The sequence below is a fragment of the Vigna unguiculata genome, chromosome 8 (genome assembly GCF_037176805.1).
Source record: "Vigna unguiculata cultivar grain cowpea cultivar isolate G323 ecotype 2 chromosome 8, ASM3717680v1, whole genome shotgun sequence".
In the NCBI taxonomy this organism is placed as follows: domain Eukaryota; kingdom Viridiplantae; phylum Streptophyta; class Magnoliopsida; order Fabales; family Fabaceae; genus Vigna; species Vigna unguiculata.
The window spans coordinates 2,494,636-2,566,724 of record NC_140799.1 but is presented as its reverse complement, the minus strand read 5'-3'; the positions used below and the strand labels follow the sequence as shown (position 1 = coordinate 2,566,724).

The 72,089-nt window shown below is 32.2% G+C and overlaps 5 protein-coding genes and 1 pseudogene across 8 annotated transcripts; 3 read left to right on the top strand and 3 right to left on the bottom strand.

Annotated features, from left to right (window-relative positions):
* Positions 1-10,264: 10,264 nt before the first annotated feature.
* LOC114194302 (F-box protein At1g47056-like) lies at positions 10,265-12,340 on the top strand. Its single transcript, XM_028084430.2, has one exon. It carries the CDS (start codon positions 10,533-10,535, stop codon positions 12,183-12,185), a length of 1,653 nt encoding a protein of 550 aa, XP_027940231.1. The 5' UTR covers positions 10,265-10,532; the 3' UTR covers positions 12,186-12,340.
* Positions 12,341-17,097: 4,757 nt separating this feature from the next.
* Positions 17,098-25,411, bottom strand: LOC114195219 (mannose-P-dolichol utilization defect 1 protein homolog 2-like; annotated as a pseudogene). The gene is made up of 8 exons (XR_014984230.1): positions 25,091-25,411; positions 24,721-24,874; positions 23,271-23,343; positions 23,106-23,172; positions 19,106-19,165; positions 18,569-18,629; positions 18,447-18,488; positions 17,098-17,484 (listed from the first exon to the last, which is right to left on the bottom strand). The product of XR_014984230.1 is annotated as a mannose-P-dolichol utilization defect 1 protein homolog 2-like (transcript).
* Positions 25,412-30,046: 4,635 nt separating this feature from the next.
* Positions 30,047-33,542, bottom strand: LOC114195405 (cysteine proteinase mucunain-like). Its single transcript, XM_028085865.2, has 5 exons — positions 33,018-33,542; positions 31,471-31,706; positions 31,221-31,361; positions 30,646-31,098; positions 30,047-30,452 (listed from the first exon to the last, which is right to left on the bottom strand). The coding sequence occupies exons 1-5, from the start codon at positions 33,493-33,495 to the stop codon at positions 30,375-30,377; spliced, it is 1,386 nt and encodes a 461-aa protein (XP_027941666.1). The 5' UTR covers positions 33,496-33,542; the 3' UTR covers positions 30,047-30,374.
* A 17,053-nt stretch (positions 33,543-50,595) lies between these two features.
* Positions 50,596-52,218, top strand: LOC114193530 (uncharacterized protein At4g06744-like). The gene has a single exon (XM_028083363.2). It carries the CDS (start codon positions 50,781-50,783, stop codon positions 52,098-52,100), a length of 1,320 nt encoding a protein of 439 aa, XP_027939164.2. The 5' UTR covers positions 50,596-50,780; the 3' UTR covers positions 52,101-52,218.
* A 2,486-nt stretch (positions 52,219-54,704) lies between these two features.
* On the top strand, positions 54,705-57,289 carry LOC114193300 (uncharacterized). The gene is made up of 2 exons (XM_028083032.2): positions 54,705-55,109; positions 56,565-57,289. Exons 1-2 carry the CDS (start codon positions 54,960-54,962, stop codon positions 56,928-56,930), a joined length of 516 nt encoding a protein of 171 aa, XP_027938833.2. The 5' UTR covers positions 54,705-54,959; the 3' UTR covers positions 56,931-57,289.
* A 726-nt stretch (positions 57,290-58,015) lies between these two features.
* On the bottom strand, positions 58,016-68,966 carry LOC114194629 (kinesin-like protein KIN-4A). Of its 3 annotated transcripts, none has more exons than XM_085665448.1 (26): positions 68,611-68,966; positions 67,252-67,398; positions 67,013-67,162; positions 66,622-66,875; positions 65,942-66,123; positions 65,732-65,856; positions 65,105-65,141; positions 64,468-64,559; positions 64,246-64,353; positions 63,901-64,014; positions 63,611-63,698; positions 63,339-63,451; positions 62,994-63,092; positions 62,801-62,914; positions 62,597-62,713; positions 62,438-62,518; positions 62,027-62,098; positions 61,526-61,619; positions 61,269-61,300; positions 61,096-61,193; positions 60,917-61,015; positions 60,543-60,764; positions 59,684-59,846; positions 59,163-59,318; positions 58,761-59,085; positions 58,016-58,525 (listed from the first exon to the last, which is right to left on the bottom strand). In XM_085665448.1, the coding sequence occupies exons 1-25, from the start codon at positions 68,728-68,730 to the stop codon at positions 58,870-58,872; spliced, it is 3,093 nt and encodes a 1,030-aa protein (XP_085521574.1). In that variant the 5' UTR covers positions 68,731-68,966; the 3' UTR covers positions 58,016-58,525; positions 58,761-58,869. The 3 variants fall into 3 exon arrangements, with proteins under 3 accessions (XP_085521574.1, XP_085521573.1, XP_085521575.1); XM_085665447.1 differs by having other exon boundaries at positions 58,016-58,519; XM_085665449.1 differs by having other exon boundaries at positions 58,016-58,519; positions 63,339-63,448.
* Positions 68,967-72,089: the final 3,123 nt, after the last annotated feature.

The window sequence follows — 72,089 nt, the reverse complement described above, 5'->3', positions numbered from 1 at the left end:
CTATTTTAAATATTGGGTAAGAAATTTATATTCCAATATCATAATATTTTTTAACTATTGATATTTTAATTAAAATTTAATTTAGAAATAGAGATAAGATAATACGATCGAAACAAATAAGGAGTTAAAAAATATTAAAACGATGTTACTGAGCATTTTTTTTTTAAATCTTATTTAAGACAACTGTTATAATTAATTAATTAATTAATTATAAATATAGAGAGAGACTGTTGCAAATTCTTTTTACCAAGATTATTCGGATGAGAATTAGACGAAGTGCAATAAATATATTACTGGTGTTATTTACTATAGGAACATTTTAAGTTTCGTAAAGATATTTCTCTAAATAATGTAAGAGTTAAAATTCTAATTTATACTTTTAAGATAAATTAAAATTTTAATTATTTAACGGTTTAGTTTAGAAATGTATTATTATTAATTTTTTAATAAATCTTCTTTAGTTTTCTTTTTAAGATTTTAAAGTTGATTTACAAAATGTTTTTTTTATCAGATAACATCATTAAGAAGGTAATAGAATAATAATATTTTATAACTTATTCTAATTTTTTTTATAGAGTAAGTTTTTTTTGCTTTATGATTTTTTTTTATTTTTTAATTAGTTTAGGTTGAAATTTGGATACTCATAACATGATAATTAAAGTGTTTTTGTTGATAATCAAATATATCATGAGAGAAAAAAGATATGTTAGTACTACAGTACACTTTATTAAATACGTTGTTAAGTCTAGGGAGATTAAGATTTTGAATGTAGTTTTGGAACAAAATCATGTAAATATGTTTATAAAGTTTTTGTTAAGATTGATATTTAAATATTGTTTGGATCAAATTATTTTCTTCATGAAAATAAATAAAATTAATAGACAAATTCTTTCATAATTTGAAGTCAATGTGTAAAATTATTATTTAATCGCTATAAATCATTATCATTTTATGAAGAGCACAATATCTAGTATGTGACATCCCATTTAAATAGAATGATCTACTCAATAAAACATTACATGATTATAATAACGAGGAGCAATCAAATGAACATAGAACATAAGAAACGTAATTGTTACAGTTATCCAAAAATATACTTCGAAAGTAACTTAAGCATACCACCATGCTATAAACAAACACAAAGGAAGTTTAAAAGTTTGCAAAAGGGTCGCTCCTAGAGTAAGGAATTACAAAAAGAAGGGCATTATAGCCATAAAAACTGCTTTGCTACAGATAACTGGTCCCAACTACGCAGCCCTGCTACCACCATCAGATCCACCTCCAGAATTCTTTCCATCTGCTCCCACCATAAGGTGATCATTGCAAAAGGAAAAAAATCAAGGCAAGAACACACACGAAAAGAAAGGGTAAGCTAGTGTAATTTAAAGTTAACATAGTATAGCAAACGAATACTTAAACAGTTCAAGCATGCAACACAGTGAGCACGGAGAATCATGGTATAGCAGACAAGCATGACACTATGACTCAATTATCCGGATACATATACTAAGATCGGATTCACTAGACGCTTGCACTTGTGGTAGCCTCTACTGCTCTGCAGAGCCATTGCCAATGGGTTTCACCCTACCACACACAAGGTTAACCTTCAAGCATCTAAGGCCATTATCCTGCCAAAGACTAAGGCCTCCCGCCACTCTCACCACTTGGGTCAGTTTGCTCTACTTGAGACTCACTGACGCATTCAAGTTTCGGGATGCGATCCTTACTTGAATCCATATCGTAATATATACACTACGCGCCACCATGAGATCTCCCCACGAGACTCATGGAATTACGCTTATCACATACAAATTTCATGATCCTCATACCATAACCACCACTAGTTATCTCAACATTTAATTCTCATGCACGTTCTCAACCAACCAAATAGAATCTCATGTTTTCCTCATGTTAACATACAAATTTTAGTGCATACAACTCATGCAACTCATGCAATTTCACCATAATCATGTACATTCGAGATAAATAGCCACACACACAAAGTAAACTAGAGTATACAACACAAATCCGCACCATTCTCGCCTAGGCTAGAAGTCCTCGCCTAAGCTACAACAACTGTCTCGCTTAGGCTAGGCATTCTCGCCTGGGCGAGGTCTGTAATAGTGGCACTTTGCGAGCCCTCGCTTGGGCGAGATCGTCATTCGCCCAAAAATAAAAACCCCTTGCCTGGACGAGGACACGAGCAGAGCACACTGACTTTGCTCGAGTACTCGCTTGGGCGAGCCATTCTCGCTTGAGCGAGGCAATGCGTCGCTCAAAACAAGCTTTGGTCACCTGAGCGAGATGCTCGAGCAGCACCAGGGAGAGCTTCTGCTATTCTCGCCTAGGCGAGACGAGCTCGTTTAGGCGAGAATACCAGTTCTCCCCCACTATTTCACACATGCAGCACCCCAAACAGACAACACCCACCAAACAGTTCATTCATATACAAGCACAACACTTTTAAATCATCCCAAGCATGAAATAGAGTAGAAATATACCAAGTACTTAAAATTACGAAAAGAAAAGGCCTAGCTTCCCTTACCTTTTTAATGCAAGAAAAGGAACAACAACTTAAAGAGCACGACTTAGGCACAACAACTCTACAGACTAGGATGGTGAACTGAAACAAAACCCCAGGACCCAAACTAGAGTAAGAGAATGAACCTTAAACGCAACAAAACACCCAACTAGAAAAGGAGAAGGAAAAAGGCTACTACAGATCCTAGGAGTAACTTACTAGAGGAGAACAACTGAGCTAACTCGAGGAGGGAAGTTCTCTATGCCCTAGCAAAGCTTCTGCTTTCGTAGAGAGAGATAGGAGGGAACTATTTTTCTGAAAAAAAAAAAAGGTAAAGTGAGATTGTGAGGGGGGCTGATAGAGTATTGGTGTCCTACAGAGGGGCTGGCCTTAGGCCTACGAAAGGCCAGACCCAACCTTTTTGGGACAGAAAAAGGGGCTTAGATAGTACATAATATTTATCGTCTATAATTTATTCGTTTGTATTTGTCTTAATTGTCTTTTTTCATTATTATTTAGAGTTCTACTTGTAAAAAACATTTATACTCTTTTAGTGCCTTAGGTATGACAATAATACATTTTTTGGGTGTAGATCCTTTTACTACATTTTTTTTTCTTTTTAATTATTGCGTGAATACTAAGAATTGATGTGTGGCTTGTAATAAGCTATCATTAACTGTTCATATTTTATTGTTTTATACGTTTGATACAAATATTTGAGATAACATAATTAACAGATTTAAGTTTTTTGGGACCATCAAGTGAGTTATAGTTGGTAATTAAATAAATCAAAATACTTTAGTTTTAACAAAACAGAAAAAAGATAGTATTATATTTGGAAAAAAATTAACTAAAACTTAATATATATATATATATATATATATATATATATATATATATATATATATATATGTGTGTGAGATTAAACATGTTCTTTTAATTTTCAGTGAAAATTAGAATTAGTCTTTTTTTGAAATTTTGATTCAATTTAGTCTCATAACTTCATAAATGCATGAATTTAGTCTTTTGAACAAACTGTTGTTAAATTTATTTAATATTTTAAACGTGTTTTATTATAACATTTGAATTGTTTATACCGTTTTGATATTTTTTACTTCAATATTAATTAAAAAAATTGTCATGACAAACGATAAATAAGTTTACCAAAATTTGATTAAAATTATTAAATTCATACATTTCTTAAGATTTGACAATTCTAAATTTTATAGATAAGAGAAAAAAATATTTAACCATATATACATAAATGACTAAATTACTGTTTCTAATAAAAAATTGAATTGAATTTATGTGTGAACTATTATTTAGTTATATATTATCTATGATAAGAGTATTAAAAATATAATAACTATTCACAAATTGTAATTAATTTTGTTTTAATTGATTGAACTCGCTCAAGTTCGTTAGTGAAAAAGATTTAAATATAGGAATGAAGTCATAAATTTTCACACGTCACTTTGAGAAAAAGGAAAAATATATGAAATGTGTTTATCAGATAACACATCAAGAAGAGGTGAATGGTTGTCTCAGAAAATTCCACGAGTCTATTTGGAATAAAATTTTAATATGAATTTTTAAAAGAGAAAATTAATTTTTTTTCTGTAACTATTTTAATTTTTTTCTTATTATTATTTATTTTAAAAACTCCATAAATAAATTTCTCTTTCCAACACCACCCTTTGATTTTTCTTGGTGGTCCATTATCATTCATCCCTTTGTCATTGTAGTTCGTGAGTTGACCCAAATAATATGACTAAAATCAAATAATGCAACTAAATGCGTAATTTGATTTTTTTTTTAAGTTTTTTCATTATCATTCAACACATTACTATTTGTTCACAAGACACAACACCCAAAAAACACAACTAAGACTTAAATATATTATATATTCCAATAAAATGTCACATAATTATGATAGATGTATTTGGTTGGGAAGACGTTGAATAATTAGAATATAAAACTTGCACTTTATGGTTTGATAACACGTGATGTATTTTGTTTGACTGTTCTTTCGCGCATTAAATTTGGTATTATAAATAGATCGAATGAAACTGATTATGATTATACTTTTAAAGATAATTTAGAAAAAATTTAAATTTGAAAGAAGATTGATCTCACAAAATATTTTAAACTGATAATAGATGATCATTCATAAGTAAACAAGAAGTTAGGTTTAAAATGTAATTTGTGAAACCCCTTTTTTTAGATACTCTTTTCCACTCTCATTGCCTAGTACATTAAGTCACACTCCTTCACTCTCTTCAGCACATTCTCCCTTCCCTCTTGTTTCTTTAACTTCTTTCTAACCTGGAGACTTGAATACAAATTCTGAATTTCCTCCTTTCTTCCTGTGGCAGCAAGTGAAATTGGGACCAAAATAGGACCTCTTCCCTCAGCTACAATTCCTTTTCCTCCATGTAAGTTAATTCCAGCCTTCCCCATCTCTCTTTAATTCGAAATTTTGGAGCTCCAGTCTTGTTGAGCCAAACTGGGAACCTATTCTCACCTTGCGAACCTGCATTTTAGCTCATTAGGTTGTGCAATTGAAGTGCCCTTGGTTGGAAGTGTTCTAGCTAGTTAGTAACTTCTAGAGGTAAGGGAAGCTAACCATTTTTACTCAAATTCACATAGAAATATGCTTGATGAGTCTGAATTACATGTTTAAGTGTTGAAATGATGTTTGAATTGCATGAATTGGTGGGTGATTGATTAGTGTGTAAAGAATCTGGGCTCCTGCATGTGGGAACAGGTTCGTAATCTGGTATTTTCGTCTAAGTGAGTGACTCTCGCCTAAGCGAAAACACCAGAAAACCCACCCTTGTTCAAGCGTGAAGCCTCGCCTAGGCGAGCTGAGGTCGCTTGAGCGAGAGACACTCTCGTCTAAGCGAATCAGCCTATCCTGAACAAGAGTTCGCCCAGGTTTTTATTTTTGCCACTGTTAGAGCATCGCTTAAGCGAGACTGACTCGCCTAAGCGAGATGGCCTCTCGCCTAGGCTAGATTATCTAGCTTGAGCGAGGATCACTGCGGTGGGAGGTTTGTGGTTCGGTTGTAAAGAATGAAGTTATATGTCTAGATGAAACTTTGCACCTGTAGTCTCTTATATGCTTGAAATGATGTTAATATTCTGTGTGGTGAAATGGATGAACATGAATTAAGGGAGGTTGTGGTTGAATGGAATTTCAAGGGAAATTCAGATGAGTATGTTAATGTGTGTAAGAACATGAGGAATCCGTATTGGTTGGTATCCTGAAACTCCAATAATCATTCACGCTCAAATAGAGCTGAATGGATTATGTCGTGAGAAGTAGCAGGAGGTCCTATTCTTTGGACTTGATCAAGTCCTAGACGCGAAGGGGACTTACCTTGGGAACGGTCGGGTGATAACCCCTTGTGTCCAGATTCTGCAGAGTTTGGAAACCGTTACAGGTGCAAGCCACCAAGAGCTCCAATGTCTTTTACATAATCCGGATATTAAGTCTAGAGTCATGTATTTTGTATTGTGTTATGGAAGCTTAACTGTTTATGGCAAATGTGATAAGTTTTGATTGATACTTAATGTTAAACTACATGAATTCTCTTATTCAAGTTAGCTTACCCTTCTTGTTTATATTTGCTTTTCCTTGCGTGTTCTCCTTTGCAATGATCACCTATGATTGGTGTGAGCAGAGCCAAATCCAGAGGAAGATACCTCTCTTCTGAGCAGGAGTTGATGCTTTTACTGGATGTCCCGTGGTAGTTTTTGGGTTAGATACTGTGAAGTTTTGAGATGTGTAGTTTAGCCTTTTTCTTATGCCTATACTTGCCTGGAGAAATTTATATGGCTATTTTGGATAAGTGTACCAGTTATATATATATATATATATATATATATATATATATATATATATATATGTGTGTGTGACAATTATTCCTTATTATCTGATGTGCTTGATCATAATTATAATGTTTTATTTGGTAGTGTGACTATTAAATGGGAATTATCTATATTGCATATTAAAATTCATGAATTTATCAATAAATATTTTTTAAAGAGTTTTTTCATTTTAAAATTATTTTATAGGAATTTACCTTGTCTTTATTATCGTTAAATACCTTTCTTTTATAAAATGACATCACACATCATGAGAAAAGAAGTTACATTTTATATGTGACATTATCATTTAAATATACGAACCTCCGTTTTGGGAATAAAATAAACAACAATCTACTATAATGAAGAAAATAAATAAAAATAAAAGTTAAAATATTATAAGAATAATTTGCATCATTAACATATATCTCTCTTTTCAAAAATTAATACTTATTGATCTTATAACATATTTGAAATATTATGTCATCTATGAAAAAGTAGTATATTTATAAAATAGTTTATAACTTCTTTTGTTATTTGTATTGTCAACTTCTAATATTGAAACTATTAATATTAGTAAAATTCATATAATGCTCTTAATTTCATAAAATAAAAAATTATAGTTTTTAAATTATTATTGATTACAATAATAGGAAATGATGTACAGATTTAAATAACCATCAATTGTAGTTAAAATTTACTTATAACCATCAATTTTTTATTAGTATAAAAAAAATCTACTATCCTAATATTATTCAATATTAGTATTTAAAAAAAATATTATGCTCAAATTTGGAAATCATTTTTAATCATAGTTACTTAGTTAGAAATTTAAATTATTCATTTTTTAAAATTAAGAAAGTTAAATTAATTCAACCATCGCTAATATTTTCAGTCAAGTGAAACTAAATATAAAATTAACAAATGAATTTATATAAATACCATAATAATAAATATTAATCTGCAAAGTTAGTTTTATATCAAATATTGAAGTGACCTCTATAATATATCAACTCGATCTCTGTAATATAAACCTTTTTTATTTGAATGCGGACAATATAAAATTTTATTATTTTGATTCTTCGATGACAAAATCTTATCTTCAAGTGGTGTGTCTATATAGTTATCATTATAACATGGGCATCCATATGTCTTAATAATGTGACACTTTGTTTTCTACGTCACAGCAACAAAGATCAAATTAAACATGTAAAATTTCACATTATAGAAAATATAATAATAAAAAAAAAAACTTTAGTAGAGGTGAAACAAAAATATAATCTACTAGGATTAATTTTTGTTTTAATTTTTAAACTACAATACGATTTTTTACTTTTATCTTTATTTGAAACTTTGTTATTGTTAGATTTTTATACTTTGAAAAAGAAATACAGGATGTAATTATTCTTTATGTTAACTTTTTTATGTGACGAATGATGAGTCAGATTGATATTTTTACTAAATAAACATCATCTTTTAATTATTAAAAATGTATCCTATTATTTTAAAGAGTTCGACCTAATTTTTTCTATAAAATCATACATTTTGTAATATAATAAAATTATATATATATATATATATATATATATATATATATATATATATATGAATTTTGATAGAAAATGAGATTTTTCTTTGTAAAAACTTGTTCTGTGCCATAAGGATTTAATTTTGAGTTAATAAAACATTGGTCATTGAACAAATCAAAAACTTGTTGGACGAAACTTTAAACACTCCTAATGTTTTGGGTCGTTGAGCGAGTCAACATCTCAGTAAACAAATTTTGTTTTATTAAAATTCCAATAACTTATAGAGGATTAGTAATTGGACGAGTCTAGTTTTAATAAGGAGATCATTTTAAAATCGCAATACTTGGTCATTGGGTGAACAAACCTCTCACTGGACGAAATTTGTTTTATTAAAAACTCGAGAGTTTTGATCACATGGCGAGCCATTTGCTCACTAGAAGAGTCAATCCTCAATTGTATCTAATTAGGCGAGTTCCCTATATTAAAACTCTCATAGGTGTCTCATGAGTGAACTTGTATTGCTGATGGGCCAAAAGGGGTATTTTGTGAGTAAAATCAATAGTTTGAAATTTTAAGAAACATGTTTAAATGCTTTTAAGTGTGGTAAGTTATTAGGTGTATGATAGAGATTGAAAATGAATCAAGACAAAACTGGTATGAATGTTAATGTATAAGAAAATTGTTTGAGATGTGATATATAGTACAATTTGAACAAAGTTACTTTCAAGAAGAATATATTATGTCGAAAGGTTTTAAGTTGTATATTAAATTTGACAATCTCAAGAAAATGATCAAACTCTACTAATACTATATTATTCTAAAGAAAATTTTAGTGGTTATAGTTGTTAGATATTCTTATGATATATTATGTAGTGTAAAAAAAGGTTATATTATATAGATCAGAAATGTTTACCTTGACATATAAGTGAATTGAATTCTTATTGTATAATGTTTTCATGATAACAACTAAATCAAGGTATTTCACATGTTCAAATCTCTAAGTTCAATTTCATGTCTTTGAACAATGAATATAGAGATCTATATGTGAAAATAAGTTTTAGTTTCTAATTTTTATTTGTACTTGAATATTGTTGAATTGAAAAAAATAGAGTGAAACAATATATTTTGATTTTATTAAATTTTTTAAAACACTTAACTCTCAAAATTTAATAAATTTAAAATGAAAAATTAACACTGCCTAAAATCTTAAATTATTTTAAAAGTTATTAAAAAAAATGAAACAAGTCCCTAGTCAACCTATTCAATAGACTTGGTCCATGGTCTATTAAATCTATGCAAGGACCAAAATTGTGTTTGTATTTGAAACTTCAAATTGGAATCTTCCATTCCCATCCTTAATTTAACAACCTATTCAAACTTCATTGTGCGTTGACTTTTACTCTACCACTTTCTGTTGAAAAATATATTTACTTTAATTAAAACTGAAACAAACAAATCCAAATCTTTTTAATAAATATTTTAGCATTACTGAGTTATTAAATAAACAAATAAGATCTAATTCGTATCATACCATATGCACTGATTTGGATACCAAGTCATAATTTTTTTCAATAAACATTTTAAACTTACCACCGTATAAATAATACATCAAGTTTAGATGTACTCGTAACTTTGTATCATAAAGAAGAACATATATATATATATATAACTAAAAACATATGTATTACATATATTCTTGAAGGTTTCTATTTTTTATTTGTATTTGAAAACATGTTTTCAACACTATTTTTTAGAAAATGGTAATGGAGAATAGTAGGGGAGTCTTTTCTAAAGAGCAGCCTGAAAATAAAGTATTTTTCTAGTAGCTGGAGGTTATTTTAAAAGAGAATACCAATGACATAAATACAGAATTTATAGCACTATTTAATATTTTATGATTCTTCTACATAATTAATTGAAAGCAATTTATGATAATAAACTACATATTAAGAAAATATATTATAAATTTATTTTATATATAAATTTACTAATATTATAATTTACTAATATAATATTATATATTTAAAAAATTGTACATGATAGTACGTGTGTTTAGATAATGAATTAGTTAATAATGATACTACCTTATTCAGAGAAATATTCAAAATAAAGTAAGGTGAATTTTTCTGAAAATGCGTGCCTTCAGCGGTATGAAGCTGTATAAGTCTCTATCACTCAACTGCAACAAACAAACAACCCCTGAGAACAAACCCAGGGCCTGCAAACACGCTCCCTCATGACATTGATTCACACGTGCCGCAAAAGCGAGTGAGGGACCCCACGGTAACCCGATGAGGTTGTCCATACGGTATTGAATTGTATATGACTGGTCGCGGTAGTACCGTTTAAAAAAAATTGTTCACTTTATTGGGTCACACCAAACAGAGCGCAGAAAAAAAAAAAGGTGAAATGAATATTGATTTCAATTCCGCCACTGAACTCAGAACCCAAGAAACCATTCCAAGGGAGAAGAAGATTAGGGAGGAGAAAGAGTTAGTTAGTGGCGAGTGAGTTCAGTCTTCCTCCGAGGAAGAGGAAGAGTCTAGGATAGTAACGGTGAGAGCCTTCAATCTCAACCGTTTGTTTCTTTATTGTTTCCCTAACCGCCGTGGATGGGCCAATCGGCGTCCTCGGCTGCAGCCGTCGCTTGTCGTCGCGAGAGGGACCAAGGCAACCGCTCTGTCAATATCTCTAAGACCAGATCCACAGCCTCGGTTTCGCCGATGGTTAGTTATTCCTGTGGCAGCGGCGAAGGCGACAGCGAAAACCGCCGCGTTGAGGCGGTAACTGATGGAACCACCGACTACATATCTGATCTCCCTAACGAGTGTCTGGCCTCGGTGTTTCAGTTTCTTAGCTCCGCTGATCGGAACCGCTGTTCGCTCGTTTGCCAGCGGTGGCTCCAGATCGAAGGACAGAGCCGCCACCGTCTCTCTCTGAACGCAGAATCAGAGCTTTTTTCGGCGATTCCATCGCTCTTCTCTCGGTTCGACTCGGTCACGAAGCTTGCGCTGAAGTGTGACCGTAGATCCGTGAGCATACGCGACGACTCGCTGGTGCTGATCTCGCAGCGGTGCCCTAACCTCACGCGTCTAAAGCTACGCGCGTGCCGAGAGCTAACCGACGCCGGTATGGAAGTGTTTGCCAAAAACTGTAAGGGATTGAAGAAGCTTTCGTGCGGATCGTGCACGTTCGGATCCAAAGGAATGAACGCGGTGCTCGACAACTGCGCCTTGCTGGAGGAGCTCTCCGTGAAGCGCCTCCGCGGAATCACTGATGCGGCGGCTGCGGAACCGATTGGACCTGGTGTCGCGGGGTCGTCGCTGAAGACCATTTGCCTGAAGGAGCTCTACAACGGACAGTGTTTCGGAACGCTTATTCTCGGCGCGAAGAATCTAAAGACCTTGAAGCTTTTCCGGTGCTCTGGCGATTGGGACCGGCTTTTTCAATTAATGGCAGATAGAATGACTAAAATGGTTGAGGTTCACCTCGAGAGGCTTCAGATTAGCGACATTGGATTGCAAGCAATCGCGAATTACTCGAATTTGGAGATTCTGCATCTTGTTAAGACTCCTGAATGTTCTGATATTGGACTTGTTGCTATTGCAGATAGGTGCAAGCTTTTGCGGAAGCTTCACATTGATGGATGGAAGGCCAATCGAATTGGCGATGATGGGTTGATAGGTGTTGCTAAAGGTTGCCCTAATTTGCTTGAATTAGTACTAATTGGGGTTAACCCAACTAAGGCGAGTTTGGAAATGTTGGCATCTAATTGCCAGAATCTTGAGCGTTTGGCTTTGTGTGGAAGTGATTCGGTCGGTGATCCTGAAATTTCTTGCATTGCTGCTAAGTGTGTCGCTTTGAAGAAACTGTGTATTAAGAGTTGTCCTGTTTCGGATCAAGGGATGGAGGCATTGGCGAATGGGTGTCCCAATTTGGTGAAAGTGAAGGTTAAGAAGTGTAAGGGGGTTACCCCTGAGGGTGGGGATTGGTTGAGGAGGACTAGGGGGTCAGTTGCTGTTAATTTAGATACTGGTGAGGCAGAACTTCAGGAAGCTAGTGCTAGTGATGGAGGGGCACAGGAAAATGGTTTAGAGTTCCCTCAAATGCCTGCCCAAATCGCTGCGGCAGCATCATCAGCATCGGGCAGCACCGCCCGATCTAGTTCGTTCAAGTCGAGGTTAGGACTTTTATCTGGGAGGAGCTTAGTTGCTAGCACTTTGAGGAGATGGTCGGGTGGTAGCACTAGTGCACGCCATGGTTAGGGGCAGGGCCAAAGCAAACCTTAGTCTTTGACCATTTTCATTATTTTGTGCTGTATCATTTGATTGTTATGTGTCCTGTACTTAAATTTGAAATTTATGCCGTGTGATGTTTATTGGCTTTTGAAATTGAAGCTTCACGGTTGAAGTGACGGTCACATTCTCTCTTTCTCTCACTCTCCAATCATCTATGGTGCTCTACTTTGTTTGGTAAACTCTGTTACGTGTCCTAACTCTCTCCCAAGGCATACCATAAAAATCCATGTCTTTTATACCATACGAGGTAATGATATACCTATTAAAAAACTAGAATTATAAAAATCTTGGTCACTTGTTAACTTGTTTGAATTTTTTATCAGTATTTCTCTTTTGAATTTTGTCTGATTCATATTCATATTCATACTCCCTAGCGTACCACAGTAATGTGTCAACTCAATCAGGATAACTGGATTTCATTTTGGATTGGGAAAAACTGTCGCGTGTTAGCAAGTGCAGTTTCCGGGTGGATAATGAGGACTGACTTTTATGTGATTTTCTGATCATGATTGGTGTTCTATGTACAAACTATTGTATTGTGTCAGATGTTTGACAGTGGATGGGCAGAGGATATGCTTTGTTTTCTGTGCATGGTCTTGGACGATTACACAAATGAAAGCTAGCATGCAGAAAAAGCTCTCTTGTATTTACATGTTTTCATTTTGGTGATGACATTTGCTTGGCATTTTGGGGTTGCAACTTAGGGTATCCAGTCTAATCGATATATCCAAGACTTCTGTATGAGTTTGAGATGATTTGATTTCTTTGGCAGCATGCAGTTTACATTTTACTTGCATCCATTTGTCAGATGGAAAGACAAAGGCAAATAAACTGGTTCTTATGTTTTGATGTACTCCTTCCTCCGAGCTTTTCCTTCTAATTGTTCATACCATTTCATAATATAATCAGTGCTATTTGAGGTTAAAATTCTCCAGGGGCCTGATGTCATACGTTGCAGGCTTGATTTATGTTTCGAGATTTCATTAAACTGTCAAGGTTTGTGGAAAAAAATATGTTGATTTATTTTGCTCATGTTTATCTTGTACATTTTGTTGCCATTTATCTGTCGCAAAAATGGTGCTATTTCCCAAATGCTTGTATCACCATATGTACACAGTTTAATGGTATACTTGCGGTGAACTGCTGGATCATGTCTTCGTGCCTTGATATAGCCAGGGACGATTTGTTTTTGCTGACAACAAAATACAAGTGTGGATTAAAGTTATAGAACATTTTTTGTTATTTTGAATGCAAAGTTGAGTATTCCAATACATGAATTGAGAAGGAAAGATGCTGTTGGACTAAAATTACTTTTAGATGTTTGACTTGAATTCAAAAAAAAATTTCTTTAAACTTCTCAGTTCATAAATTCTTCTAATAGAATGTGATTCATACATGTGAGTGCCAACACGCCCTATTTGTGTTATGATGGATTCATGTACCTAGATTTATCTATTTCGTTAAAGTGAGAGATAGATATAGTCTTGATATTCTTTAAAGTATAAAAGCACATGATTGTATGAAATTTGTTTGGATGTCACTTTTGAACAAGGAATTCTTGGAAGGCCAGAACACGATAGCGACGAAGGGAGAAAAGTAAAACTGCTCCATTTTGCAGAAGCGCGTCGTGAAAGCCATTACCATTTGTGGTTAAGTCTAGTCACAAAACTCAGATTGTGAACCGATTTGGCAATTGGTGTGGTTGAAATAATGGTTCAGAAATATTGATGAACTTTCTCGAATCAAACGAGAAAATTGATCACTCGACGGTTTACAATTCATACAAAACCAGCGGATTCTTTTTAGTTTCAGTGATAAAAAGAAAAGTGATTCCCAATGACAAATCATGTTCAGTCCTGAGTCATAGCTTTTGTCCTTAACTGGATCACGACAGCACCAGAAAAGAAGTTAGAGGTCTTTGTTGACTTACCAAAAGTTGGTTCTGTGCTCCAATAATGTCAATTACCATATTCTATCTTCTATTTTCAAGCATTTAATCACTGACTCGTTAAAACGATATACAAGTTTATTGCTGTAAAATTGAAGTCAACACCGCGAGACACGTTGATTTTTTATTTTTATGGGCATTATTGAGAGGCCAATCGTTTTCTTAATTGGTGAAAATCCTTTCATTCTAAATGGTGGGATGTTATTGGTATTGTTACTGTAAAAGCTGAAATAGTATTAAGCTAGAAACATTTGATGTATAATCTTTGTAGTGCTAAAAATATTCAATGTATATTTTTCAAGTGACGGTGTATATGTTTATTTATACTTAGAAACAGCGAATATTTATCTTTTATTTAGGAGTAGTGAGATGGTATTGTCTTTGAGGAGTTTGATTAACAAAATTAGGGTTTATTCTTTTAAGTGGGCCTCTAGTCTAATTCTGATATCTAAATATATCACTCATCTTAAGATTGAGACTTGTAAGGGACCAGGTATAAATATAACATTTCGTAAATGTAAGGTGTATGCAAAAGAAAATCAATTTGAATCGAATTATTGTGGAACCGGAATAAATTTCACTAGTTTAAAATCAAATCAATTTTGCTGAGTTAACTGGTTTTGTAATATCGATTAGTTGGTTCTCAAGTGATTTATACTAAAGTTCTACGTTGAATAAAATGTGGAAAAGGGAAAAATTAGAAAACTATAGAGTTTATTTGAGTATTATCACCACAATTTAACAATTTAATTTAATAAGAGAGTTGACTTAAGTGTTCACATCACAACTTCATAAATTTTTTAGACGTGTGAGAGACTTAGGTAATTGTGCATCATAAGAAAGTTTGCAATTTTTTTCTAGAAAAATTATAAGAAAAAGTTTGTAACAAAATAATTTAAATTGAACTATACTTTGCAGTTTTAGTCAGAAAATTATATGCTGAAAATAATAATATTTTGTTGAGTAGTTGTGGATACAAATTTTGAGGTCTTGAACTATATTATGTTTCATTTAAATTTCATACTTCCGTTTCATTATTAAAAAGAGATGATTTTCCTATGGCGTAATCGATAAGTGTCTAATATTAATAAAATAATATATTATTCAGACACCTATTTTGTATAAATTTAATGTAAAAATCACAAACAACCTCCCTCTTTTCCATTAAAATATAGAATGAAGAGAGAAGAAATATTAAAAAGTGAAATTTAATATATTTGCGTTGTTTTTGTAGAAAAAAAAAGGAAATTAAGAAGTTGGTGTAAAATCTCAAAGTTGCATATTAGTCGGAAGATATGAAATGAGAAGATTCAAAATATGATTCTGGATTGATTTTGGCACCGCTACCAAGGATTTGTGCTAAAATTAATTAGTAGTTTATAATCACCTTGAGATAGTTGTATATTTGTGTAAAATTTTGCAATAGTTACTTATTTAAAAATGTTTATATTTTTACGTTGCTCCGCTCAATTGATCTTGAGTTGATTGTGCATGCCAAGAAGAGAACAAGAAACAATCTTGTTGTTTGATCCAAAAATAGGAAAAAACTGCTAGAAGGAACAACAACAAAAACATGAAGAAGAGACAACAGACATAGCTCGAGCAGCAACAATAGCAAATTGGAGAAAACTCACTGTTTCCGAGCTCAATTCAGCATAATCAAAAGGAATCAATGGCAGAACGTATGAACAGAGAAGATTACTAGGAGATTATATGCTACAACAAGGGCCAAGACAATTATGAAACATAGTTAAACCTACTAAGGGTGTGGAAATGAAATCTGCTTTGCTGTCATTAATCACTACAAATCAGTTTGCATGAATGAATATTGAAGATCCCTACAATCAGTTAACAACTTTCTATGAATTATATGACACCATAGGGATAGCAAGAGAGGATGAGGAGGCAACATATCTCAAATTGTTTCCTTTTTTATTAATTGGAAAAGAAAAAATTTGGTTGCAGTCTCAACCAAATCAAAGTTTGGTGAAGTGGAAGATGTTAAAAGAAAATTCTTAATCAAACTTTTTCCACCACCAAGATATTTAAATGTCAAGTCAACAATAACAACTTTCTTACAAGGACCAGATGAGTCTTTATATGAAGCACGAGAGAAATACAAATCTCTTCTCAGAATGTGTCCAAACCATAAATTTGATGATGTGATAGAACTTAATATGTTCTACAATGAACTTAGGTCAGAAATCAAAATGTTTTTGGATGCTTTTGCAGGAGGTTTTTACTATGACAAAGAATGTGATCGAAGCAAACAAAGTGAATTATCAGTAAAAATATTTTTTTTATATAAATCTTCCACATAAGTTAATTAAGAAAATTACTAATAGATTGTAACTTGTATAAGCAGGTTTTCTATGAACAACCCTCTTTATATCACTTGTATAGAATCTACGTTAAAATAATACTTATATTTTTAAGCAAGTCTTGTGAACAGAATTCAATCGGATATGCTGTGTTGGTACCGTTTCTCGTTACGTTTCAGTCAAAAATTTAACCCATAATAAAAGGAACAAGCTTAACTGAGGTAAAGTTACTCTGTATCATCATCTTTCAGATAGATTGGCATGAAATAGAGAAAATTCTGCAAAGAAAATTAAAATATTTTGGTGCTAAAGCAGCACTTACGACAACCCAGTAAATGGCAATTCTCAAGGCGATTTGGCCAATGCAGTTTTGAAGGTACTTCAGCCGAAGTTCATATGCCTTCCAAATACGCGAGTAAACTATATGAAATCTCAAGGCAACTTAATGTCTCACATTAAGACCTTGGTGAGAAACCATCGACGCTTTTATTTTACCCAATACATTTTATATCAAAAAGGAACCAAGCCATGTACAATCATGATGAGATTCTTAAGATTTTATGATTATAGAAGAGTAGAAGTAAGGCTAACAAATCATGATAAAAGTTCCTTACAAAGAACCTGGACTATCCTCCTTTAAATTTTAGCTTTGATAAACAACGATAAAATAATTAAACAAGATTGTCTCAGGATCCAAAATAAAAGATAATAATCAGCTGTTACTTTTGGAACTAATGGTTACCTTTATATGGTCCACCTATCAGCACTAGAAACTTGAAATAAGACGTTTGATACTTAAGAGTGCGACAAAATTATAATGGTGGATACGATCCAGTGGCACCTAGCGTTGCCCATGAATCGTGAAGAGATATACACAACTCGATACGGTTCTATTACTTGGTTTTCTTCTCCTTTTCGACCTGGGGTTTTCGGTATAATATTATCTGACTTAGGATGGTAAAATTTGTTGCGACACCAATTGCATAGCCCAAGAGAACTTCAAAAAAATTAAGAAAAAGTCACAATAATATGAAATAGTAAAGAAAGACATTTAAAATAACAATAGTCAATGAAAGATTTTGGTACGTATCAAGTCAAGGAGGGCGAAGACATTATTTTTGAAAGAAAGATATGTTTTATTTTAAATACAAAAAAAATGGAAACAATTCATAGGTGGCTTCAATATTAACAATGGAAACTAAGTCACCATTTTCTTGGTAGTATCAGGACTTCACGTCACAACAAGACAATACTTACACAAGTATATACAAGATTTAAAACATGGAATTTGAATCTACCGCTCCTTAAGGCTTAAGAAAAGCAAGTCTATAGAGTGCTCGAGTTCTCGAGAGCTCTACCCTTCTTATTCACTAGATCATCCAAGGGACCTATGAACTATATATCTTCATATGATGTATTATTACGATGTGCTATCATCCTTGGGAAAATCAACATATTGTCTTGCTTATAAAGAACCATACATCTTATTTGAAAATAACAGTGTCATATTTCTAAGAAAAAAAATTCCAATCCTAGCACTCCATTCAATGTAGTCTTTAGCTACAAACAGTAGTTTAGTTGTTTTTATCTCTTATTTTCAAAAGCAAAATTAACAGTATCAGATATGGAGGGGAAATACACACATGGGAGATGTTTTGGAACTATCTTTGAAAAAACACAATGTTGAAGTACTTGCTTTGATGTAGTAGACCACTTAATTCCAAATACCATCTTTTTCTATTGCGAACATCTAACCATAAAAACTACAACCGCTACCCTCAAAAACTACACCTTATTTTTTCTTCTTATTTTAAGATTTGTATAGAACATGCTCTAAGATTCTCAAAAGTAAAACAAATAAACACTACTTTTAGCACCAAAACACTAAGTTAACATTCATTGACAATGACAACAACAACAAAAGTCAAGATGACGAAAACAAATTAAGCATCAACTTACCACTGTTCGGTGCATTTTCTTGGATAGTTGTGAATACTCTAACTGCAACAAATAAAATAAATATATTAGTCTGTAAACACAAGGAAACTTAACAAAACTTTACCGAAATCATAATGGCTTACCCATTGAACCAGCAAAATTCATAAAAGAAGTTATGAAGCTGAGTTCGCCAGTACTTTTATTCTGCTCAAACATAGTAAGTTATCAATGAAGAATAAGGCTAGTGAAACAAAGAGTCAACATAATTCATCAAACGAAAAATTGTAGACAAAAAAAACACACACACAATAGGGAATGTAGAAGCATTATATGAAAAAATTCAGTATAACTACAACAGGGTTCAAGGCATCCTAGCCTCTCATTACACACAAGTCAAAAAAGCAACCAGTTCTCTTATAAACATAATCAATTACAGCATATACTCAGAAACAAAGTTTCTTTCAAGTATTTTAGTGTAAAGTAAGCCATCATGAAGTAGAGTGAAAGAACCCATTTATTCATTAATAAAGAGGACATAAGTAGATATTCTGACTGGAAAATCAAATATTGTATTGAGTGCAAGTACTTTAAAAAAAAAGTTTGTAAATCTAATGACAACAACTAGGCGTTTTTGTCCAATATAGCAGGAACATTGAATAGGCAATATGTTTTCAACTTACAGAAAAGTTCTGCCATATTTGTGGGATCCTGGCAAAGAGAAAAATTGCATGCTGGGATGCCTGGAAAAGATCATATCCACATCTCAATTCAAGAAAGATTAAGTGATGAGAGCCTAGTAACCAACAGTTATAAAATAAAGGCTAAAATACTCAACAGAAACAATTCTGCAAGAAATAAATAAAAAACCATCTTTCTATATTCAGCTAACAACTAAAGCTTTAAGAATACTTCATTCATGAAACAGTATCAAAGCCTCCACAACCAAGTAGTCTAGAGTTTCAATCCATGTTATCCTCATTATTTTAACAAGAAAGTTCAATTTTAGCACCAGGTAGGTGGCTTGCACATTGTTCATGCTTCCAGCACAAAGGACTCTTGCATGAGGGGTCAAGAATGAAATAATAGAAAAAAGTTCATGCGTTTTCATCTAACAGCTTAAAATTTAGGTTTTGGATTTAGGGTTTTAGGTTAGTTGGTTCATGACATTCAATTAGAGCAAATTTTCGTCAAGCATAAGTAAATGTGTTTGCGTATAAAAACAGTGTGTACAACCTTAAGCTATGTACACCCAAAAGCAACTTTACAACAGCTGTACAACAAATAAACAACTATTTTAACATCTCCTCAAGTTGGAGCACATAAATTGTATGCACCAAGCTTTTAGAACATAGAAACTGAATTCTAGACCCTCTAAAAGGCTTGGTTAGAATGTCTACAAGCTGGTAATTGGAGCTAATATTTTAAGTTCTTAAACAACAACTATTAGTTACCATAACACAATCAATTTCTATGTTTGGTTCCCCCATAAAACACTAGATTGCAGGCAATATGAAAGGCCACTTGATTATCACAGTACAACTTCATCTTCTCAACTTCACAAAACTTCAACTCTTGAAATAGTTTCTTAATCCACACAAGTTCACATGTGGTCAAGACCATAGATTTATAGTCAACTTCTACACTACATCGGGTAACAACAATCTGTTTCTTGCTCTAGCAAAAGATAATATTCCCTCCAATGAATATATAATACATTGTGATGGATATCTTCTGCCAAGACCATAGATTTATATTCAACTTCTACACTAGATCGGATAACAACAATTTGTTTCTTGCTCTAGCAAAAGATAATACTCCCTGTAATGAATATATAATACATTGTGATGGATCTTCTGTCAATGGACCAATCAGCCCAATTTGTATCATAATAACCTAAGATTTAAGTATTTCTATTGTCCTCATAAAACAATCCCTGTCCTAGAGCCTTTTGAAATATCTATGAATGCAAACGTGAGGATTTTACATACACCAAATATTTGCTCTAAAAATGACTCAATAAGTGTTTTCTGAGTTTATAAATGAACAAATTAATCAATTATATTTAACAATAATAGATTATTTCATTCAGTTAGATCAAAATCCATTTAAAAAGAAGCCTCTCCTTCAATTTTAAATACAGATATCATTTTGCAATACTTTCAGACTTTGAAAGCATTTTGTGAGGAAGTTTCCCAGAGTAATTTTGTAAAAATTCTTTTTGATTTTCTCCTGATTCAACAAGGGAGATTGTTCAAACTATAGGTCAATTTTCTGTGTAATCAATCACAATACAGGTGATATGATAGGCAATGGAAGGAATCAAGAAACCTATCATGATATCTTTTACTTTTCTTGTTATTTGAATCAAATTTCGTGCACTAGTGCTTGGTGTGTTGGTATATAGGTAATTGATTGTATTCATTGCCTTGTAAATCTTCTTAAAGAGTGTTTCAAGGAGTGATTGATTTTTGTAATGGTCTAGTTCCATAGGTTTTTCTTGTAATTAGACATTTCCAAGATTTTAGTGGAAAATCTAGCTAATGTTGTTGGGATTAACTAGATGTAGATTTGAAAAGAATCAAACCAGTATAAAAATCTTTGTGATTCTTTAATACTTTCTTTTGTTGTTTTTAAATTTCTGGTGTTCTTAAAATCTATTCATCTCTACATAGTCATCATTATTAAGAGGTTTCAAGATTAAAGTTTTTCTGAATTAAAATTTCATTTTCTCAATCAATACACCCCCCATTGACTGTGATTGAGCCACTCTTTGTTTTACCGGTAGCATCAATTTCACCATGAGTATACGATGAAGGTTGATTTCCCCTTTAATTGGAGCTAGAAAGAGGTAGAATTATCACTAAACTGGAGGACTGAATAAAGATAACATGTTGAATGAAAGCAACAACTTCCATGGAGGGCGTGAAAAATGGCATGTCTTCAGAAAAAGGTAACATCAATAGACATAATACCTTTTGATAGTTAGAAAATAACATTTGTATCCTTTTTTAAGACAAAACTACCCAAAAAATACATTTCATAATCTTTGAAAAAATTGTCTAAACCTAGAGAGACATTATGAACAAAAAAGTATAGAAAAACACCGGAGGAGAGAGACAAAAGGATGTTTGGAAAAATAATGGAGTGGGGAATTTGATTTTGAAGAGAGGAAAAGGGCATTCTCTTTATTAAAAAAAAATAGACAATGAGGACGACATCTCCCCGGTGATACTAGAAAATTTGTATTCAGCATTAGGGAGCATGCAATTTCAATGAAAAATGCATGCTGCTGAAACTCTTGGAACTAAGGAAGATTGACTTGATTGTCGAATTTTTCGTACTTATACATCAAATATTCTTGGTACTCCTCATTAGAAAACATGGAATCTAAATTTTTTGGATGACTTATTCTCTTGCTGTATATAAATTAAGGACATCCACAACAAGCACCACATCCTTGGTCGCAATGACCACCCGTCTTCCACAGAGTGATACCATTGCTGAAGTTTCAAACTTTCACCATAGTAGGCACACAAAATAGTCAAGTGATCAGGTTTTCTAAAAGGAATTTGATCACTAACTACAATTTGATCAAATACATGATCAAAATTTGAATGTGAACTTCACAAAATTAGAACTGCGTATAACTTTTTCAAGAATTTTGTTAATCTACAGCAATGAGTCCGCCACAACAAATCTATTTATTCATTTCTTCTACTGTAACTCGAACTTTTGCTACATGCGACACCATATCATGGTTGGTGTATTTGAGGAGACTACCTTTCTGATGCATCAAAGAGATGATGAATATCATAGAAAAAACATCTTCGGGCTTTTTCAAAAAGAACAGGTCCTGAAGGACCTGAGTATCTCTAGAACATTGGACAACACATAGTTAAAAGTCAAGGTTTTGCCACTGATATCTATTATTTTAAGTGGGAATATCACTGACCACCTTCTCCAAATGGTCATGGTATTCTTGACCATGGAATCACAACTCCATTGAAGGTAGACCAAACCAAGTAATTTTTCCAGTTGAGTTTTGCAATTGAATTGATAGGGATACCAGAAAAGAAAATAACATAACCTCAAGAGGCCATTTCAAAGATAGAGCACATGGTATAAAGGTCATAACGAAGATGCGAGGTAGAAGAGGTCAGGCCAAATGTATTCAACATCATCAAGTTCGTCGAAATGATGAACCAAGGGTAGAAACATGCCTAGAAGATGCTGACAAAGTTGATGGAAGTGGTCTGACAGGATTTCATCGGGCAGCTGAGATGCACAGACACAATAGCTCTTTGGAGAAGAATTGTGCATGGAGGACGTGACTAAGTATTAGGCGTGCAACTTCTTGGTTTGAGTTGCAATGCTGTCCCTAAGATTGTCAGAGTAAAATACATTGGTCGAGGTAGTGGACGATTGGACGCAGTGGATAGCAGCCAAACAAGACAATGCAGGATCTTACCCGCTTTTATACTAACTTGAATATAGAGGATGGCCACAAAAATCAATGTTTTGTCTCAGCTAATGTGTGTGCGTGTGTACGAAAACGGTCAAAGATAAAGCTTCCGCCTACGACTCTTAACCTTAACCTAGGTGCACCGCAAAGCCACTTTCTAAAATTCGTAAAACAACATAATTAACAACTATTTTAGCAAACAAAAAGTTGTCACTCACATACAGAGCTTCAAAGAGGAAAGGATCGATTTGACCAGCAAAGATAGTGGGTGCTACAGCACAATATCTGAAAACCAATGCATCAAGGAAATGATTTGAGAATATCTAATTGTACCACATAACACAAGAATAAAGACCTAGTTCTTCATCAAGCATGTAGGATACAGCAATGCCCGGATGCATGTTATTGTACTCAAAGGTCGAGAGTAATAGTAGATTACAGCAACCAATATTATAGCTGTTACAAAAAATATAGAGGAAGATGCGGTTAGATAACTTGAAGAAAATAGAAAACAACATAGCAATACCCAGCAAAAGATAGATCAGTACAACCCGTATGATATGAAGTCTATGATACCTGTGCAAGTACTAATTTCGGAACACAATATATTAGTGTGTAGAATTAGACAAAATCATGAACAAAATGATGTAGGACGAAAAATTCTAGATAGGATTCTACAAAGCAATAAAGAAAGTTTTAAGAAAGATTCAAATATAATCAATGGACGGGCTCTTCTAGTGTAACAAACTAAGAAAGAAAAAGTTCAAAATGATTTTGTATTTAATATTTAAGGAAAATATATTCAGACAAAGGCAAGTTTAGATCAAAGACTTTCACATTATGTGATCATTCAGTTTACATCCAATAGGAATTTCAAATTACAATAATTAAAATATAACTTCCTAAGGACAACTAGCAAAAAGCCAATTCCCAAAATGTGATCCTTGGCACTAAAATAAAATATCTAGGGATACAGCCACAACCCAGCTACTAATTATTTTCTTTCCTACCGGCCCTGCATCACAAAATAAGGGAAGATAGCATATTTTTGAAACTAACAAGATGGTTTTGTTTATCCCAGGACCTGTTAGACCCAAATAGAGAAACATGTGAAAGTGCTTATGTATGAGTATGATATGATGCAAGCAGGGAGTAGGGACTAAAAGAAATCTGTTTGACAAAAGCAAACTCAATGGTGTAGTATGCTATGGACATCAGTTATTTAACTTTAACCTGCCAACATTATAAGATAATAATTAATAAACAATATCACAATTCAGTCTATACGTTGGCAATTGAACTTAAGAAATAAAGTGACTGAAATCTGAATATATTACCAATATAATCTAGTTTATAAGACAGAACTGAGTACAAACACCAACAAATCCAGCCCTAATCTCATGACCACTCAAAAGAGCATGATATAATATAATCATTGAATGGAAGTACGATGAAGAAAGCAAACGCTAAATAACAAACACACAATCTGATTAGTTATTGATTATATTAAAAGAAAAGCTATAAAAATACTATTTTGATTACTTCTGACTGAAATATATTGAAAATCACAAATTTTAATGGGTTTCCTCTTATAAAATTTATCTCTGATTTTGTAATTTTCAATAAATTTCAACCAGTGGTGAAGTGTTCGTTGGAAAGTGCGTGCTGCTAGCTAGCATCTTGTATGTTTTAATGACAAACTCTAAACAACATTGCATAAACCTAAACACACCATAATCTCGCCGAATTCACACAAGGCAACTTCACTCTATGTATCAGTTCTGCACAAAGAATGAACAGATACCAAAAATTAAGCTAAAACTGCTGGCACACCTTGGATCAAAAGAAACAGCAACTCTCCGTAAGCCGAGAACGAAAGGCCTTTGTGGAGACAGTAAGCCAACGCGATGGTGTATCCGATAACTTCGAGCTCAAAGGAGATCATGCTAAGGCCTCTCACACTCTTATGCTTCAGAATTTTCATAATCTGAACATTAACACCATAATAGCATCACGAACACAGTGCTTCCGAATTGAAAATCCTCGTTAAATTACTATAAGCTAAAAAGGTTAAACATGCTTAGAACAACATCTATCGAGCAAAACCCTAACCCTGACACAACCGGAGTAGTAGTATTTAGTATCAAAAAACGGAACAGATGAAACGAACAAACAGAATAACGAAACGGTTAACGATTAGTGCCTGGGGGAGCTTGACGGTTGTGGAGGCGGCGACGATGGCGTAACCGAGGAGTTTGGAAATGAGAGGGAGCAAACAATCCTTCTCCGGGAAGTGGCCATGGCGGAGCGATCCCACGGCGCAGCTAAGATCAATCCCCAGATATTCCATAGCTCTCCACCTGTGAGATCTGGAGAAAAAGCTTCTTTCACCTAACAAATTTCTTTGACTGAATTAATTGTAAACTCAAACTATACTATCTGAATTTTCAGTGTCAACGAAGAAGAAATGTATTCCTTCTTTTTGTTTCTCAGTATTCTTTTGCCATTTTTATTTTCTTTTACCTTTGTTTTGAACTATCTTAAAATCAGGTCTTATCAGGTGTTCTTTTATTATTATTTTAGTTTCAGGATTTTAAAAATTCTGTATATTTCATTAATATTTTGTAATTTAACTTTAGCTACTTAAATTATTTTACACTATATATAATTTAAGAATTTTTTAAAGGGGAGAAGGACGAAAGTGAAAATTCCATCAGACTTCAAATTGAATATTTCAATTTCAATTTACAGCAGTGCAGTTTGTTATGCAGAGAAAAGAAAATGCACAAAAAAAAACACTTTTTAAATAAATTTTAATTAAAAAACTTTGTGAAGCTTAATTTGATGGAAATCAATACTTTGTACATCTAAAAAAAACTGTTTTCGATAAAATCAGTTGAATTTAATTTTATATTATATATCTGTATTTTTTACATTACTCTTAATAATATTTGACAATTTTATTTATGACATTAAGCAAGTAATAAATCGCAGTTGACAAAAATAAGTTAGATGGATTTTGATTTTGACATGTTAACATTAGGTTGAGTTATCTAGCACAGGTTTAGCATAATTTAAAATTCCCTATTCATCCTACTAAATTGTAATGTTAATATATATATATATATATATAAGTTAGTTTGTTACGTGAATTCCTTCTTATAGTCATGAATTTTGCACCAATTTCTTCCTTTATGCATGTTATTATGTTACTTACAATGGTTGAGAGTACTGCATAAAACTTAACAAAGATAAGATTTTCAGTGTATATAATTTTCATAACTCCAATGAAAACCTTTTGTCATTATGTCTCCATCATAATAAAATAATTATTTATATGATTCCCATCGCATAAAATTACAGGATTATTAACTATTTATTTAAACAACGTAGTACAAAAATAGTTATTTTATTTTAATTATGGTAAACCACTTTTAATATTTTATACATATAATATAAACCATGTAATATGGTGATCTAAGGTATCAGTTGTAAAAGTTATAAAAGATTTAGAGAAAATGCAGAGAATTTTGTTAAAATTATTATAAAATAAATACTAAATAATTAATATTGTAATTTACATACAATATAATTTAGAATTTCAATATGTATTATAGTTTAAAATAATCTTTATCAAACATAAACGCAGATTCATTAGGTGAAGTAAGATAGGATACATTCAATATATTATCTACTCCTATCTAAGATGTAAAAATGGGTTTTAACCCGTGAGCCAACCCGGCTCACCACGGGTTCGAGTCGGGTTGGGTTGAAAAAAATTCACTTTTTTAAAAAGTGGGTCAAACTCAACCCGGCTCATTTAATCCACGGGTTAAACGGGTTCAAGTCGGGTTGAATGTGAATTGGCCCACTTAACCCACCAATATTTTTTTACAATTTTTTTTTATTTTTTTAATAATTATTTAGTACTCCTATTATATTTGTTCACAATTTCATATTTTTAAATGCTAGAATGTTGCTTAATTATATTTGAATAATTTGAATGTTTAATTAATTTGATTGCCAAGTTGTATATGTTGATACTTTAATCTTTAACTATAATCTTTATAGTAAATTACTCAAGTAACCGTCTTATAAACAATTTTCTCTAAATTAGCATGAAAAAAAAAATATAATTTATTTATTTATATTTTGTTGAATAGCATGACAGAAAAATTGTAATATTAGTCATGCTTTCTTAGACTATATGGATACTTTCTTGAAAATAATTCTTCATATATTGGTGGTGAGCATGATTCAAACATTGATTTTTGATTTTACTATTATTGTCATCTCATGGGTTACTTAAAAATTTATTTAAATATTTGAATACTAAAAAATAAATAAATAATTTTTTTTAGGTGGGTTGGTGAGCCAACCCACTTAATCCACCAACCCGTGGTGGGTTGAGCCGGGTTACAAAATTTCTGACTCACCATAAAGTGAGCCAGGTTAGGTTCACTCCTATCTATTTTGTCACCAGGATTTTGACCATAAATATTTTAGAGGTAAAAATAATATACTCCAAATTATATGTTTCAAAAAGTTAATATGAAAGTTATTTCCTACATTGTGATTTTTTAATCTTAAGAAATAGTTTCTCTAATTCAGATATTGGATCATTAACATGATACTTTTTTTAGTCTTTTATATTTTTAGAAAAATGAATATATTCTTTTATTCATTAGTATACATATATTTTAATTTAAAAAAAATTAAGAATAAAAAATGATTTATCAAAATCTAATAAAAAAAATTGAAAAACGTAGATACTAAAACAAATCTACAATAATCAAATCACAATTAAAAAACGGTCATGACAAAATATATTATACATAATTTTTCCTTATATATACAAAAAAAAATCATGAAATGGTGAAAAAATACTAATCTTTAACTAATGTTTTATTATAAATGAAACAAAATAGAGTTATGTCTTTTATCTTCATAGAAGAGAACATATGAGAAATATACGAAAACTGATAATAAAAAGAATAAATTTGGTTTGTATATAGCATTTTATTTTTCTTCAAAAATAAAATAAAATATGTAAGAGTGAAAAATAAATATAGTATGTGAAAGACAATGAAAGAGAACATAAAAAATATTTTAATAAATTTATTTATACTTTATTTTATTTTATTATTTATTAATATTATATACTATATTTTATGAAAGAAATAAAAGTCTACCAAATTTAATTTTCATTAATATTAATATAATATGTACTACATAAATTTTTTAAAAATAATAATAATAATAAAAGAGGTTGGGAGGTCATGGTCCCTAAGACAATACTAAGATTCAGCAAAATACTAAGATTCAACTCTTTTTGTCACTACTAAATATTGGTGATATAATATTAGCATGCAATATCTTTCAATATTTAAAAAGAAATGAATTTGAAATAAAAATAAGAAATTCAAATTTTGAAGAAATTATATTAGATAAACATATATGTTTTACATAACTAAAAGCAAAATTTACTCATTTATAAACTTTAGAAACATAATTAAAAACGTATTTAAGTTTTAAAATCTTGTAAATCAATTTCTATTTTAAATATCTAATTATTTGATAATATTAGGTAAACGAAAAAAAAAAGGTATTTCAATGAATTAATTGTAACCCTTATAAATTTGAGAGATGAAATTTGAAAAAGAAAAATATCAAAATTGCAGATTATTTTTAATAAATAAAATATGTAAACATTAAATTGGAATTAGGCATGACAACTACATGGGTCAAAAATATGTATTGATTCACCCTTTTGTTCAAAATCTAATTCACCATCATTAGTAATTCATAATGGATACTTTTGGGGAGAATTCCTGCGAACTACAAGATAGAGTCTAATACCAATTTTAGGATAAAGATAACAAATATTTGAGTCTTCTTTCTTATGTTTTTCAACTTTGATGTGAGATTTTAACTTATGCTTGAATTTCTAGTTCCAAGGTTGGTTTTTCTTCTTCTTTAGATTGCTTAAGATCTCAATTTACTGATCAATATTCAAAGGAAGTTAAGGTTCTCTTCTGCACAATAAGGCTAAATATAAATTCAGTGCAGATACAACATGCTGCTACTTCATTCCATATTTTCTTGTGCACGTTACATCTCACCTTTCTTTATGAAAAGACATTGTTGATGTTGTCTTAACACCTCGCGACCAAGTTGTTGGTTGGATGGTAGGTTTACCTTAGCAGTTGCAAAATGGTAACAGCCAAGCTATAGTTGAAAAAATGACAAAAGAAAATGTTCTCCTACAGACATTAACAAGTCTCATGAAGAGTTTCCCATTTCTGTCGTACTAATATAATAGATTATGATTAATGTCCTGTAAAGATATGGTCGGAAATTCATTCTTCAAAAAGAACAATTTTGTTTAATACATATTTATTTTTAGAGAGATTAATCTTTAGTTTTCAGGGGAAAGATAACTTGACTTACTAAAGAAAGTCAAATTTAAATTATTAGGTAACTTATGATTCAGAAGGTATCACAGTTTTAAGGAAAATTCGTCTCAGAATGAATGGAGAGGTGACCAAAGAATTTCATGGAGTGTAAGAAATTGATGCAAGGAAAAATTTCAACTTACCCGGATTGGATTGCATTTTGGTAGGTGAAGCTGGACCTTGTGTAAGAACTGTCCCTATAAGGTGTAGAAAACGAAATAAAAGAGAGTGATAGATTGAAGTCCGCATCAAGCAGCTGTATAAAGAGACAATCAGTATTTGCCCTTGGTCCCCAACACTACATTTTTCTCCTCAAATTTATTGCTATAATGTACAGTTTTGTTAAAAGTGTATTTGAGTTGCTTCATCACCAAGCACCTTAAAACATTTATTGATCAGATAAGTATGCTACCCTTACGTTTCAGTATATAAAGGTTTGGTAAATTTTGTGTCAATTGCCTGATTGTTGAAGTTCCATGACCAACATGCAGTGTAAATCCAATGGTTGTTATCCTAATCAAACTTCATATTACTGTTTTCTCAAACTGTATATACCATCAAATCAACGATTTACTTCCATCAACTATAATATCCTCTCACAGCAAAAAGCAGCTAAACTAAGCAGAATGCAACAAAGCAGGCACATGAATCCGGTGTATTCCAACATATAAGGAAATAAGATAAGATAGCATAACATGTGAATATGGGAGAAATGCAAATATAACTTCAATGTAGCATAATTTACAGAACTTGGAAACTAACAGCAATGAAATATGTTCGCCATTTGGAGTTTAAATACAAATACAAGAGCATCATAAATAATATGGCCCTATGTACACAGCCAATGTTCGACTGAAATTTGATGAGGATAATAAGTCTGTTTGTGTATCATAATAAAATGATACAAATTTGCATGTTACGTGCAATATTAAGTGAAAGTAAAGTAGAAGTGTATCAGTTAGTGTTTCCATCCTCTTCTTCCTTTTACTTCATCACTGGCTCCTTCTGCACGTATGCATTCCCCTTCACAGCTTAAGCATTGTTGAAGGACCCATGGGGTTTGGCTGGAGTACGCCTCAATGCCTTCACTCCAAATGGGTTGTTCTCGCTCTGTCATTCACAGAAAATTCAGATAAGTATACACATGATACAATAATGAAGTATCAAACACCAAAATCCAAGATAGAATTAAATGCAAATGCTTAGTTCAACCTCAAAATTTAGTTCAAAATGCAAGCATGAAAAACATTAGAAGGTCATGTCATGGTCATGGTCATGGTCATGGTCATGGTCATGGTCATACCCTGAGACAAGTTCCAGCTCTGGTGTTGCAGATGGGATAGTCATGGGGGCAGCAACTGTAGTGGTCATCACAGCAGGTAGCACCTTCAAGAGGACAGCAACCCCACTCAAAACAAGCGTTTCCAAACTCGAAAATGCAGCAACAAGTTGCGCTATCTGAACAGCTGTAGTAATTATCACAAACATTTGGTGGCTTCACGGGTGAAGGGGGTGAGGGTCCAGGATTGGGTGGGTTTGCACCATTCTTAACGGGATAAGATGGCTCGATCGCAATTCCACACTTTCCTGATCTGCTGTTACCCAGATTTCTTTCCATTCTGATGTACCCTTCCTCTCCCCAATCAGCACCCCATGAATTCCTCACAATCCAATAATCATGACCGTTGTCTGTACCATACCCAACAGCCACAACACCATGATCCAGTGCTGTTCCACATCTTCCAGAGAACACACCCTGACAAATATGAAATATACTGAGTAAAAACCTATTTTGTTTAAAATCCAATTCCACTTCTTCTATGCAATAGGCACACTTTCTTTTCCCAGATCATGGATAAAATCAAATTAGAAACTTACAGATGAATAAAGTTGAAATTCCCTTCCTCCTCCTTCAATAGCAACGCTCACAGGCTGATTTGCAACGGCCTTTTTCAATGCTGACTCATCATAGGCTTTAACATCTTCATAAGAATCAATAGAAACAACTTTGGCATTTTTCTGCATATTAGCAAAATAACCAAACAAAACAAAAGAACATAAGAATTTGATTGATAACTATATTTTAGAAGCAATTGTTTTCTTAAAAAAACAGGACCAAGTTACTAACCCTGTACTGGTCACATGTACCATCTACAGCACGGTAAGGGTAATCCTCCTCGGAATCAATGCCTCCATTGTTGATGATGAACTCAAATGCATAGTCCATAAGTCCTCCATTGCATCCCATGTTATATCCTGTATCACAATCCACCAATTCTTGTTCTGATAATGAAATCAGTTCGCCGGTGACTATCTTATTGATTCCTTCAACAGCACCAATTGCTGAGAATGACCAACAGCTCCCTACATTAAACAAAAAAAAAACAGTCATTCAACAAATCTCAAACTAACATTAAAAAATCACAGGTTGTTAAGACAAAGATCACCGCAAGAAACTCATTTGTCACACTGAAGCACTCTCCTGCTCCTTGCTCTGTTATAATTCATGCTTCACTTCATCCTAGGCTAAAGTAACTTTCTTTAAATTATTATTTTTACCTGTTTAGTTTAGTCAGGTAATATTCATTTTTCTTGGACCACAAAAGGTAAAAAAAAATGGTATGATGCACAAAGACAAAGAACTGTAATAGTGATTGGTAGGTTGTAAGTATTCATGGGTCCTGAGGAATCTCTGTAAGGTTCATTGGCACCGAACTTTTTATCACATCAAGGTATTATCAGAAATCACGGGCCATCGTGCTACTTTTGTAATCCTGATCCAATTACGTAATAATGGGGACAAAAGGGTTGGGTAGGTGGGTCTCAATTAAAACCTTGAATTGAGGTTTCAAACGTAAGAAATATTGAATGAATTTATCCGTTAGATGTTTTCATTCCCTATATTAATCAATAAATCAGGTGGATGTTCAAGCAACTGCAAAGCAGTCAATCAAATATGACCACACAAAAATATCAACAATTAGTTAAAGAGAAAGCGAAAAAATCGTAACTTTTATCATTTTTCAACATAAAGAAATAGGAGCTATTCTTTTTGGTCACCCTAGATATTTTCTACAAACAGGTAGAGGATCAAACAATAAATCGTATGCACACATTCAAAATTACAAACAATCATTGATACAAAAAAAAAAACAGAAAAAATATTGTTCTGGAATCGGATGGTTTGGTTTGTTCTCAATATCAGGATTCTAACTCAAGGTCAACGGATAAACATAGAACAGCCCCACGCTACTTGATTCAAAGTGATTTTTTTTCATAAAAAAAATTATTAAATCACATTCGAAGAAGGATTCAATCCAACATGCAAAATTCGTCACAACACTGCGAGCAAACCACGACAATCATAGTACTACGATCAGTCAATCAACAGTCGAAGTACTGCGGTCGGGATAAGTAACTGATCCAGGATCGAGTGGGTTAAGGAAAAAGCGTGACGGAAGAAAAAACCTCAAACCATTGACTAAAATACAATTTGGTACCAATTAACCTACGCAACAAAACAATTAAAAAAAATAATTGCAAAAACAGAGATTAATTAAACACGGATCGACGATGATAAATTAAAAATCAACTTATTTTTCTCGAATTGAGAAAAAAAAAGGATAAAGAAAAGCGTAAGAAATAAGTCACAATAGAGAGTGGCACAGTGCTTACCGCAGCTTCCTTGGTCTTTGACTGGGACAACAGCACCTTCCTTCCTCCAATCAACGGAATCTGGCAGTGCATCCCCGACACGTGGCGTGTAACGATTGCTCGGGGTCCTTCCCAACCTCCGCTTCGGGTCGATCCTGGTTCCCAAGTACCTGGCCCTGTACTCCTCGTTGGTCAGATCCGCGAACCGGTTCAGTCCCAACCTGTAGGTTCGGTTATCGGCGTTTGTCTCGTCGATGAATCGCAGGTTGTCTTTGAAGATCTGAAACCTCTTATCCTTCTCCCCGAGCGCGTTGTACAATTTGCCGTGCTTCACGAGCCACTCCTCGTACAGGGACTTGACCTCCTCCTCGGTGCGCCACGTGGCCTTGTCCCGGTGAGCGTTGTCGTAGGAGATTATGGACATGTCCAAGGCTGAAGAAAGCGCGAAGAGCGCGAACAACAGCATAATCGCCATGTTCACGGAAGTGGAAGAAGCCATGTTTGATGAAGAAGAGAAAGAAAGTGTGAGAGTGGTGAAAAGGTGCACTGAACTTGACCTTATAAAGAGAAAAGAAGGAGAGAGAAAGAGAGGGGTTGGATAATAATTGGATTAAAATTTGTTTATTTATTTATCTAAAATAAAATAATAATTGATGAAGATTAGGTAGCCAATAATATCGCGAAGGACGTCGAGCAGAATTAGTAATTAATTATTGATAAGTAATTACCCTAAATGACCAATATAACCTTTAGATAACTAAATTCCTGAATTATAATATTAACAATATAGATTTAGATTTTAATAAATTCACATGCAGAAAAGGTTTGGTTATGGGAATATCAAAAATATAAGAGGTGGATCGAGAGAGGGAAAGGGCACTTTGGGGATAATAAATTTGGTCACTTATCTCACGCGCGCAACACCAAGGTCTACACACTCATTTTCTAATTCCATTCACATTTTGCAAATTTAGACTTTTATCTAATGAACAAAATATTTTTTTAGTTTTATACATGTATACCTACTTTTTTTTACTCATGTTTAAATTGTGCTGTTTCGAATCCTCTAATTACATCAATACTTATTTTTAACCAGTTAATTGTGAAAGATTAGTGGCTCAAATTATTGTTAAGATTTATTTAAAAGAACTCTAATAAACTACTTTGTTCATCTAAAAAATTAGTCATAATTAAGATGACAAATAAATTTATGTTCTTAACTGTTGCTGAACTTGTTATAATATTGATTGAAATATTTTAATTAATTTAGCATGGAGTTTATATATGAATAATGTTTAAATTTTTAGATCAAGTGTAAGATATTAAGACTTGTATGTACATCATCCTATCTTCATATTTATTTTTACTAAAAATTATTAAAACCCTTTTTTATTTATTAAGTATGTCTTGAAATTTATTTTATTAATTATACTTAATGTTAGAAGAAAGAAAATATATTTTTTTCTCATAATATAATGTATTTAATAATCATTTAAATAAGTACACTGAGTATATTGTTATTAGACAGAAACAGATATAACACAATTTTTATAACTATTTGAAACATAAATAAATATAAATTTTCTCTTAAAAAGACATGTGCACTTCTCCAAATGCCATTTCTAATAAATATACATTGATTTGGTATTGCGATAGAGTTGACCAAAAGTAAAAAATTTCTTTACCATTTTTTTTAGTAGGGTTTCATCATCCTCTCTTAAGTGGGATCACAGTATGCAAGATTAACAGAAAAATATTACTTGATCAAATATTTTGAAACCATAGTTCCGTAAAAAATATATTTTATTTGTAATGTTTATACACATTTTTATGCATTGTAATTTGTTTTTATTTATTTTTAAGAAAATAACATTTTAATCAATTATGCATCTATTCTCCCCCAGTTTTTAATTTTATTTAGAAATTGAGTTACCATGAGTCACCAACTCCACTTTACTTATTAGAATGTAAAGCTAAAAGTATAATATTTTATCGAGAGTAAAAGATATTTTATATATTAACATAAATAATATTATTTAAAAATTTCGTAAATTAGTTTATAAGAATATTAGTAAAAGGAATATACAGGAAATAGACGATCTTATTGATTCGATCAAAATTTATCGCAAGTCGAGATGATTTCTTTGGATTTGGATTGACCTACGATAGGTAGTAGGCCGATCTTGAGAAAGGATATGGACTGACCTTGAACAAATATACAAACTGACTTTGAACCAACCACGATAAAAGATATGGATGAATCTTGAACCGACCTCGCGAAAAGATATGGACCGACCTTGAGAAAGGATATGAGCGATATTATCTCGATAATTTGTTCTAGACATCTTTAAACAAAATCGTTATTTTTCTACCTAGTTAGTCAGTTACAATAGAAATACATTCACCCAAAATTTTAAGAAGAGATGAGAATTTGGGACGTGAAGAACCATGTTTCTACTTATAAATACAAAGGTTTTTTTCAAAGAAAATTATGGACTTTTTCTTGACTAATATCTCACTTTTATAAAAGTTACAATTTATCTTTTATTTCTCAATTTACGAGCTGGTTTAGTTTTCGGAACATATTCTTATCATGAAAAAATTGTATTACGAAAAAAATTATAGTATTTAACATTTGTTTTAACATAATTTAATAAAAACATAATTAATTTATTAAGGGTAAAGGTTTATGACCCATGCAATGCATAAATACACGGTGAATATTTAAAAAATAAGAAATAGAAAGTACATGTAAAATTGCTCCTCAAAGTCTGAGTTCACACTGGAACAATAAAAAATCTATAATATTGCATCTCGGGATTCACGCGCGCGTGCTTGGCGCGTATATTTAAATATGTCTGTGTCTCTTCATTGACATTAAAATATCTACCCTCATTACCACAAGTTGTACACATTAAAATGTTATCTTTTGTCATCTCAATTTAATTAATTCATAATTATATTAAAATTTAAACATCACAGTTATACACTTCACAATTTAGTTATCATAATTTTACATTTTGAATGATAAAAAATCACCATCTATTCTATAATTATAAATTGTAGCTTAATTATATTTTATATCTTGATAAATTTTAAATTCTTTTTATAAATTTTTTTTATATATTAAGTATTAAATAAATTTAATTTTTTCAAATAAATTTCAGCTATTATTTCTTTTTAATGTAGATGTTAAATGATTAACGTGATTATTATTTTATCATGTCTTTTTATTTATTTATCACTACAAGTCAATATGTTTACATTTTATCAACATATTAAATGTTTATAAAAAATGCATATTTTAAAAATAAATCTTATTATCTATGTAAATTAAAATGTATAAAAAGTTTAAATTATAGTATTAAAGCATGCAGTGAATTTTTGAGTGATAATTGAATGCGAATACATAACTAAAACTATTTAAATTATACAGTGGATTATACTGTAAAAAACAATTAAATTAATTTCATAAAAGATCTTCGACCACTTTCTATGACTTAAAGAAAACAGTAAACCTTGAAAACACTTGCTTATATTGTAAAAAAAACATAATAATAAATCGTCTGATAAATATGGGTTATCATCATATGTAATCGAGAGTTCCAATTTTATTCGGTTGTTTTGAAATTGCAAAGAATGTTAGTCCGAAATTAAAAATAAATAAACTTTATCCGTTATCTAAATTTTTTCTCTTCTATTTTTGGCACTTATCTTACACTTTTATATTTTTAAACACATTTCGTTTTCAAATTCTGCATCCGTTAAGATTCCTTGCGTGAGCATGCTGTTTTTGTTAAATCTTTTTTTCAGTCAAAACCTTTCCATAAATAATTTATGTGTTTTTAGAATGTTAAAATAGAACATAATAACTAGAATAATCACAAACTTGACAAAGCTAAAGTTGAAAATGTTAAATAAAATTTATTGTTTTTTTCTAATCTTATCATCACAAAAAATCGTTTATATAGTTTAAAAAATTTCACCAGCTACCATAAATATAGAAACGAAGAAAGTCGTATGCGAATAAAAGCATGCCACGTCTTCTGCCTCCATTGGCTTACTTCCGTCGTTGAGTGGGAGACTGTGACAGTCAGACATTTTAATTAACTTTTTTTCCTCTCTTTATCCTTTTCTTTGAATAAATAAAGTTATTTTAAATGTTTATCGCATTTTCTGTTTTTGGGAATAAATAGCATCGCAAGCAATACATTGTAAATACGATACTCTTATACGACCCATCGTCACCTTGAGTCCATTTTCTTTCTAACTTTGTGTGGTATAAAGAACAGGACCCACATGAAGATTGTTTTATTCTTTTCGTTTTAAAAATCTGTTATTGCATTGCAAAATTATTTCTAGGGCACACAAACTAAGTATCTATTCCATCTTAAGAGAGTTTATAGTTTTATAAATCTGAAAATGTTATTTTTGTTAGGTCTGAGGAGGTTTATTTAGAATCCTTGTCCTGATATCATTTGTTAGGTTTAAGAAGGTAGTTTCATTTGGGAAAACAAATATCAATCAGATATGAGTTTAACTACATAAGATATTGACACAATTTTCAACCTAAAACCTTAAGATAATAAGTTTATGGATATTTATCCTTATATTGTAACGTCCCATTTAATTATTAAACAAAATTAAAGGAAACGTCACACAAAGGATAGTGCAGTAGGGTAGCCTTGGGGTCCTTAACCCAACCCCTACAACCTGGGCACACCACGATGCCAACGGAAACCAGATACAAGTCTAACAAAAGTGTATAGTAGAAATGCATAAAACGATACATGGGCCATAGCCCTCAAGAAAACATGAAGAAAATAACTCCAGCCCAGATGGCTAAGCAGCGAAATCACCATTGCCTTGTTGGTCACGAGAACCTCGCTCATCTGCTCCCATCAATCAAATTGATGATCATCGCAAGAAAAAACAACCACCACATACAATACAACCATACAACAAAACGGGTAAGCTAGAGCCAATAACATATTCATCATACAGTCAATTATATTTTCACCATCCCATATCCATACAATAACCAAGCATGTCATGACTCTTCATTCAATACACTACGACTCGACTCGACTCATCCGGATACGTATAACCTGATCGAATTCAACGTACGCTTGCACTTGTGGTGGATACCTTTGCTCACCCCCGAGCTGCTCACCCCCGAGCTATGTGTTACAAGTGTTACGATGAATCAAATTTCCCTCACCACAAGGTTAACCCTTAATAAATTTTAGGCCTCCTGCTACTCTCACCACAGGAGTCAGTCCGCTCCAAGTGAGACTAACTGGCCCCTTAGAGTGTCAGAATGCAGTCCTTACCTTGAATCCTTACCTAGTTATACAAATGGGGCACCACCATGGGCACCCACTAATAGGGCCATGAAATTACGTCCCGACCACTGAAGCGCAACCCCGGAGGTCCCACCTAGAGACCCCAAGGAATTACACGCTGACACGGACCAACATTCATAAAGCAGCAGTAAGAGAACATCAAAATCATATTTACAATTCCATACCAATCCCTGAGATTAATTCCTCATACGCATCACATTTTGAATCCATACATCTGATCATCACCACCCCATGAGTCTAGGGCCTCATCTCATATAAATACCATGTTCCTTTAGTTCCAAAACACTCATTCATCTCACATGCCAAGTTCCCACAACACCCATCATTCATCATTTATGAATCATGTCACGCATACATAGTAATCCATTAGGCATATATCCATACATATGTACATGTATCTCATCATGGCAATCATACCCATACAATTCCAATCATATGAGTGTAAACACACAACCAAACACAAAAATAGTCTCGCCCAATCCCTCACTCAGGCTGAAGGGTCTCGCTCAGGCGAGTCCCCTTCGCCTAGGCAAGAGCTCGAAAAGGGCATTAGGAAGCAACGCGGGATCTTGCTTAGGCGAGAACCCTCTCGCCTGGGCGAAATGCTCGCTCGCTCAAAATAAGGAGCGGGTCGCCTGGACGACCACTCGCGTAAACTGGTCTAGGCGAGCCCCTGTTTGTCTCGCCTCGCCTGAGCGAGATTAACAGGTCTCACCACTGTTTCACCTGCAGCAGCCATGTTTTCCAACCAAACAACTCATGCAAGATATTCTCACGCATCAAAACGAAAGATCAAACCATAAAATCAACAACCAACTCATACACAGTTCAAAAATGACTCGAAACTAGAAACCCTAACTTCCCGTACCTGGAAAAGGGCTAACAGAGCTTTGACACGGGACCTCGGGGCGCAACAACTCAAGGATGGCTTGCAGAACTGGCGGGACAGCGGAACAGAACTAGGGAAACCGAGTTAATGGAGGCTTTTAATCGAAAATACAAAACAAGATAGCAAAAGGGAACTAGCACGGCTGGGAGAGACACTTACATGGAGTAGAAGTTCCTTTAGCTTACGTGACAGTGGAACAAAACCCTAGCGGAGGAGGTGACGACTGCAACTCAAGTTCCCTGAAAATGGAGTGAAAATGTGACTTAGGGCAACTAGAAAGGATTTTATCTACTAGGCCAACCCCTTAAGCCCACTTACAAGGGCGACCCTTTAGTTTAGGGCAGAAATAATAAAGCAAATTTTTATGGGCCTTACATATATAATGATCTATTTTTTCATCTATAATCAATGTGGCACGTAGATTTACACTTGGATTCCTAACTATTTTTATTCTATTTTATCTTTAACTTAATTGGATTCAAATCTTATGGACTATTTCGCTTGTTTATCTTGTATGATCATGGATTAGGAAGCCGGTTAACTAGTTTATATTTTTTAAAAAATGAATATATATCAAACAAGATACAAGAATTTTTAGGAGAGAATGTAACTTATATAATATGTTGGTTATAAAACATGTTAATAAAAAACAAAAAGTCCAATGAAACTATTAAGAATCTAGACAAAAATCATAAAAATATCTACATATAATACTTTAATTCGGTTAAAAAAAATACAAACTCTAAAGATTAAATAAATATTAGCTAAGATTCGAAAATAACGTAACAACTAACTACAACTTATAAAATACATATCTTACTATGAACAAATTCAATCAATTATAAATATTTCAGTTTAAAACCCTAATAGTTATGTAGGTAACTTTTTTTTTTACTTAAAGAAGAACATAAATTAATTTTTCTCTCACGTAAATTCTCGTCAAATTTTAAAATAAAGTAATTAATTATCAAATAACACAACATAACTTAATATGTAAGATGTTCCACACTTTTTTCACGAAATAGTAAACCGATCCACATTATTATATCTAACTTTGCTTATAAAAATAATAACAATAAATAGAATTTCAACTCCAAACACACTATATACTATCCTAAAAATAGGCTGTTGTTTATCAATATTCATATTTTTTAAATATTTGTACTATATTATAAATTAATAATATACGTAAATTAATTAAGTTTATATATATATATATATAATAATAATAATAATAATAATAATAATAATAAAAGTAGTGAGAAGTACATAAATATCAGAAGTAAAAGTTATAAACAAAAATAGAAAAAAAGAAAAAAAAATCAATTCCAAATTTATACAAAAAATATATTCAAAATAACGATTATTTCTAACAAATCAACAATTATATTGAAAAAATTAATTAATAATGATATTATAATTTGTTTTGTAATATAAAGTTTCTATTATAAAAAAATCCCTTGCTACGATATGTATATAATTCATATTATAAAAATGTTCTCAAAGTTTTCGATTTTGAAGAACAAATATCAGCAGAGTTATACAAAAGCATCCTTTCCTTTAACTTGTTCAATTTTACAGAAACGTATATAAATTTTTTTATCAATATTACATTATTTACTCTTTTGCTTTTTTTGTTAATATTTTCCATGAAGTGTTTGAAAGGAAAATATTTACCCATCCTGTTTCATGTTGAAGAACATATTAAAGAGGCACAAAAGATATATCTTCGATATATCTAAATTGGAAAACAACATTTATTTATTTAAAAATAATAGCGTTAAAAAGTAGCACGCACATTTTGAAGACGGGTGACACAATGTCTTATTTAATACGATATTTATAATTTCTTGTTAGGCAATATCAAATTCATAATTTAACTACACAATCGATGTGATGTTTAGATTTGAATTGCGAAACATTTGTACCTTTCACATTGTTCCAAGTGTGAAGTCTTCGCGTTAAAGACAGCAACGTTATTAGTGATGGAAATGATTTTATAAATAATAAATTTGGACAAATTTTTTAAATAATTTTAAATTTTATTTTTTAAGTAATTTTTTTTTATTTTTTATTATCAATATTTTAAAATTATTTAAAAAATAAAATTTTATATTATAAAAAAAAGTTATCAAAATTTACACGAAAATATTATGGTCTAATCCATTATAAACTATAATTAACTAAGACAATTGAATTTGTGTCATGCAATGTGATTTGTATTTGAGATATTATTTGTTTCTGACTTATGCATCTTCATTATTTCCCTTGTGTTAGGTTCATCAGTTGGGAAAAGATGTTAACACAATCACGTGTTCCTGTTAGTCAAGACTACCACATTCCTTATGAATTAAGAGTGCTCTCATTTTCCTTTTAGTTGATTTTGTTTTTTTAAATAAGTCTTTCGATAACAAACTAAAATTTGTTATTGTTTCAAAATTTTGATATACTATGATTGTTAAATTATTAAATAGTTATAACTTTTTAAATTTAACATTAACTTTTTTTACATGTTAAATATTGTTTAGAAATAATATTTAAGTTATTTATACAGTTTATCACTTTTTAATTTAAATGTTAACGTGAATATCATATAATACCTACAAAAATAATATAGTAAAATTAAAATGATTATGTTCATTCAAGTTTAAAATTTGAAAATCAAAATAAATTAAAATTTGAACAATAACGAATTTAAGTTTACATTTAAATTTAAAAACTAAAAAAATATTTAATTTTTTATTTTTTAAAAGATTATCTATGTTTTCTTCCCAAATTATAAAACAATTTTAATTTTTAATCATATTTCAAACTTTAATCGCATTAAATATTCGTATTTAAAAATATATAAATATAGTCTCCTTTTACATGATAAATAGAGAATCACACTATTATTTTAACAAAAAATTCACTTGTCACATTGAAAGACTATTAAGACTGAAAATAACTACATTTATATATTTCTTAATTTTTTAAGTTCGTCATAAAAATGAAAACTAAAATTACATTGGGGAAAAATGTAATTAACTCTTGTTCAGAGGGTAAATACTGAAATTAAGATAACTGATTAAAAAAATAAAAACTAAATCCACGTTTAATTTATTTAAAAAATAAATATCGTACAAAAAATGAAGACAGTCTCATTTATAAATAATGAATAAAGTGATAGGTGTTTGATGTTGTTGTAACAAACCTTATCTTGAGCATAGATTCAATATTAGTAAAACACAAGCCACGTCACTCTTTTATCCTTCAACCATATAAAATATCTCAACATAATTGATTGGACCACACAACTTCCTTGTTTGAAGTTTATGAGTGTACTTTTAGATATTTTTTGAACTTTTGAAATTCGAAAGGGAAAACCGATTTAAAAAATCGGCTTAAAAATTTTGTTTAATCATTGGTCTTTTCGAATCCATTCTTTTGCTTTAAATTTTACAATCAAGAGATTCCATTTCTTCTCTGTTCCCATTGATGTTATTTGTAGTTATTTTTAGACATAAATAAAAAAAAAAAAAATCAGAGGGTTTAGGTGAGTAACTTAAGTTTAACCAATTAGACGAATCAGATCACAACAAGTTTGCAGATTATCTAATGTTAGAAGTTATTATGATATTACGTTAGAAATGGATTTTAAATCTCAATTTCACAAAACTGATTATTTATAAAATAAGATTTACACCTCACTTATATATTATAAAATTAATTTATTTCTAATCAATACGAAATTTTTAACATAATATATCATCTTTCTGATAAGTTAAGAGATTGACCTGACGAATTTGATCCGCTTTAATATCGCTACGAATAATAATGACACGGGAAAAAGTAAAATAAAACAAATAGTGTTAAAAGATGAGAGATTTCTACAAATTGAACAACATTTAGACTTTCTGAACAATAAAAGAAGAATACTTCATAAGAATTCTTGATGTTTTTATTAATAAAAGCATAGACCAAATTACAATAAGACAAGTTTACGATAGGCACGTATGGTGGCGTACGAAGGTTCTCTGTGGTTTCCCATACGAAAAAGATTCTACAGTGAAAGTTCATACACTCGGACATCATCTTTATTAATATTAAAATTTATTATTTTATATAATATTATAAAATAAGGAATAGGTGAAAATAATATTTCATAGGTGTATATCAAATAAAGTTGTATATCAAACAATATAATATCAACTTATTGGAACAAAAGTAAATATAAAAACGAAAACACATTGTATAAAAAATCAAATTACTAATTATAACCTTAATTTTGTTTTAAATATCTTGTGTTGATGTGTTATTTTTATTTTTAATAAAGATATTATAAGACACAGTGTAAGTTAAGATTAGACATATAAAACATGATAACTATATGAGAATCGAAAGTAAAATGAATATAATTACAATAAGTTAAAAGATTAAAAGAGTTTTAAATCAATTAAAAATATCTTAAAATAAATTTTATAAAAATATCTTGTAAGCGCATTTGATTTTATGTTCATGTGTTATTTTAATTGATAATTTTACAGAATTTTGAATTTAATCCTTGACTAACTTTTAATTCATATAAGCTTTAAACAATGCACTACGAGGCATTTCAGCATTTCAAAAGTCTTGTAATGTACTTACACTTTAATCCATATAAACTCCAAACACTACGTGATAAGTTTAATATATATTTCTCTTCTCATGTGAATGCATTGCAAAAATTAATAAAATAACTACTTTCGTAAAAATGGGTATTACCACATAAATAAATAAATCTCGATACTATTTTTTATTTCGGATTAATTATTTTTATAATAGTAAACGCAGCTTTGTTTGACTAAATTTTATGGCCATAATTTACTTGTAGACTTTATAGCCCCACATGCTCAATATCTTACCATATCTTCTAATTAGTTTAATACTATTTACGAGAATCATAATATTAAAAAGGTATTTCTCCACAATGATTCCTTTTAAATATAAAAACATTCAATTCAAATGAAGAAGGTAACTTATAAAAAATTTAGATATTTTTATTTTTATAATATTATGTAATAATTTATATTATTATTCCAAAAAAATGTAGTTTATACGCATCCAAATTTGCAAATGGCCATGTTAGATGCAAATTGATGAAATTATTATGAAACTTTCCAATCGTTACGTTTCCAACTGTGCCTATATCTGACATTAGACAGAGACATCAAAGGAAAAAAGACAACAAAAAAGGTTTAGCACGACAGAAACCGGAATCGGAAAATTTTAATAAATTGATCATGTTTTTTTATTGATTTAAAATGAATTAATATACTCCTTACGTCAAAATTATGATCATAGTAAGATATGATTATTGTTGTTTAATGTCATACATCATTAATTTTAATTTTATATATCCTGAGCTTAAATTAAGCTAATAAAAAAGGTGGAGAGATTCTGAAACGTGATTTTTTCTTCTTATTTTGTCTGTGTTGGTTTTTTTTTACTTCTTGGTCTCTATTACTTAAGAAGTGTAACGTGGTGAGAAGAGGATAAGAAGTTGAGAATTAGACGCAATTAAGATATTTGTGGTTGAGTTGGGCGAACATAAAATGTTAAGATTCATCGTTTTGTTTTGGTCGTAACTGCTTTATCTGTGTTTCAAAGATTCGATTTTGTTGTCTTCTGCACCCCACAACCATTGGAGTGAACCTTCCTTTTTGTGTTGCAACTTGTTTCATTTTCTGTTTCTAAAAAGTCTATTTCTTTGTATTATAGGTTAAATTAGTAAAATATGACTTACAAGATTGAATATATAATATTTTTTATTCAAGTTTCACATTGATCATAATGATCATTGATATTTGAATATATAATTATTCATTGATAATAATGATCATTTATATAATATGTGATAACAAAGATTGGAATCAGCGATATTTTCAACTTTTACTGCGCTACCAAAAAAGTTATTATTTGATGTATAATCTTAACTCATTGAGTTTTATAATTATTCTAAGAATACGGGTTGAAGAATATTTCGTATACTTTTTTTAAACTTTTTAATTACTTATATAAGTGTTTATAAATTTTATATTTTTAATGTAATAATTAAAAATACACATCACTATCGTTTTCAATTTCTATAATATTTTTAGTCCAGCTAATAAGAATGGACATTTTTTTAAAGTATTTCGTATGTATTTAGCAGATACCTGTCTGTTTTTTAGTCATTTAAAAAAAATAGAAACTATAATTTATGATAAATTAGGTTAATCAATTTTGACATCATTCCAGACATACTATTTCAATCACATCCTTTTACTCCAATTAAATCGTAACGTTGAATACTGATCAAATGTTTATTATTTAATATTTGAAATATATATATTTTTTGGTAGATGTTTTTCTTCATCAAGTTATGATGAGACTCTAAATAACGAGAAGAACAAATAATAAGGTCCTATTTTAGACTGATGCTATTTTGAGGAAGTAAATTAATAAAAGCAAATCAATACTTAACGCACAAATTAAGAGATTAATAACAAAATGATTAAATTTGTAAAAAAGACAAAAATCAAATTATATTTATTAAAAAAGTGAGATTAAATAAAATAATAAATGAACATATATTAGCCAAAAGTAATCCACCCAATTTAATCATGATACATTAACGGTGTAAAAGTTGTCATATAATATATATTACAAGTGTTAATTTTTTAAATATTACTTTAATAATTATACTCGTGGTGGTCGAAGAATTTGAGTACATTACACAGATTTATGTTCAAACCTCGATATGTCAGCTTCTTCCTGCACCTCCATAAATTATCTTGTGTACCCTTGCATAAAGAAAATTCACTTGTTTTTTTATTGTCTAATTTAGAAGTCAAAAATCATTTTTGAATTACATAATTTGAAATTATTTTTAACTTTCGGATTATGCACTTAAAAAATAAAAAAATAAATTTTTGATTATACAATCTAATATTTAAAAATGACTTTGTACAATTTGAAAGTAAAAAATTGACTTCCAAAAATTTGAAAAGATTAAGAAAAAAATATTTTCATATTATATAATTCAAAAGTTGTAAGCCCCTTTTTTTCCAGTGTTATAGAGTTCTGGGCCTGGCCTTTTCGGAGGCCCAAGGCCAGCCCTACAGTAGGACCCCATACCCCACTTGGTTGTCTCATTTGACTCTTGTCACCTTTTCAGAAACAACCCTCCTCTCCATCCCACAACTCAAGCAAGGAGCTCTGCTAGGGCACAGAGAAAACTCCATCTTCAAGCTAAGCTCTTCTTCTCTGCTCACCATTGTGGTCCGTAGAGCTGTTGTGCCAGGTTGCATTCCTTGGGTTGTTGTTCTTTTTCTCGAGTCTAGAAAAGGTAAGGGGAGTTAGTCTTTTCTATTTTGTAAAATTTTAGTGCTTTTCCATATATTTGTGCCTTATTTCGTGAATGAGATGGTTTAAAAGTGTTGTGCTTGTATGGTAATGAACTGTGTGGTGTGGATATGTCTGTTTGTGGTATTGCATGTGTGAAACAGTGGGGGAGACTGGTATTCTCGCCTAAACGAGCTTGTATCGCTCAGGCGAGAATAGCAGAGAGCTCGCCCTGGTGCTGCTCGAGCATCTCGCTCAGGCGTCCAAAGCTCGTTTTGAGCGATGCGTTGTCTCGCTCAGGCGAGAATGGCTCGCCCAAGCGAGTACTCGAGGAAAGCTAGTGTACTCTGCTTGCCTCCTCGTTTAGGCGAGGGGTTTTATATTTTTGGGCGAATGACAATCTCGCCCAGGCGAGCTGGACTCGCCCAAGCGAGGACTCGCAGAGTGCCACTGTTCCAGGTCTCGCCTAGGCGAGAAGGCCTAGCTTAAGCGAGACAGTCGCTGCAGCTTAGGCGAGGTCTTCTAGCCCAAGCGAGAATAGTGTGGTTTTATGTTTTTGGATTCCTATTTACCTTGGGTGTGGCTACTTCTTTTGAACATGCAGGGTTATGGTGTGATTTCATGAGTTGTATGAGTTGTATGCACTGAAATCTGTGTGTTAGCATGAGTAATATATGAAATTTTGTTTGGTTGGTTGAGAATATGCATGAGAAATGAATGTTGGGATAACAAGTGGTGGTTACGAGATACGAACCATGAGATTGGTGTGAAATAGGCGTAATTCCATGAGTCTCGTGGGGAGACTTTATGGTGGCGTGTAGTGTGTATATTGAGATATGGATTCAAGTAAGGACCGCATCCCGAAACTCTAAAGGGTCAGTGAGTCTCATGTAGAGCAAACTGACCCAAGTGGTGAGAGTAGCGGGAGGCCCTAGTCTATGGCAGGATAATGGCCTTAGACGTTTAAAGGCTAACCTTGTGCGTGGTAGGGTGAAACCCATTGGCAATGGCTCTGTAGAGCAGTAGAGGCCACCACAAGTGCAAGCGTCCAGTGAATTCGATCTTAGTATAATTATCCGGATAATTGAGTCATAGTGTCCTGCTTGTTTGCTATAACATGATGTTCTGTGCCTGTTGTGTTGCATGCTAAAGTATATTTAAGTATTTGTTTGTTGTATCATGATAAAAATTAAATTACACTAGCTTACCCTTGCATTTCTGTTTTGTGTTTGTGGTGTTTTCTCTTTTGCGATGATCACCCTTGGTGGGAGCAGATGGAGGAAATTCTGGGAGTAGGCCTGGTGGTGGCAGTGGTGCAGCTTAGGGGATCTGTCTATGTGATTCTCAGGGTTGGTCTATGGCCCTAAGTGCCTTTTGTAACCTCATGCTCTAAAGGAGCATCGCCTTTTGCAAAACTGTTAACTTTCTATTAGGTTGCCTATGACATGGTGGTATGCCTAAATTTGTTTTCACAGTATGCTTCTGGAATGACTGTAACAATTAACTTTTCTATCGTTTTTGTTTATCTGAGTGCTTCTCGTTATTATAACTGTGTGATACTTTATTTAGTAGTGTAATCTATTAAAATGGGATGTCACAAAAGTTATTTGAGTTTCGAATTACATAATCTTGGAATCATATTTTACTTCAAAATTATGCAATTCGAAACTATTTTTTAAGAAAAAAAATATTTATAAAAGGGTGTAAAGGGAAATTTATGGAGGTTCAGGAAGGAACTGCTCCACAATGCTTGTTTTTATTTTTTTATAAATTATAACAATGAATATTGGGTTTTAGGCAAAAACAGCCATTTTTGTCTCACAATGCATGTTTTTTTGGATAAATTATAACAGTAAATTATTACTGGTTTTTTGACAAAGAGAGCACAAACTATTTGGGCTTACGAAAATTCTTGCAACAGTAACAAACCCACAGAAATTTCTTCCTGCACCCCCATAGGTTCATTTTGCACTCCATGTTTTTTAAAACTCCACCTGTACATATGTTGTAATTATAGATTTGGACTGTGTAATTTATAAATATTCTAAATTATAAAATACATAATACAAAATTATATTCTAGTTTGTATAATTATAATGCAAATTTATATTTCAGATTATATAATTTATAATGCACACAGATCGTGAAATTTGAAATTTATATTCCACGTCTTTCATCACTAATTTTTATTTTCTTCCTTATATTTTATATTATTATGATCTTTGCATCCGTTTTAATGGATACTTGTGAATATTTTATAAGATGGAGGTGAAAAAAAATAATGAGGTGAAGGTGGAGAAGAAAATAGAATGGAAGTGAAGATTGAGACAGAAATAAAGATGGAGGTAGACGATAATTTTGTTGTAACATTATATTTTAGATAAAGTTACAAAATTGTTTTTAAATAGACTAATATGTTTAAATTTATACAAAAGTTAATAGGTTTATAAATTTAAATAGATTTATGCTGGTAAATATATTATTATTATGACTACTACTTACTTAATTAGATTGTATTAAATAACACAATGTACGGTCTTTCAATCAAATACTAATTTTAAAAGTTTTGGCCTAACTTGTATAATAAATAATCTTGACCTAACTTATGGGTAATATGAGCTACGTTTATACCTGTATTTAAAAGAAAATTTTCATCACTAAACTCAATTTTAGTTCTACTATTTGGTAGAAGTACTAATTTTAATTTCTAATATATATATATATATTATCCTTTTTTTTTTCTTTTCCTTTCACTACTTTTTTATTTTTTCTTCTATTTCTACCATATTTTCTCTGTGCTACCGCAAGATACTTTATTTATGGCTTATTTTTTTATTTACTTTTTCATCCCCTCTTTCTTCTCACTCATAATTTGTCAAATTTGAAAAAAAAATCATCAATTTTACTAATATATACTTTTTTAAAAAAATTCGATATATGTTCTGACCAATTATGAAAATTCAATTATCAATATATTTTAAAAAAATATTATTACTGACATATTAAAAAATATTAAAAAATTTATCGATGGATATTAAAAATAAATTCAATTATAAATAAAGTTTCTTGACAAATTTGATCACGAGATGATGAAAATTCAAATATAGAAACTTTGATGCCATTTTAATCTACATTAGACAATTAATGAAGTAATTATTTATTTTTTTGTTAGTAGGATCATGTGCTTAATAGTACAAATTACAAATGGGATAACATCTTCTTCAAATAATTTCATATAATACAATATAATTTCATTCATTCAATATAAATTCATATACATTTATTTTTCCAGAGAATAGATATTTATTTTTTAAGAAACAATTATGAGAGTAAATGTAAACACATACATGTGAACATTGATCTCAAACTAGTATCACCAATGAAAAATAAAAAGAAAATAGTAATGTATATAGCTATTTATATTTGATGAGTAAATTTCTTTCCTAGTTATATATATATATATATATATATATATATATATATATATATATATATATATATATATATATATATATATAAATCTCACATTCTTCAAGAAAGACAATCCACCAATGTTTGAGATAGTGTACAAACTAAATGTAAAATTCAACATGAAATTATGGATATACAACCCATCATTAGAATGGCCATCATTGGAATGGCTCAATAACGTAGTGGAAGGGATAACTGCACCTCCATAATTTTATTTCTTTTTAACATATTTTTATGTGATAATAAATAATAATTGTGATTTGGAGTATTTATATAATTATACGTAAGAGTCATGAAATAAAAATAAAAATTATTTTCGAATGATAATTTTGAAATGGCTTAACAAACATTTGGCAACAAATATTTTAAAAAAATGTAAATAAGCATAATTTACATAGTTTTAGATAGGACAGCATAATCTGAGTGAGTGCTACAGAAATTTGAAGTCTTCTGAATATTTAATCAAACGTTTTACTTTAAATATAAATCACCAATACAATAAATTGATTTCATAGATATGGTGTGTGAGAAGAGAATGAAACATGACGAGCATGTGACGAAACACAATTGTTTGGATTATTATCAGTCCAATCATTTTGCTTATTGAGCATTAAGTGTTTGATGAAAGTTGTCCTAATATAAGCTGCACCTCTTTCTGCCTACTTTGCTTCAAAACCAAACAAAGTGTGTAGAGTTGAGGAGAAACCAGACAACATGAGTAGCATGCCTGCAAAATTGTTGGTCACAATTTTGTACATCTTCTTGGTGTCTCTTCCTGTGCAGATGTCACCACATGAATATGATGTTAACACAAAAAGTCTCAGAAGAAGTAGTAGCAGTGGCCACAGGAGCAAAGGTAATGGTAGTGGTGGTGGTGGTGGTGGTGGTGGTGGCTCAGCCAAAGGTTGCAACCACAGCAACAAAAACACCACCCCATGTCAAAAATCTACTACCATTGAAGCAGTTCCAACTTCACCCCCTCTTGTTTTTGCAGACCAAAGACTTGAAGTAGTGTACCCAGTAATCCAAAAGTTCAAATCTTCCATCACTTCAGATCCTCTGGGAGTGACAAACACTTGGGTTGGATCAGATATATGCAGCTACAGAGGCTTCTTCTGTGACACTCCCCCTGATAACAGTTCTGCCACTGCTTTGGCCTCTGTTGATTTCAATGGCTTTCAACTTGCTGCTTCCACCCTTGATGGTTTCATTGATAACCTCCCTGATATTGCTCTCTTCCATGCCAATTCCAACAATTTTGGTGGCACAATCTCACCCCAAATAGCCAAACTCCCTTACCTATATGAGCTTGATGTTAGCAACAATCAGTTATCTGGTCCATTTCCCTCTGCTGTTCTAGGCATGAGTGGTTTAACATTCTTGGACTTGAGGTTCAACTTTTTCTCTGGGGCAGTGCCACCACAGATATTCATACAGAACCTGCAAGTCCTTTTCATAAACAACAACATCTTCACACAAGGGTTGCCAGATAACTTAGCCACCACTCAGATTCTCTTACTCACCTTAGCAAACAACAAGTTCATGGGTCCAATCCCAAGGAGTCTTCCCAAGGCTTTGGCCACTCTAAGTGAAGTGTTGCTACTTAACAACCAGTTAACAGGTTGTTTGCCTTATGAGATTGGTTTTCTTGAAGAGGCCACAGTGTTTGATGCTGGGAACAACCAATTGACAGGTCCTTTGCCTCTATCTTTGAGCTGTCTGCAGAAGGTGGAGGTGCTCAATTTGGGTGGTAATCTTTTGTATGGCATGGTGCCAGAAGTGGTGTGTGCAGGGTTGGTGAATTTGGTCAACTTTTCATTATCAGATAACTATTTCACACATGTGGGGCCACTCTGCAGGATGCTGATTCAGAGAGGGGTTCTTGATGTTAGCAACAATTGTATTCCTGATCTTCCCTTTCAGAGATCAGTGATTGAGTGTGCTCAGTTCTTTGCAACACCAAGGATGTGTCCCTTCATCTGGTTTTATAGTCTCATCCCTTGTAAGCTTCCTTTTCAAAATCCCATTCCTTAGATGCCTAAGGGTTGCAATTCTTATTTTGTTTCTCCTTTCTTTACATTCCTCTGTAATGTCTAATTGTAACTCAACTTTGTGATGCTCCATCCATCTTCAAATAATTTCGGCATGTCAAGTCAATGTCTGCAACAAACTCATTTTGATTACAGGTCAAAGTTATACGTCAACTAGAATCAATTTAAAATATATAAATAGATATAAATCTCATTTTATAAGTAAATTTTGTAAGAATGAATCAAAATTAAAGTGCACTTCTTAACCATTCTATTAGACATCAGTAAATTTAGTTCTGTATATCAGTGAATACAACTCAAATTGACTTCTAATTTCAATGCTACCAATCAATCTAGTATCTAATATCAGGATCAACTTGATTTCTGATTTTATTTTATAGCATTAGGGATGAAATTTGACAGTAGAGACAATTTCAAAAACTAAGAAAAGGTACTCCATCAACAGTAAAAGCAGAGAATCTAAATTTCCAAAGCACATATGGTCCTAAAATTTGTGTTAATGCAGGGATAAGCAATTGTTTGTCAGACAAAGTCACATTTGTTTTTCTTAGCTACCACACTATCTTGCTTTTTTCTTCTTTCCATATGATGATAACATAAGTAATGGCCTGGTCCCTCATGCATAAAAAGTAGCTCACATGGCAAGTGAAGTAAAGACAAATAAGTGAAATTACAACATTTCATGTATGGTTTCTGAATAAATCTTTAATTTATTGATACACTGCAGAACTTTTGCAATCTTGTTTACCACTGATTGATCAGACAGACATTGAGACAGTTTTCTGTTCATTTTGACAAAAAAAAAGGAAGAGAAAAACTATGGGAAATTAACTCAACTGCTCCCATAATCATGAATTGATAGGTAATGAATGTAGTTCAGCCATGCATGGCCATGCGTTCCAGCTCAAAAAGAGACCAACAATGCATAATTTTATTATTAACTCTCTGATATTCATCTAAACAGCCTTGTCACTAGGCACTGTTCTTGGATTTCTAAGGTTTTAAATGTCAACGGAAACATGCAAATAACCCAAGTGGGAGGCCTTTACCTTGTTTTTTTCTTGGGAAACCAAATTTTATATATATATATATATATATATATATATATATATATATATATATATATATATATATATATATATATATATATATATATATATATATATATATGAAATGTGACAAAGATGAGAGTGGATTATGTTTGTGTACTACTTGACATCGGCATCAATAAACCTCATTCAGTTTTGGCCATTTTTTAAATGGTAGTGTTGGAATCATAAGACCAATCACATTATTGAACTAAACTATATAAATGAAGATAATTTTTACATTGCAAATTAATGTTATAGTATAGAGTTAGAGAAAAATCAAATCTTTTAAGAAAAAGTTTGAAGGGTTATCTCTAAGCAATTGAAAATGGGGATTTCTGATGCAATATGCAGAAGTCGGCTATGGTTTGTTTGTATGTTTGTGGGGTGCAAGTGATTTTGCTGCAGCACAGTGGCAGTGGAAGTGTTAGGTGAGAGGCATGGTTTTTTAAAAAGACATAAAAATATTAAAGGAACCGTCCCAAAAGACCATAACTTAACACTTTTCTTTTCTGTGATGCTTATTTTTATTGATTGGGAAAAGTTTTGGGATTTGCCTTTTCCACTTGGCACTCAACTTATGTCATTATAATTGAGCTCAATGGAAGTGGAGATGTGCTATAATACATCACTTTTCTATCAAATGTTTGTTTTTTTTTTTGTCAATTTTTTAGTTAATTTGGTTTCGTTGTTTCCTACATTTCTTTTTACTTACAATTTATCCATTAAAATACCAAAATATGTAAAATTCCAAAAGTTATAATTGTGATGTAGAATTTTTGTATGCATTCATGTTACACTAATTAAAGAAAAAAAAATGTTAAAAAAGAGTGTCACCAGAAAAGAAAGCAAAAACAGTAGGTAGAAAATACAGGGCTTTTACTTCCTGCACCTTCACAATTTTTTCGTGCACTCCTTCACATCTTCAAAATGAATATTTTTCCTTCTGTAAAACTGATTTCCAGATTTTGAAATAAGATTTTCAAAATAAGGATTTTGAAACAATTTTTTTGGAATAAATTTTTCAAGATAAAATTTTTAGAATGCATGAAATGCATTACAGAACAAACCTGTTAATATATTTTAGAATGAGTTCTTGGAAATATTTTTACATAAAATGTGTTTTGAAAATAGCTTTTCAAAATACACGAAATATAGAAAGAACTTTCTAGAATGAGTTTTATGCTGCATCTTTTCCTTTCTTCTTCTCCTCGGTAACAATGTGATCATGGAAGTGGTGGCAATAGTAACAGTTTTTTGAGTCCTGTTATTTTGTAGATACAGTTAGTAATTGTGGGCTGTATAAAGTAATAACCAAATAAAGAAGAAAGATGTGTAAGATGGGTTTTGAAGGGTACGAGAAGAAAGGGCCCAAACATTAGAAGTGAGCAAACGTTTGGGCCTAAGCCAGGATCTGGACCGAGCCCAAACAAATCCCGAGTGAAAGATGACATCATAAATATGCTTCTTGTCGTCGTGAGAAATAGACAGAGCAGCAGAAAGTGCTAGAAGTAACTAGCACCGTATTTTCAAGTTCTTCAGTTGCTTCTCTTATTCACAATTCTTTATCATCACACAATCAATTCCATTCGGACCCAATTGTGATGAAAAGTTTCTAAACCCAACCATTTCATTAGAAATGAAATAGTAATAGTTCTTTCTGTAAGAATTTAGAATCAAAGTGACAGAGACAAAGAATAATAGTAATAGTAATATTATTGAAAATAAAGAGTAAAGAAAGAAAAGATCATAAGATGGATTCGGAAATGATGGAAGCGGAAGCATCATTATCATCATCGCAGCCGCACGTATTCAGTTCCGGCCAAAACGACGTCGTTCGAGATTTGCTCACATTGGCTCGCCAACTCATCACTCAAGGCAAACCTTCCGAGGCCCTCCAAACTGTAATCTTTTCTTCTCCTTCTTCTGTTTCAATTTTTCTTTCATTCTTTATCTTCTTTTTACATTCTTCAGTTTTAAAGATTTTATCTTTGATTCTTTTTTCGTTAATTCGTGTTCTGTGCAGTAAATGTTCATCCTATTTAAACTGAGTCTGAAAAACAGGCTCTAGGGTTGGAAAGAAAACTTCCCATGGAATGAATTACTGTTTTATAAGCTGCTAAATGAATGAAATTGAGAAAAAAATTAGGGAATTTTTTCTGGGGTGAAAAAAATTAGGGATATTTTATATGCAGGTATTTTCCACTAAGATAGTCTCGGTTTGAATTTCACATTTTTACAATTTGCTGTGAAGTGGTAGTTTGGTGCTAAGTTTAGCACCCGAGGCCTGCAAATTACTGGGTATTGTATTTATATTTGTTGCATCATGCATTTGGGGGAGTTTTGAAATTTGATACAGGGATAACTCACTTCTCTTGTGTGCCAAAACTGTTGAATGTTTTGCTTTAGGGTGTGTTGGATTTTAAACATCTAAACAATGGCCAGTAAACTTAATCTGTGTCCATTTCCCTTCTCCCTTCAGTTTGATTAGATTCTTCCTTCTTCCTTCCTCTCTCAATTCCTAATTTACCATAAAATACTAAGTTAGCATTAACCAAATAACCATTTGCATGATTTATGTGAGGCACTTTGCACAGAAACATAAGTTCATATCTTTTAAAAATTTCTTTTCTTACATCACCAAAGTGGAGTTCTTGTTACAGTTTAGAGTGCTTAATGAAGTCATGGATTTTCTTAACGAGAAAATCTCTTCTCCATTTCCTACTCTCTCCAGTTTTTACATTCTTAAAATGTGTAGGTCATATTTTCATGAATGCATTGTCAAACAAACATTGTTCAATTTTCCAATATTATGATGTCTTGGTGACCGACATATGAAAGTTTTATCTTTGATTCCAATGTCTCTAAAACCTAGATAATAAAAAGTGGTGTGAAATCTACCATTCAAGCATTCCACATGCATCGAGAATGTGCCTGTTGTGATGTGTGAACATGAATCATGCTCGTAGAAAGTGCTATATACTTTCCAAACGTGAAATAAAAAGCCAAAATCTAAAAGGGTGTTTGGTTGTTATCCGACTTCAATAGTTGAGGGTGTTTTGTTTGTCATCTGATTCATTTATAGTTTATCTGTTTCACTGTAATTACAAAATGTTCCTTCGGTTTCATTTTGTTTACTACTTTCATAGTTGCATAAAGGAAAAGGTGAAAATGACAAACTTGTTTTCCCACTTTCCCTGTAACATTTAGAGAACATGAAACAAAATGATAACAATCTAATATCATTGTAATAAACAGTGAACATATGAAAACTGTAAGTGAAAAACAGAAAACGAATCAAACACTCCCTAAATCTAATCATGATTCCTGCGGTTGATATTGACTTATAACTGGAACAGGTTGTTGCAGCAATGAGGACTAGAGGTGGTGATGAAGCTGTTTTTCAGTCCCTGCATCGCGCTCGAGAGGTGTACAGAAGTAAACTGCAAGAGAATGCTACAGTTGATAAACTGGCTTCTTTGTTTGCTGAGTGTGCTATTGCTGAAGCTCAACCTTCAGTGACTGAAGCACCTGCTAATAACAGGACCAGCCCATCAATTACTCCAAACCCAGATGCTAATGGGACTTCCATACTGGCAGAAAGTGGGAGGATGCAAGTAGTGTTGGATGCAGTTTCTGATGGAAGCAGCTTCATCTGTTTGAAATGTGGAGGCCTTGTTAGTAACCATCGCAAAGATGAGCATTATGCATACTGGTGTTGTTGATCTCTTGATCCTGTGGCAGTTTAAGGTTGGTTACCCATGTTGATGCAACTTTTTTTGTGCATCTTTAAGATGGAACCGGTGGAATGAGCGAACTTCTGAGTTCTGAATGCCTGAAACTTTATCTTTGGAAAAGTCATGCTGCTGTCATAGTGGAGTGAATTGCCGAACTTTTGTCCTTTGAAGACTTCAGTGCTGTAAACCATACCATACAGAGTTGGTCTTGAGTAAACTTGGGATGTCTATGTTGACTCCAATGTGTTTACTATTACCTTATGTAATCTTTACTAAATATTTTTTCCGTTCACTTTGAGTTGTATGTTCGAGTAATAATAGCAAAAATAATACTACTTTATGTTCAATTTGTTTTACATGCACAACAAATGCACAACAATTCACAAAAATATGGACAGGGTAATTTGTTTTCACCATTTCCTTGGCATTGTCTTGGACATAAATAAATCAAAAGCCTCCTGTTGTTGCGGATTTTGTATCTAATAGAGCACTGATGCATACAGTTAGATGGCCATTGCATGTTAAGAGTAAATGATATTGATTATTGATATGTCTATTCTTTATGCCAAGTATTCTCTTGAATTAACATAGTTTATAGGCAAATCTCCAAGAGTAGCTTACAGGCCTGATAAATCTATTGAGACAAATCTCTTAGCTGTTGTATAAATGAACATCAATTTAAATATTTATTTAATGTACAGATTTTTCATGCGCATATTGCTCGCACACAGAATGCCACCAAAAATAGAAGTTTTCCTTCTAAAAATTTACCCCAGTCCAAAATTTCTCCATTACAAAGTAAATTGAGAAGATTTTTTTTTTTAACAGGAAAAGTGCAATGTATGTAGCAAATTCCTTTTTACGCACAGGATGTACCCATGGTCAGGTTGCTACACTGTTTTGGTTTGACTGCTCTTTCAAAAGATTCAATGTCACTTCTGCATGGATTTTGATGGCAGTAAAATTTAGAAGCTAAAATATGTTACATGATGGATTCAAATAAACAGTAAATAAGTTATTCTAAACAAGTCTTCAACGTGCAGTACAAATAAATATATTGCCTGGAAAACTGATTAAAAAGGGGGGAAAACTGATTAAAAATTTCCTTGCTACAAACTCTGGTATGGTAAATTACAATCTCTTTCAATATAGTTAATATTTTTTACACACAAGACCTACAGGTAAAACAGAAGAATTTCCTTCTGTTGCTTTGTGACAGAGGAAGACTACAGTATATCTATCAACAAAAAATCAATGCCTGACAAAACACGGTAAGACCATGGTAACTTACAACTTACAAGTAAGAAACAGAAGACCCTCAATGCACATTTCCAAGACTCCACAAAAGAATATTTCTTTTTCTCCCCTTTCAGTGTTGGTATACACACAATATTCATAGATAATTTGTATGGCAAGATCTTCACAAATGCCACCAACTCCTATTCATGGGAAGCCTTCGGCAACATTTTTACACACTTTACTTTACAAGACTCTTCATAAGCAGCAAACAACGGAAACATTTCCAACATTCGGGTAGTATGTATAATGTTATCGTCAGCAACCCATTAATTATTACCCTGCAACTAGAAACAAGTAATGTCAGATCAATGCATCTTCATTTACTTTTAAAAGAAACAAAGAAATTTTTTGTTTAGTTACAACTAAGTCTTACAGAATAATTCATAAAATTAACCGACAGATAAATTATATAAAGGGGTGGATAATATCAAACGACGGAAAAGGAAGAATATAATTTTAAAAGGTTGGACAGCACAGGGTTTGGTTTGATGATGATGTGAAAATATAGAGGGTAATTACCTGCACCTAGATTTTGGTTTTTTCCAATGCTTTATGTCTAGGATTATTCTTGTAGGTTAAAAAATGAACTGAGCCAACAGCAAATGGATGATCACCATAGCATTCAGATTCACATGACATACGGCAAAGCCTGTGAACGTGGCCTTGTTCTCATGATTGTCTCATCGCTGTGTCGAATCCATTCAGAAAGTCTCCATGGCTTCTGCCACTTCCATTTGAATTGCATTAGCCACTGATGGTGGCTTCTTTTCCACCTCCATAGCTTGCCAGAACTTTGTCCTACAATTGCTAGTTTTTTCATTGACAGTTGCCCGATGGGTACCATCTGCATTGACAGAAAGTCTCACATCGTTAGCCCAATGAAAATGAGTATAAATTTAATATAAATGGAGAATAAATTACCCTTCTACTCTGATCTATAAAGGCTGCTGATTCCCTCACTTGACCATTAGTGATGCCCGGCATATATTTGCGCTGTTTCTGTACTGGCAGAGATTCCGGGGATAAAGGTTCCTTTGTGTCTTCTGCACAGTGTTTCAACGAATTTGGAGAGTTTCCCTGTTGGCAGAGAGCAATGATAATTAACAACTGAAAATGAAGGTTGTGTATTGTTGACAATTACAATGATTCACAAAAGTAAAAGATATCCATCAAAAGTAAGTCACAAAAAAGATAACATGAAGACAATAATAGACGAAATCCTCATTAAAGGAGATAATCACTACAAAGCTATATAAAACCGTAGAATCATAAGCTTTTTATGATTTAAGTGAGATGACAGCCAATTTCTTCTGTTTACAAGCCTAACTTTTGTCTAAAAGAAGCCACTAATCTGACCTTTTCGGCAGCAGCACTACAGCTATTTTTATTTTTTAAAATTCTTAGTTGTTTTTAGCATGAATCTTAGGTAGATAAGATCTTACAGAAATTGGCGTAGCCAACGTGGTTACAATAGCTTGCTCTCTCACTCTTAGTTCCTTCTCAGCTTCCTTTCTCTTGATTTCACTTTGCCGTAATAGACCTACAAGTTCTTTGATTTGATCTTTCATTTCCCTGATCTCGGTGTCCTTCTCCCACAGTTGGCACCTGTAGTTAGCATCTAAAACTTCAATTTTCCACAGTATAGAAAAGATTGTCATATGAAACCCAGTAAAACAAGTGATTGTATATTATAATTTAACTTGACCAATATTCATGTACATTCCACTCATTTTGTAGTTTTCTGAGCAGGAAAGGAAGACCAAAGACCATTCAAAACAACTATTTTCCTGCTAGTTTATTGCTTATCAAGCTCTTGTAAAAATCATGTTAATCAAGATCAAAGTATCAAACCAGCAATAAGATTCCAGGTGCTAAGGGAATCATGTAACTAAAGGCATCATTTCCATTCTATCTAGTAAATATTTAGTTTAAGAGAATCATCAAATTAGCAAGATAACAGAGCCAGATATACATGTGAAAAAGAAAAAAACTCACATAAATGGTATACCGTTAAAAGTTTTTTGTATGTGCATCTTGGAGTTTACCTCGTCTATCTCTGCTTTATTCCATTAATAAAAAAAGAGGACATAATATGCCAAATTTTCTAGTGTTTTACATGAATTACTGATCCTTGAAGGAAAAGGCTTTTTGTTTGTTTGTTTTTACATGAATTACTGATCGTAGTGTTTGATGGATTAAATCAGATGTGAACATAAAACACGCAAAATATGGCCATGACTAATGTACAATTCTTATCCTTAACAGATAAAATATTGAAAGTGTTTTGGTTAAGCAAAGCACCTAGCATCTCCAACAGAATTGAACAAATATTGAAGCAAATTCTTGGCTTCTCCCATTGAGCGCAACTGGTTCCATCGTCCACGGTTAGTGAAGGCCCGTTCACGTTCTTCTGCCTCAGAAAGTTGAGAAGCCATCGCCACAAGTGAATTAGATGATATGCTCAACATGCTCTCAAGTGAAGCTATTCTGGCCATTCTTGCATTTGGTGACATGGAGGATGCTCTGTGAGAAGAATGATAGATGTTAACAACATCCATGAAGAGAGAAATAGTCCTTTTATATTGGATGTGTTACCATTTGGAAGAGCCATAAAACTACAAAACTAACGACAAAAAGCATTAATAAATTTAATAACATTTATTTAAGAATCAGACCTAGCAAATCCATTCTTTCCTCTTGGAGGACTGAGACCCTTGGCAGCAAACCCGTTTACTTGCTTTAGCATGGCCAACTCCTCCGCAAGGGCAGCTCGCCTGTAGCAATATCACGATATTAAATGTTACATTACAGATCAATCAGAAAGAAAAATAATTTAGGGATATAGGTTGCATACACTTGACTTTGCTTCTCATACTCAAATCGAACTTCATGCTCTTTTACCATGACTTCCAGCTCTTGATCAAGCCACCGTTGTAAGGGCTTCTCATTGCTCTAAAGAATAAACTAAACTTACTTTATAACTGGAGTAGATAATCAAGAAAATTAAAGGAGATGAAAGTTTATTACCTGTCCATTCGTTCCACTTCCATTCATTGCAACTAGAAAATGAAATGTAATTAGAATTTGATAATAGTAAAAGGGAAGAGTTATTGCACTAAAATCCCCATGTTCTTAACTAAAAGAGAAGCTTCCTATGCTTAAGGCATTTTAAAAGAATATATCTATTAGAAATGACCTGATAAACTTTTCCATGTCTCATGCAAGACATGCCAAATTGCAAATCATTAAAAATGAGCATATTCTGTGCTAAAGGCAAATCATACCCAAAGTGTCTCGGCTGGAAGATTTACGAGCTTCAAGCAACTCCTTTAACCTTTTGGTGGCCATTGCAGCTTCTTCAGTCTTCCTCTGGAGGACCTAAAGGAAATATTCAGTTGTTCAATATAACAATTTATTATGAAAAGTATCATTCTTGATAACTAAGTCAAACATCATTGATGGTTATGCATGTTGTGTAGCAAGAACATAAAATAAAACAAATGCAATAATGAGATTTCATTTTTATTTGGCTTTTTAACCTCATCATAGAACACTGTTTTAGTTCCACGCATGGGCATGAGTGAATATTAATCACTAAAAGAGTATCTAAATAATGAAGGTATCATTCCTTCTATATTCATTAATATTCCACATAGTTATGCGCTAGTGATTAAACTTCTTAACCCAACAAGAATAACCTTTACGACTAATCTTGATAAGCAAGCAAGCAAGACAATATTAATAAGTAAAACAAGGCTGCCATCCAACAACTTGTCAATACTCACCATTTTCTGGCGCTGATTCAAAGCTTGCAGCTTATGCCGTTCAAACTCATTTCTCCTTCCTTCCTTCTTTAACTGTATTTGCAAACATATATTTAATACAAAATCATAGAATTTAAATGCAGTACAGGTGAGTAAATCATATTTAAGAGATTAATTAGTCATTATCAACCATCACACTACTTACCTCTTGAATTTGAAGTCATTCAAAAGCTTGGATTGGATCACCACACACCATACTCAAACTATAAATTAAATATTTCATGTTTACGTTTTCACAAAGAAAGATTCAACTGATATTTAAGTAATATTTCATTTAGGAAAAATATTAATTGGCAAACTTTCTCTACCATAAAATAAAGGTGAGGCAAAGGACATATTAAATAAAAAATAAAAAAGAGAAGGTCGACATACTTGCAGGAGCTCTTTTTCTCTAGAAGCCTTCCATTGTCGAAACTGTTCAGCCTCTTGTTTTATCCTATGTTGCAGTTGAACCTGCAATCATTGTTCAGTGTATAATAGAGAGTATATTTATCGATTCAAACTAAGGTATGAAAAAGTAGAAAAGTCAACCTTCTGGGCCTTTATGGATTGTATTTCATCTTGCAATCGCTTCGCTGCTTCATCACTTTTTTGCTTTTGCTTCAGAAGCTGGACCTGACTCTCCTGTTTCTTCTTCAGATCAAGAATCTAGCATAAAAAATTTTGAAATTATATTAGCAATCTAGAATTGTTCGAATTCAAATCTTTTAAATAAAAATAGAACAGACTCTTCACCTGGGCTTCAAGTGTTTTCAGTTTTTGGGCATGGATATCCTCTGATTTCTGCATTTGTCCATCAGAATTGGCAGCAAGATTTTCAACTTCGGCCAAAAGACGATCCCTCTCTCGCTGCATACATAAATCAGGACCATAGATAAATATGAATTTTGTGTGGGAGCAAAATAACTTTGCAGAACTCCTATTGAACCTGAACAACTCTTTTCTCATCCTCCAGTTCTACTATCTTCTTTCCAAAGTGCTGCTTGAGTGCTTCAGCATCAGATATTCCAAAAAGCTTCATCTCAGACTGTGAACATCAATCCCAATACGTACATTAATATACAAAAAGAGAGAAGAAAACCATTCAATGCTTCTATCATGATTACTATTTGAATTTGGATCAATCATCAGAGTTAAAAACTTATTGCAGATAGTCTAGTCAAATTACATGACAGAAGTTACCCCTTATTTCAGTTTATTTAAATGTTATCATTTATTGATGCATAACATGTCACATTGTGTATAGTTAATTATACATAAGCAGTGTTACAACCTCTTTTTGCTCCAAGCGTTTATTCAATTCATGTAACTCTCTATCCATACTATTTTGCAGAAGAGTATGCTCCCACTCTTTTGCTACTTCTTCGATTTCCCTTGAATCGCCTGCTAAATTTGCAATTGCAAGCCGAATCATAGAAGTTTAATAATCATACTTGGTTAAATTTAAGAATTAGGAGACAGCGTTAAGGAACAGGATGAAGCAAGTTGCAGCTTCAAAATTTGCAATATTATTGTTATTAAGTCCTGGCCAAAGAAGATACTGACCTGTTGTTTCATTCATTGGATAATCAGAGTTTGTTATAGGTAAGCCCCTCTTAAGACCATCAATCTTTGCATTACATGTGCTATTATCCTGAAAATGAAATTTTTAAAATTAATGTACCGCCTTAAGAGGTATTATCCTGAATTTGCTTTCGCTCATGGCTATGATAACCGAAATAATTTGAAGTAGTGGAACGCAAATACCAAGATGAAAGCACACATTTAGACACTGAAAATTAGGGGGGAAATTATTGAGTCAAAGAAGATTATCAACGGAAGAATCAGTGGCATACATAAGCATCCTTTTCACATTGTTCTACAACAGAGCATCTACTGCGGTATTCATGAAGTTCACAACGAAGATCTTCATTAGCTGCTTCAAGCCAAGAAATCCTTTCCTTGAGGACCTAATCAATTATAAAATGATTACATATTAGAACTGCATGTACAACGAAGCCCAGCACCCAGGTCCAGTTAAGAATAGTATTTTTTCTTTTCAAAACCAATATGATGAGCATTGATTGGTCTCCAACTGTGCATCATAAATTATGTCCAGTCAATGTTACCACTACCCCATCATAGGAACTAAATTAAAATTAATGCAAGACATTGTCAAAGATTTAACACAAACAAACTACCTGAACTTCCTCGGAAGAGCCACCAGAGCGAGCACAAAGTTCTGCTTGCAAATACTCAAGTTGTTGTCGCATTTTTAGCATTTCATTGGACATGGGATCTCTATTGACCTACGGAACAATAAACCAAAGATGAGCATCAGTGTCTATTGCAAAGGCAACCAATAATTATCTCAGTTTTGTGAGATAGGTGAAAAGGGACATAAAGGTGATGCAGAGACTTACAACAGGCTTGTTCTGGATGTTGCGTGCACGATTTGCATACTTCAAAGTGTTAAGGGTTTCCTCAGCATTAATATCAGCAGGACTTATGCAGGCTGGGAAAAAAATATTTTTCAAGTAAGAAGATAAATTATAAAGTTAATATCAGGGACCAAAATACTTCTTTAGTAAGAAGAGAAGTTATAAATTTAACAACAGTTTTTCTAAAGTGCACCCTGCAAAGATGGGGGAGGGAACTAGAACACAATGTACAGCTTTTTAATACTTGTCATCAATCATTTAGGTTAAACTGAGAAGATACCAGAGGTTCAAATTTTCTTAAAATCACTCCTAGAGATTGGAAGAAGTATTTGAGAACACAAAATCCACACCACTGAACTTCTACGCATTAACTAAGGCATGTTTTAATTGGTTTCTAATATTTCTTCCCCGGTGCTTACATTCATTCATAACAAAGACGCAACTGAGTTTATGAACTTGAATATCGAATACAGGAAGAAATTAGAAAAAAACATACAAAATATTAAGCATGCGCTCCATGACTATTAGAAATGTTTATATGGAGCTTATCATTTGAAGGCCAATGATGGGAGAGGGAAAAATAAAATTGATTGGAATAGACTCAAGGAAAACAGCCAACCTATCATTACAGTTCTGCTGTTACCGCCAAGTGAATCCTGCAAAACAATTTAACTTCATTCATAAAAAAGAAATAAAAAATAATTAAATTAAAAAATCAAAGAAAGGAAACATGAATATAAAATCATATAAGCATGTTTCCTATTTTATCTGTTTTTCTTGGTTAATTACAACGAGGGTCCCTAAACTGTTCGGTAATTTTCAAACAGGTCTCCGAACTATTTTTTTAATCTGGTCCTTGATCATGTGAATTTTTTTGAATTGACTCCCTAAGTTTATAAAACTTCTATAAATTGTATTTTCTGTTGGTTTCAAGCCATCATAAACTAAACCTAGAGACCTGACACCTAATCTTTTACTTCAGGGGCCCAAATAAAAAAAATGTTTAGGGATCATTTTGAAAATTCACAAATAACTCGGGCCCACTTAGTAATTTAACCTTTTCTTCTTAGACAATAATATTTATTTATTTTTTCTTCTAGGAAACAGTAACTATCAAAATAAATCATAAATTGAAGTTCAATAGATTTTGACATAAAGCCTGTGTGGAAAGATAAATGAAATGCATAACTGGATACTGTATATTTTGTTAGATTTTTTAGTCAGCATTCAAATATAGATCTCAAACCTGCAAAAGCCTAGTAAGTTTACTGTCCCGATAAGGAACATGAACTCCTTCTTTTCTCTTCTTTTCATCACCAAGTGCACTAATAACATTACCGAGTGCTAGAAGACCTTTGTTAATGTGAACTCCTGTTTGAAAGAAACATATTATTAGAGAATTCATAATGATCAGAAGCAAGTTTAGAAGATAATAGTGAAAATGTCACTGCCTAACCTTCCTTAAAACGGAGACCATCAGACCCTGTTCTTTTAGCTCGTTCTGATCCAGCAAGATCTACCAAGTGCAACTTGGCACAGAGATATTCTTCATTCATTGTATCATTTAAACTGATCTCACCAGGACTATTGAATTTCCGCATTTGTTCTAAAGTGATGGTGAAGATAGCATGTGAACGACTGGTTGGACACATACAGAAGAAGCATAAGTAACAGAAGAGCACTCCAGAAAAATAAATATAACAGCATTTTGACGCGCAGCGTCAAACCGTGGGGGCTGAATTGATGCCAATAGGTAAAATTCAGGATTATTCATTTGCAAAATCATTAGAACTGCAGCTGACAGCAAGAACCCTTTCAAATTGCAATGCAAAGAGTTTCGTTTATTAGTCATTCCCTTAACTACCAAGAAATACAACATATTTGATATGGAACTGCTTAAAAGAAAACAATTGAAAGCTCAGATTGATTTAAGCCATGGGAAGAGTTTAAAACCAACAAGCAATTACACACCATATCTTCTGTTAGCTTTTGCTTTATAATCTAAATGTCACTGTACAGCTGATGCTCCGATGATATTTTTCGAGCATATTTATCCAAAATTTGTTGAGAAATCCAAAAAGGAGACAAAACAAATATTTCATCAGAAATGAATTTACGCCGTTAAAAGAAAACAACCTGGATTGGTTGTTCATATTTGTGCTCCCAGTTGCTCTACTCAATGATCCTTGTTCCAGGCACGCAGCCATTTCTTTTAGAGTTGTAACACTGAATTCAGTAGATCCTGCTAGAGTAATGACTCCATTTGATGACTCACGAATTTGTATCGGTGGTTTCCCAGGAATAGTCACTTTCCCTGCGTGTCCATTTGCAGTTTCTGGTTTGTTCATAGATGATGGATCCAACAAGTCTCTTACTTCTTCTTTAAGGATCTTTGAACAATTAAAATTCTTTGTTAGATGTTTAATCTAAACAATTTCACAAATATGAAAATTTTAATTTCAGACATTATAGCAGAATTTAACTTTGAAAACCTAGGCTGTAGACCTTATCAAAACTATCAACTGACCTCGATAAAGGAAACATGCAACTGAAATTCCATCTGATGCTTTAAGGTCTCGATTTTGTCAAACAAGGAACTCATGACTAGAGGTATTATTCCCTCTTGGCAACCATCTTTAAAGCCAGTTCCCATGGTGTAGGTTTTCCCGGAACCTGTCTGCAATGGAGTGAAAACGTCACATACCAAAGAGGAACAAGTGTAATATTATGGTATGTAACTTGTATTTCCTTCAGCTGTAACTATACCTGACCATATGCGAGAACAGTAGCATTATATCCTTGGAACAAACCGTCGACAAGGGAAGCAACACATTCATCGAACATGGCAGATGAGGGAGAACCAGTGCTCCCATAAACATGATCAAATGTAAAGGAATGGGCACCAATTTGTACCTGTATCATAGTAACAGTAAAATAAAATTCGACCGAAAGTTACTAAAGAATACTACAACACTACGCTATCTGAGAGGGAGCATCTAACTAAATCATGTTTATCCATGCATTAAGTCTACACAGGAAAAATATACGGTGTGATAAATTTCCTTAAGGTGAGAGAATCAGTAATACTTTTGAACCTTGGAGATAGAAAACATGTACAGAAATGAAATCTGTTCGTCACTTTGACCTACTACTACTAAAAAAAGATAAAGTCAGCTGTTAGATCCTTACCAAATACTGAAGTAGAAAATTGACGTAATTCGAAAGTGGTTTCCCACTGATGTAAAAGGTGAGCCATATTCTAAATGACACCAAGAAACCAAAGAACTCCTTTAATTCACTAACACCATAACATCATTTACAACGCGCTCACATCTCTAGAAAAAACCATTCAGCCAACGAGCTTGTGGCTCAATTGACTCCAGCTTGCAGTCTAAAAAACCGGAGGTTCAAGCCTCCACTAGCTCATCGTTCCCCGTTTTCATCAAGATGTTCACACACACTTCACATCACCAATGTAAAATGTAACCAGAAAAACAAAACACACACACAAAAACAGTTACCACTCTTCTATAAGGATACGGGTTTAAGGATTCCATTAATAACTAAGTTCACAAATAATGGTTCGCAACCAACAGGAGGGGTCTAGCAGAGGGAACAACTTTCCCATAACGTGACAAACCAAGGCTCGAATGCTACTGAAAAAGGTGTCACAATTGGTGCCTTAGAGTATGTTTCGCAACCAACAGGAGGGGTCTAGCAGAGGGAACAACTTTCCCATAACGTGACAAACCAAGGCTCGAATGCTACTGAAAAAGGTGTCACAATTGGTGCCTTAGAGTGTTTAAACAAGATTGACTCAGATTTTCCACACCGAGCGGATTCGCAAAATGTGCTTGGGAAGCCCAAAATAGAAAGAAGCAAAACAAACATCCCAATCAAGCAAGAGTATAATCAGATCATAAATGAATTCTGCTAAGCAATCTCTGTAAATGGCGAACTCTCTGTAAATGAATTCTGCTAAGCAATCTCGGATCCAGATCTCCGGTTGCTAGATTCACCAATTCTTAAAAAGGCAAATGAAAACAAACAATGCAAGCAAACAAGTTGAAGCTGTTGCTTATGATTACACAGTGATCAGTGACACATTGCGTTGAGTAAATGCACCTGAGGCTTCCCTGGAACGACGGTGACGCAATCCTTGCATCCCTGAACCTTCTCCTCGCCGATGAGCGGTCGCACGTGGACCGCCACCTTCACGCAACAATCCTCACCTGCTTCCACCATCACAACAAACAAACGAAACACCAAACACACCTCCACTGAGAGTAGTGCTTGGTGTCGTTGTGCTGAATGCGAAAGAGATCAATTCAATCTTTCAATTCAATTCAAATCAATTCAATTGGCTCTTCCACGCATTGTGTTCATTCGCGCATTGTCTGCGGAGAACAGAGAAAGAGAAAGAAAAAGAAAGCCTGTTGTTGTAGTTGTCTTTGTTGGTGCTGATGCAGTGAGTGAGTAGAACAGGAGCAGGAGAGAGAGTAGTTATAGTTGGAGGAGGAGAGAGAGAGAAAAGGGTAGTTTGGGAATTGCAAACTAAGGTACTGGAGGTAACTGTAATGACAACAACCATTATCATTTTCCCTTTCCCCTCTTCACCTTTTTCCTACAATCTCTATTTCCCATTTTACCCCTCTCTTTTTCACAACGGCCACCTGCTTCACCATAAAAACCTCTAACTCTTGCTTAATTACCACTTTGCCCTCAATATTTTTTTTCTAAAATACATTTACCTCCTTCCATACAAATAAATTTAAGGATTAAATATGTTTTTTTCTTCAAATTTTAGTAAAATTTAAAATTAGTCATTTTTTAAAATTTTTTATCAATTTAGTCATTCATTTTAAAAAATGCGTGAATTTAATCATTTTAACTAAATTTTGTTAAGTTTATTTGACTTTTCAGACACATTTTATGATAGTATTTGAATTGTTTACACTGTTTGACATATTTTTACTTCAATATTAACTCAAATATTACCATAAAATGTGTTTAAAATATCAAATAAACTTAACAAAATTTGGTAAGAAAGACTAAATTCACACATTTCTAAAGATGAAAGATTAAATTGGGATAAAGTTTCGAAGAGGAATTAATTCCAAAATTTACCGAAACTTGAAGAATAAAATCATATTTAACTCTAAATTTCATATCTATTTCGAGAAAAGTGATGTATGAGTTTCTAGAACATTTTCTATATATATATATTTTAAATTATTATTAAAAATATGATTTAAGTTGAGATATTTTGATGAAACAAAATAAGCATATGTAGAGCAAAGTAATAGTGTTAATGAAACGTAACAGTGAAACACAACTACATCTAACCTAATTACTTATTACATATACACAAAAAGTGAAACATGGAAATGCTATGATGAAGGTGGCAGCATCAGAATGGTCTATATGTAAGGTATCTATGATTTATAATTTGTGAAATTGTTGTTTAAGAATTTTGTTCAGCTTTAGAAAGGGAAAAGTGTGGAATGAAGATTTTAGAAGAAGAAGAATAAGAGGTAGAAAAGAAAAAGGAATAACAGAGACAACGCAGAAAGCCACGTGATTGAGCATTATGGGAGGGAAGCTTTGAAGCTACACCGTCCTTATCACACACGTTCACATTTCACAGTACCATACCACTTTTCATGCTATATTCACCAACACATTCCTTTGCTCTATCATATCGAAGTAGTGCTTATGTAACCCTATACATGCCACTTCCCATGCACTCACATGATCCGTGCAAACATTTTTTTTATGCTACTAAATTTCATTTGGATTTGGATTATTTGTTAGAGTCTTTTTTTTTTATGTTTTTTTTTTTGTGCTTTCAAAATATTTAGAAAAAAAAACACTAATTTTATATTTTAAAATATATTAATAAAAAATTTAATATTCATACGTAATATTAGTTACAATTATTTTACTTACGAATTTTTATCCGTAGATAATTCATAGATAAAATTATTTTACCTACGAATTTTTTGGATTACGTACGGATTTTGACTGTAGGTAATAGAATTTTTTCTTATAATGAATGCATTCTTAATGTTTAATAGATGATAACACAAAAAATCAACCGATAAGATAGAGTTCAGAAGAGATTTGACATCAATAAATCGTAAACAATGTTATCGAGATATTATTTCAATCCAAAATCTTAAAACAATGTCTTTTGATTTATATATTGTTCATCTTGTTCATTTTTATCTAATGTATAACTTAACCTATCGTTCACACTTTTTTTTCTTTGTAAAAGAAAATACATGAAAAAACTAAACCAATAAAAAATATTGATCATAATTTTAAATGAAACTTTGTGAAGCTAGAAAAACATTTTGTGTCCAATCTTGTTGGAAACCTGGAGTGGGATAGTTTTTAAGACAAATATATTTTAAGAATCAACCAAGTAAACACAATATTTTATGATTGAATAAATTAAAATCAACCTAACCATAAATTAAAATTACATGATTATAATACATAAGAAACCAAAATCACATTATTAAAATAAGTAATTCATACAATTGAAACCTAATGATTGAATAAGAGTGTAAGAAATTGGATGAAGTAAGGGTAAAAGAAAGAGTAAAAGAGACCCACTTTGTCTCCACTGGACATATCCAGCTGGTTGCGCTCTAACTTCACATGCAAATGCAACTTAGTTTCCATGATTTGGTGGAACCCATCTCTTTTAATATATATTATGTTCTTTGTCCTTTTAAATTGTACACTTTGTTTTTTTTTTAATTACTTTTTATAACATGTTTTAATCACTTTTATGTAAAACCTTTTTATATTTTACACTCTATAATCATATGTAGTTAAAGTTGCATATAGTGTTCACTTGAAGGGGTCCATTTATTACTCAAAAATTTACTCTACATAGTTAATTTCACAAATTTATAGCAATATATCTATTTGGGAGATATTTTTTAACCACGTTTGGACAATTACAGCTATATGTTTCTTTAGGAGTGTACATTTTATTTTGCAAGTTATTTTTATGAAATTAAATTAGGATGTAAATTTTATTTTACATGGATTAGTGATTCCATACGATGAAAAATATCAATAATATTTTTTCATGCAATTTTATGGGAAAATTTATGAATTTAATGATTTAAGTGAACTGTCCAATTTTTATTTTTTATTTTTTTAGTTTTAAATTTTGAAATTCAAAAATATATTTTTGATGATATAATGTGAAATATTTCTTTTGGAACTGTGCAACCCATAAATACATTATTCAAATTATGCTCTCTTTTTTTTCTTCAAATTAATCAATCTAAAATTACCTTTTTTAATTTCATTTCTGAATTATTAAAATTGGAGATTTTTTTTTTTGGGCAATGATGAAGGATGAAAAAAAATGAATGAGTGCTATATTTGTTATGGCAACAAGTTGTCAACTTTAATACCATAAGTGCGTCTATCACCACTTCACCTGAGAATTTAAAAAATTGAGGGTGTAATAATAAATAATATGATTTTTGGGTTTAGAAAAACATTAGAAACCCTTTCAATAAATAAAAAATAAATAATTTGAACTCATAATAAGCCAAAACATGTGTTTTATTGTTGAA

Bases quoted from the DNA above. Each gene is read 5' to 3' on its own strand.
- LOC114194302 (XM_028084430.2), top strand. From the start codon at position 10,533: ATGGGCCAATCGGCGTCCTCGGCTGCAGCCGTCGCTTGTCGTCGCGAG.
- LOC114195405 (XM_028085865.2), bottom strand. From the start codon at position 33,495: ATGGCTTCTTCCACTTCCGTGAACATGGCGATTATGCTGTTGTTCGCG. The intron at 31,362-31,470 runs GTTAGTAACTTG...GCTAATATGCAG, and splicing joins GTACATGTGACCAGTACAGG to AAAAATGCCAAAGTTGTTTC. The intron at 31,099-31,220 runs GTAAGTTTCTAA...CATATTTGTCAG, and splicing joins AATTTCAACTTTATTCATCT to GGTGTGTTCTCTGGAAGATG.
- LOC114193530 (XM_028083363.2), top strand. From the start codon at position 50,781: ATGAGTAGCATGCCTGCAAAATTGTTGGTCACAATTTTGTACATCTTC.
- LOC114193300 (XM_028083032.2), top strand. From the start codon at position 54,960: ATGGATTCGGAAATGATGGAAGCGGAAGCATCATTATCATCATCGCAG. The intron at 55,110-56,564 runs GTAATCTTTTCT...TAACTGGAACAG, and splicing joins CTTCCGAGGCCCTCCAAACT to GTTGTTGCAGCAATGAGGAC.
- LOC114194629 (XM_085665448.1), bottom strand. From the start codon at position 68,730: ATGGTGGAAGCAGGTGAGGATTGTTGCGTGAAGGTGGCGGTCCACGTG. The intron at 67,399-68,610 runs GTGCATTTACTC...ACTATGATACAG, and splicing joins TCGTTCCAGGGAAGCCTCAG to GTACAAATTGGTGCCCATTC. The intron at 67,163-67,251 runs GTATAGTTACAG...ACTCCATTGCAG, and splicing joins CTGTTCTCGCATATGGTCAG to ACAGGTTCCGGGAAAACCTA.